This window comes from Balaenoptera ricei, chromosome 4 (assembly GCF_028023285.1).
Source record: "Balaenoptera ricei isolate mBalRic1 chromosome 4, mBalRic1.hap2, whole genome shotgun sequence".
In the NCBI taxonomy this organism is placed as follows: Eukaryota; Metazoa; Chordata; class Mammalia; order Artiodactyla; family Balaenopteridae; genus Balaenoptera; species Balaenoptera ricei.
Window position 1 is genome coordinate 7,322,687 of NC_082642.1, and position 58,812 is coordinate 7,381,498.

The window sequence follows — 58,812 nt, forward strand, 5'->3', positions numbered from 1 at the left end:
CCTGTTTCTGAAAGTTTCAACTCACCCAATCAGACAAAAGGCAGAGGAGAGGGGAGGCATTCATCAAGTTACACGGAGGACTCCATCTGTTATCTTAGACCTCTGTTACCAAGGGACACAAGAGGAGATACTTGAAGGCAGTTTGAAAGAGTTTTATTTTACAGATTCTTAGTCCAAAGATTTCAAATTAGCAGCAGCAGCAGAAAAGGAGAAAAAAACCAAGTGAGCGTGATGAAGCCACCTTCATCCTGGCATTCTGACATTTCACCTGGTGAGAAACGCCATCGATGGTGAAGTTGCCTTTTCAGCGGGGTTCTGTCTGTTCAGCTTCCATAATAAATGCAGTCAAAGGGGCAGTCACTTCTCATCGGTCACAAAGGTCTGGTTTGTGAACCTCACCCTCACAAGAGCCATTTCTCATCATGCCAAGCCAACAGAAGAAAGTCATTTTTTGCATGGCTGGGATGTTAAGCTTTGTGTGTGCCCTCGGAGCTGTGACAGCCCTGGGGACACCTTTGTGGATCAAAGCCACCTTCCTCTGCAAAACTGGGGCTCTGCTCGTCAACGCCTCGGGGCAGGAGCTGGACAAGTTCATGGGCGAGATGCAGTACGGGCTTTTCCATGGAGAGGGCGTGAGGCAATGCGGGCTGGGAGCAAGGCCCTTTCGGTTCTCATGTAAGTAACTATTGCATTTGAATTATTTAATACTTTAGGCAAACTCTTCCAAGTGTTGCAAGAAATTATTTTTAAGAGCCTGGCCCTGTCTATTGCAGGATTTTTTAAACAGGTATGAACTATTTGAAATACCTAGATCTCTTCTGAGCAGTTTCTTCTTCCTAGTTTTTATTATTTTGTTTTTATTATTTCATTCTTGCTATTTTTCTTATGACAACTTATAGTTCATGAGTTGCCAGGGAATTAAACTTTTTGAAAAGACAAGCAATTAAAATTCTTAAATATTAATATTTATGTAAGAAATTATGGGCTCCTTTTTTAAAAGGGAGGAACTTGTGCAACAGGAAAGCTGTAAGAGATGATCTTGGTTTTGTTCTTTAAAAAAGAACCAGTGTCATGGGCTCCTTAACCAGCTCTAGCTGCTTTTCCCCCTTGCACAGAACTTTGTTTCCTGTCTACACCCTTATTTTCCCTCCTAGGAGCTTTGCTGTCGAAAAATATTCTTCTTTTTTTTTTTTCCTTACCCAGTTTGGATCATTTGACTATAGAAATTTAAAATGATACACTGTGCTAACTGGGAAAGAATTAGAAGCCTATTTAGGATAGAAAATTTGCCACTGATTAACCTTCGAATCACACAGAATATGAGACAGATTTTCCTGTCGCGATATTTGTGAAATGGAAGTGTTACCTGTAGTATTTACAACCTGTTTATCTTAAGAAGAGAATTTTTAAAAAATTACCATGTGAATAGGCAACTCATTAAATGAAAATTAATAAAAAGTCATTTGTTATATCTCTCCTAGTGCACATTCAGAAATTATTATTATTTCAAAAGGGCTGGTATGGAACAATCTTATGAAGACACAGCCAGTAAATTACTGCATAAATCACTCTTCAGGAAAGGAGGTTACCAACTGAGGCATTTAATATGAATTATTATTTTGCCTGGGTATTTTTTTTCTAGCATAGGTAGAAGGCTAAATTAATTGAATTTATTATTAACGTATGCAGTGTCTAATTAAATTTCAGTGCTGGCCTATTTATATTTCTGCAACATTCCTGACAATTTCTTAGCAGTCATTGGATACCAGCCTTCAACTCACATAGGCTGTTAAGTGATATGAATTTGCATAGGGCTCCAGAAAATCCCCAAGAATTAGTCTTCAGCTTCTCAAGAAATTATCATCTACTAGATTTGATGAAGTTGTTACCCACCCTTTTCACTGCATGGCTTTAGTTCATTAAGGTAATGGGGCTCTTAGAGTTTCTTAGCTTCCCTTAGGGGGGAAAAAAGAACAAAGCAGAATGTCACGTGATTTGCAACTGTATTAAAAAACAAAAAAGGAAAAAAGATGAGTGAAACGATTTAACCATGAGTCATTGGCAGCTAAAGCGTGAATAAAGCTTCTCACAAATGAATTTAGACAAAAGCAGGGAGCCTACAGGGGATTTTTCTGGAGCCTTTGCATTTTGTACAGTGAAATGAAGATAAACTTTACTCATAGCACAGGACATGTTCGAAAACAATATGTTTTCTAAATACTTACTTCACAGTAAGCGCTATGCATAGCCTGTCTCATTTAATCCTCACAGGGCCACAGTCCTCTCTGGTCCAATGAAGGATTTTTTATGGCTGTGTCCTACACCGGCCCTGTCTATAATGAAGTTGTTCTAATCAGGTGCCCCTTTGCTTTCTGTGAAGACTCCCAGAGCTGGTGGGGTTTAAACAATACCCTAGCCTATCTCACAGGATTGCATTAGTCCCCATGATACTCTGAACATTTTCCCCAGCCTAGTGAAGAAAATCTTGCATTGGACAGTGCAAATTTAGTTGGAGATTTACTCTGAATAAATTGGGCATTGACAGTGTCCTTATTCTAAATGAATTTTTGCTTGGTTCTGCTGTACAAGTTTATGTGTGTTATTTTTATGTGCAATGTATGTGTCACTCTGAAAACCCAGATGTATGGTATAACGTGAGGATGAAGAATGGACCAGAAAAATAGTTAGGCGATGTTGTCATACTTGTTCCTATTAAATGTTCCCTATTGACCATTCTATCTCTTTTAATTATAACAAAAATCTTCCCTGCCAGCAGGCACAATTATGCTGGGAAAACTTCTGCCTCGTTTACTCTGGCTGATTCTCATCCATTTATGGGTCAGCGATTCATCTTCTAGAGGTCATAGCCTTCATACCTAGCACACAATTTCATTCATTATAATGAAGGACTGTTTTTCTTTCTAGGCAACACAACTGGTCGGCTTAGTTTTTCCTGATACGTCACCTGTAAAATTTTAATGATGGTGTTTAAACTCTAAATGTAGTCATCAAGACAAAAAGGACCGGTTTCTGAGCGCAGGGTGTGTGGGTGGGTTTCTGTTTTGGTTTGAAACAGTGCGGCGCATCATCAAAATATGATACGCAAGAATCGTATGGCATCAATCATTCCTAGATATGCTGATCTCTTCATTGCCAAGACAGTTCAATGAGCTGGGGAAAACATATGGAATATTTTTTTTGACATGTGAAAAATAAAATTTAACCAATCACGTATCACAGCTTGCAGCTTGAGTCATACTTTTTAAAGCATCTTGGACCTTATGATGGAAAATTTGTAAAATTGTCTTAGCAGAAATTTAGCTGACTTCACATTTTAGAGAAGCAGAGTTTCTTGACCAAATGAGGCATATGACCCAGATTGCAGAGGGAATGTTGAAACTACTTCGGTGAGCAAGCAGGTGGCTTCCCAAACATATTTTGGGGTAGAATAGTTGGGATTCAGGTTCTCTGCGACCAACACTGAGAGTTGGCACTTGATCTCCATGGTCTCCTGCAAGTGTGACTCCTGTCTCCTGCAGATCCAGGTGATCTACCTGCATCTCTCCCGTCACCCTACCTACGCGTGGCGGAGCTGCAGAGGCCTTTGACATACCACCTTCTAATAACAATGCCTATCTCTCCCCGCCTCCTTAGCGCACCGCCTGTGTGGAAGCAGGCACGGTGCGGGTAGGAGGGACACCTACTGAGTTTAAGGAAGACTACCTGGTGGGAGGGAGGAGGCAAGGAAGCCACCTGTACTGTGTCACCCAGCATGCAGGGCCCCTCTGGGCTTTTAGCTCGGGGTTGGGGGGTGGGGGGCTACTGTCTAGTCTCACCCATTAAAACAATCCAGCTAATAGAGATGTTTTTCTCCTCCCATTGGGGGGAAAAAGTGATTAGTGGGATAGCAGATCGTAATGTTTAGGAAGCACTAGCATGAAGGGGAAAGCCAAATTCTCACAGTCAAATAACTGTTTCCTCCTTTATCCTTTCCAGACCTTAATGTTCACTCTGTTATTTCAAATCACCTTGTACTAAAAGTGTTTGAGGATGTGTATTTCACTGCAAGGAGAACGGGAGCCCCAAGAAGGCAAGGGACTGTGTATCCCTCAAACCATCCCATTTCTCCCTCAAACCAGGACCTAGCATGATGCCTGTCACAAAGGGGTGCTTAGTAAACGTTTAAGCAATTTGCGATGTAATTTGCCACTCACTGGAGGTTAGACTTTCAGCAAATTATGTCACTTCGTTGGTTTTCAGTTCTTGCATCCATAAAATGGGAGGTGAAACTAGGCTATTTCTAATGTCTCTTCCAGTTCAAACACTCTATGATCTATATAACAAGGGGCTGGCTGTCCTAGACAAGGCCCTTCCAGCTTTAAATTTGCATGTGACTCTTCTAGCTTCAGTTGCTTGAAACCCCCACTGACAGATTTTAGCCACCATCATTAGAAGCGGTGAGTTTTGTGTGCCTTTGCTCTTTCATTTTCAAAGCTCCTGATTTTTAAAGTGAAGTATTCTGAAATACCTACCATTTATTAGGACCCAGATGAATTTCATTATCAAAGTGAATGCTTCTTTTTTTCCCCCTGTCATAACCTTTTACTTTTTGTGTAGAAAATTACAGGTTAAAGAAGGAGAAAATGAAAAATGGGGAATTCTGGAATTCTAGGGAAACGGGTTAGTGGGTTCCAAACAGCAGGAACAGCCATAAACACTCACGTAATTAAGAGAGGATTATTGAGAAAGCAAAAAAAGGGAGAAAATCAAAAGGCAGGGAGAGGCTGCCCTACTTCCTTCCGTTTTTTTCTTTCATTTTTCCTAGAAATTCCTCTTCCATTCTCACTGAAAAACTCCTCTTTCCTGAATCTGATTTCATAAACTGGTAATGGCAAGAAATGAGGAATGACTAGTATATTTAACACTCCACGGGTATTCTTTACCCAAAGGCAGAACTTAAGCAGAAATTATCCTCAAATTAGTGAGAAATATGGAAAAGGTGTTTTTGAGAAAAGGAACTTCTGGCTCTCCTTGGCTAGTACAGGACAAGAACGTTTATTTCTCTCTCCTCCCTAACAACTACCTCTAATATCCTTACCGGAAAAAAAATCCACAAAATCAGGCTTGACAATTGTAATTTTGCATATACGTGTATACACACACACACACATACACACACCTTCCTTCCCTTTAAATTACCCTCCACTCTAACAGCCAGTGAAGTCATTGACCTGGGCTTTCCTGAGAGATGAAGTAGAGGCTGACAGGGCTGCTTCTGAGGCTCTATGTGGCAGGACCTCAGTGGAACTTCCAGAACTTAACCCTGGAGTGTGAACTTTACCTGTTGGAGGACGACTCCTAAATCGTTCTCACAATTTGCTGCTCTGCCTTCTCTTTTAGTCTCTGAGGGTGACTCATCTTCCCCAAGGACTTTCAGACAATCCAAAAGAAAAAATTACTAATTTCAGCTGCCCATTTATTGGGCATCTCACGGGTGCCAGGCATTCTGCAGATATGAACTCCAACCCTTACGTGGGAGGTGTTATGATACTACTTCTCTTGAACAAATATAGAAACTGGAAACTCAGAGAGGTCACAAAACCTTCCCAAAGTCACAGACCTAGTAGGTAGCAGACCTAGGATTGAAATTCTTGATCTGCTCATTCCTCTGCCACATTCTGTCTCCTTACAATATGCAAAGAAGGATGCAAAGAGTTGAGGAAAATGTAAGAGTAGGACTCAGTTTCACCACCTATTTAAAATATTATGTTGGGTTGGTGAGGACGTGGAGAAAAAGGAACCTTTGTGCACTGTTGGTGGGAATGTAAATTGGTATACCCACTACCCACTATACCATGGAGGTTCATCAAAAAATTAAAAATAGAACTGCCACACGATCCAGCAATTCCACACCGAGATATTTATCCAAGAAAGCAAGAACACTAATTCAAAGAGATATACGGCTTCCCTGGTGGCGCAGTGGTTGAGAATCTGCCTGCCAATGCAGGGGACACGGGTTTGAGCCCTGGTCTGGGAAGATCCCACATGCCGTGGAGCAACTAGACCCGTGAGCCACAACTACTGAGCCTGCGCGTCTGGAGCCTGTGCTCTGCAACAAGAGAGGCCGCGATAGTGAGAGGCCCGTGCACCGCGATGAAGAGTGGCCCCCACTTGCCGTAACTAGAGAAAGCCCTTGCACAGAAACGAAGACCCAACACAGCCATAAATAAATAAATAAATAAATAAAATTAAAAAAAAAATTCTCCCTCCCAGGTTCATATAAAAAAAAAAAATACACATCCCTATGTTCATAGCAGCATCATTTATAACAGCCAAGATATAGAAACAAAGTATCCATCAACAGATGAATGGATAAAAAAGATATGTTTTATATATACAATGGAATATTACTCAGCCATAAAAAGAATGAAATCTTGCCACTCGTGACAATGTGGATCAAACTGGAGGGTGTTATACTTAGTAAAATGTCACACAGAGAAAGACAAATACCGTGTGTTTTCAATTATATGTGGTGAATTACAAAATACAAATATAACAAAACAGAAACAGACCTACAGATACAGAGAACAAACTAGTGGTTAGCAGACGGGAGCTGGGTGGGGCAGGCAAAGTAGGGGAAGGGGATGAAGGGGTACAAATTCCCAGTTATAAAATAAATAGTTATAAGGATATAATATACAACACAGGAAATATAGTCAATATTTTATAACTTTGCAGTATAATCTATAAAAAGATCAAATTACTATGTTGTACACCTGAAATTAATATAATATTGTAAGTCAACTATACTTCAGTTTAAAAAAAAAAAACCTCAAAGGTGAAAAACAATTATGTTGGTGCTTCACAAAAGCTAGTTCTCATATAACCGGGTGATGGTACTTGGCCTTAAGATTTGAATTCATTCATTTCCTCTTTATTTCACATTTCAGTGGCCCTGATATCTCAGCCCCTATCTCTGACCTTTGGAAAGTAAAACTGTCAAGCCAAGCCTGTTTAAGAATCTGGGTTGAGCAGGTCACATGGGTTACGTAATTATATTACCTTGATGTTGATAGTTTACGTTGAAGGCAGAGATATCTGACCGCACATGTGGTTAGCTGATTTAAAATCTCTGCCTACAAAAATCTACATGATATGATCTTCAGAGTTAGCTACTTGGACTACAATAAATGTTTCACCACAGCAATGATGAAAATGGCAGGCTCCTTCCTGAGGTGACATGAACAGTTTCAAAACAGAGGCAGGGATGAAAAAAAAAAAGCAGGTACATTTGATTCACTACAAAAACTGATATTTTTTTAATGAGGAATCAGTGGGATAGATGGGATAGAATGAGTATAAATCCAGATCTCTTTTTTTCAAAAGATGAAAAATAAAAACTCATTTTAATCTCGACTATATCAGGGTTTTCATAAAGCTAAAGGCATATTTCTTTTAAAAACAAAACTCATCTAAATTAAACAATGACAAATGTGCCTTTCGTCTAGTCATGCAGCTGGTCTATGTGCCTTTCGTCTAGTCAACCCAGGCTGGTTGTGGTGTGATGCTCTTTTATTACAGGTATGAGAGCACTGACGAATAGCTAACTGTACCTGGCAGACTAATTTATGCAGGATTCGTATTTCCCTCCCTCTCGGCATGTTATAACTGTGGCAAAGCCATTCTTGGGAGTTATTACCCCAATATAATCATACCCCATGGACTCAGAGCAGTCAAATGGGTTCTGTTACCAGAGACACAGATGCACCAAAGCATCTGCCGTCCCTCAGCCACTGTGGGTGATTAAGACTCACTGATGGGGCTGCTTGCAATAGGCTGGAGTCAGGTAGATACAGTTCAGCTGAGAGAAATTCAGGCGCGGTACCAAGAAAACTGTATTATAAATGGTTCTATCATATCATCATGTCTCCTCCTTTTAAGTGCTGGGGCCATGGATTTCATTCTCCCTGACCACGTAGCCATCAGAAGCCTGGCTCAATACCTGGGTGTGCGACTAGGGGTGATATTAAAGGAGATGAATGCACTGAGTTTATGTCAGGGAATGTCTTTTACTGGATTTTCATAATGACTGGCTGCAGATGGGCTGAGGGGAAAGTCAGATCAAGAGCATTTCTGTAAGAAGAAAAGAAATCTTCCCCCTTATTCCCTTTCAAGAAAATGAATAGCTGAGCACCAAGGGGCCAAATACAACTTCTTTTTGAAACCTACCTTTTATGTGAAGGACAAGTTGAGAAGAAAAACAGGACCTCTGAAGCTACCATCACGGCTTTAATCTAGGAAGAAGTGGCGGCACCATGGCTAACATCATCATCAGAGGGGCTGCCTTCATTCTGAGGGCTTCACAGATGGTGTTACCTGCAGTTTACATCTAGCCAGATGAAGACGAATAGGGTCGATGCGACCTAAACCATTAGATCAGTGGTCTGTAACCCTGGCTGTGATTTAGAATCACCCGGGGAGTCTTGAAAACTACTGACGCCAAGGCTCCATCCCAGACCAACTGAATCAGGATCCCTGGAGGTGGGGCCTGAGCACTGGATAGTTTAGAAGCTCCCCAAGTGATTCCAATGTGTAACCACGGCTGAGAACTATTGCGGTGGATGATGGCCAGAACAGGTAGAATCAGGTGAGGCCAAGAGCCAGAAGCCCTCAGTGTTAGGGCTGGGCAGGTCACCAGAAGGAGGGCGGTGAGGAGAAGCAGTATTTAGTATTGTTTCCACACAGCTGGGAGGTTTTCTGGTCAAATTTGAGTTGGGACGCTTGCCTTCCATTCCTTTAGCTGCGTATCTCTGTGAAGGGTCTCACACTTCATCCACACCCACCTGGCCTCGGAGGGAATGAGAGATCTGATTGATGGGTTTGCACGAAGACACTGAGCATACTTGGCTCCCAGCCCCAGCGGCTTCAAAGGCTTCCCCTCTTTCCAAATCTGCCCACCAGTTACCGGAGTCTGCTCTTCCCCTGGCCGGGGTAAGGAGCCAGCTCTGCCCTGGATAGGGAGGCCCTCGGCTGTCCAGCCCTGCCTGTGGCCGGCAGGGAGTGGGGGGAGACTCCTAAGTCAGCGGAACTGGGGGGACGGCACATTCTCCAGCACTTTGTCAGAAATAAAGCTAATGTCTTGGCCTCCATCTGCGTGTCTCCTGTGCAAGGGCTCTGCTCCTTCTAAGAGACTATCAGGAATTCCTCTTTAGAGGTGTGTCATCAGCCCAAGCATCATTTTAGACAACCATTACAGAGAATGTGCAAGCAATTGCACAAGGGAAACAGAAGCGAGAATGGGAACAGTAGATCAGACACTGAGGGGAGTGTGTGACAGGTAGCAAATAAGTGATTAGCTCTAAATCCAAAGTTCTTGGATTACGTACAGCAGTAGTCACCCACCAGGTCAGGAAAAAAAAAAAAACTCTGAGCTACGAGATAGTTTGCCTGACTTCCATGTAATCTAAGGGCTCCTCTGGGAGGATCTTAGGTCCTAATATACAGATATGACCCTACCTGTGGGCCAAATAACTCCTCCCCCTCCCAGTGATCAATCCTGAGACTTGAAAATGCCAGCACTCTCACTGCACTGAGTTCTTAAATCCACCACTCTTGGTGGAACTACAACTCTTCTGCCATTCTTGTCATGTTAAAAAATATTTAAGTGATTGCGTAAAATTTACAAAGAGCTCCCACATAAATGATCTCACTGTATCTCTCAAAAATTCTGTGACTTATTTCTATTACCACCCACGTTTACAGGTATGGGAGCTGAGGTAGCAGAGACCCCCATGAGCAGCAAATGGAAAAACCAGATTAATCTCAGACTTTCCTAATTCCCAAAGCTATGCTTTTCCAAACCTGCCATATTGTCCTTTGGTTGATGCCTGGCTATTTTTCTCTCTTCCCACCAGCTCCCCACCCTTCTTGCTTTGGTCATGCGTGATATTCTAACCATCACATAGTCTTGGTTAGTGCCTAAACATAGGTTTAGACCGGGTTTACTGATTCCTGTTTTAAGAATTGCAGGATGAAAGATACGACTGCTAGACTGGAATCAGTAAGAGATAAAAAGAGAACAAAGTTTCAGGATAAAATATAACAGAAGAACGCAGGAGATAGAAATAAAATAAATTTTAAGGCAAGTGAAATGAAAGCCATACATTTATAGCAATCAAATAAAACATGGATTAATGGCAAGTAATAAAAGAACATACTTAGCAGTTAGTAAAAACAGTTTTTTTATCTTATTACTTTCCAATGATCTATTGAAAACAGTGTAACCTCACAGGCAAGACACAAATCCTTTGTAAGTTAGAGTATATGTGCCCTCATCCCCCTCACGCCCCCAAAAAAGATCATTGGTGCTTATGTGCCCAAGTGTTCTTCTAGACTCTGAGGACACAAAGGGAATAAGAGAAACAACTAAGAATCTAGCAGAAGTGTTTTTAAATAACTGACCACTTATAAGAGCTGTACAGGTTCCTCAGTCAAGAAGGGCTAGGTTGTGTTTTAATAACAAATATGTCCAAATGTTATAGGTTTAAATCAACAAAGAATGGGAGTTCCCTGGTGGCCTAGTGGTTAGGATTCCAGTCTTTCACTGCCATGGCCCGGGTTCAATCCCTGGTCGGGGAACTGAGATCCCGCAGGCTGCGCAGTGCGGCCAAAAAAAATCAACAAAGATTGATTTCTTGCTCACAGTACATATTTGTCAGAGATTAGCTATAGGTCTGTTTCAGGATGCAGCTACCATCCAGAATGTCACCAGTTGTTGCAACAAAGAGCTGTTGAGACTCTCACACTGGCAACTAAATTCTCCGACCCGGAACTGACACATGCCACTTCCACTTATATTTTCTTGGCCAAGGTTGTTACATGGGGCCCTCAAAGGGGCCAAAACATGCAATCCTATCGTGAGAACAGAATGGGGAAGAACCAGAACTATGGATGGTGGAATAGCACCCTTTACCATCACCATGAACTTTTTTGTTCAGAAAGCTCAAAGAAGGAGAATTACTCTCTGTCAGGGCAAGGCACAGAGAAATCAGAGGAAAGGGAGGATTAGAGTTAGATTTCACTAAATGGCATTGAAGAAGCCAATGTGAGCAAAGGAACAGCATGAGCCAAGGTATGAAGAGCCTATTGTGGCCAGAGTGCAGAGGATGTATGAGAGACAGGAGGAGGAGGAGGAAGGTAAGGCTGGAGAGGAAGCAGGGACCAGAATGTGAGGGGCTTTGCTGAACGGAAGCAGTTAACTTTATCCTGTGGCCATTGGGAGACCGTTTAAGGATGTTTAGCAGGTATGTGTCAGGACAGAAGATGGATTAGAAGACCAAAAGAGAGGTGGGTCAGAAGGCTCCTCCAAGATTTGGAGGTCCAAACCAAAGCACTGTCAGAGAGCTGGAAAGGGGAGCAAATATTTCCAAGATAATCAGAAGCAAAAATCAACAGGACTTGGTGACAGAGGATGAACCCCAGATTTCCTCTGGAGGGATGGTTGTGATCATTCACCAAGCTAAATACAGAAGGGGAAAATTTAGAGAGAAGATGAAATTACTTTTGGTCATGTTTAATGAGGTTCACTTATGGGCCAGCAACAAGAGACGTCCAGCAGTTACGCAGATCCGGAGGTCATGAGCGAGGCTGGGGCGGAGGCACAGTGCTGGGAATTGGCAGATTGGAGGTGGTAGTTGGAGCTACAGCTGAAGAGGAGGCTTCCCAGAGAGGGGAATCGAATGAGAAGGCAAAAGGAGATGTGTTCTAGAAAACACCAATATTTCCGGGTAGAGGAGGAGGGACTTGTGAAGGAGACTGAGAGGGGATGGCCAGTGAGCTGGGAGGGAACTGTGGCAGGAGCAACCTTCAACCAGGAAGCAATGGTCAACAGTCCTGACCACCACAGAGGCATCGCATGAGAGACAACGAAGATAGCCCTGTGACTCTTATAGACGATCATGGGGGACCTTTGCTAAAGCAGTCTTGATGGAGTGGTCCTCCTTTAAGAAGGGAGGTCCTTGCAGGAGCCGAGGAGGGAATGAAATGTAAGGACCAAAGAAAGACTGAGGTCAGGGAGTAGTTAGAAGAGTCCTAAGGCCAGGCTAGGGGGGTGTGTGTGTGTGTATGTGTGTGTGTGTGTGTATACAATGGGAGAACCTTGAGTATGATTCTATGCTGAGGGGATAGAGCAGTAGGGAGGAAAAAGCTGAAGACAGAAAGGACACGTAGATAATTAATGGATTTAGGAAGGACCCTGTAAAGCAAAAAAGGGTCTGAGAGCACAGGGAGGAGGCCAAGCCTTGGACAGGAGAAAAAATTTTTTCATTAAGAATGGAGGGAAGGTTGGCCTGGACCAAGAAGAAGGGTGGCCCTGGGGTACTGCAAAGTTGAGGGAATTCCTCTGATAGCCTCTGCTTTCTCTGTGAAATGGAACAGTTCGGTTCTCTGGATATTTTCGAGCCTTTTGTAGGCCAGGCAGACAAGACTAAGGGAAATGGAGTGGGGATGTGACAGGTGTTTAAAAGCCGGGGGAGGTTTGGAATATCTGACGAGGGACAGAAGAGGGAAAGACTGGAAAAGGCTTTGCAGAAATGGGGGTGCCACAGATCAGAGGCTCAAGGAGAGTGGGAGTCCAGAGGCAAGACATACAGCCCAAGGAATAGAGCCCCCCCCACCCCGGCCAAATGACAGCAGGAGGGTAAATTTCCTAAAGAGAGCATCCCCTGTGACTGCGTTTTCACTCCCAGTCATTAACTTGTGACTTACTCAGCTCTGTTTCATAATAGTAGACTGTAGTCATGAGGGTACCACAGCCTTCCTCTGTGCTGAGCGAGCTATGTGATGTGGGTTCCCTTTCTCTCCTCTCCCTCCTGTGACTTGGCTGCCTTCTATTCTATTGGTAGAGTCAGTCCAATGACTAGTTTCTTCTAGCTCTGTTTCTGACTCGATATCTTGTCAGAAATCTCCACTTTCCAGACATCACAGAGGGGAAATTGAGCTTTGAACCAGGAGTTTAACATGTATGTTACAGACTCTAACTCACCATCTTTAGGTTCCCTCGACCTTTACATATCTAGATAGCATTCTCTTAGAAAGCATGCTGGCCCAAGTAATTCCTTTCCTGGGAATTCATCCAGAAAGGTTATTCCTGCTCATCACCCACCCTCATGATAAGAAAGAAAAAGGTATGTGCTTGAAAATGTTCATGGAAGCATTAGCTATAACACTGAAACAATGGAAGGCTACCTAATGGACAGTACTGCATCAGTTTGATGGAAAATCCATGTAGTTATCTAAATGGTAGTTACGAAAACAATCTGTATGACGTGGGAAATGCTTATATTCTGAGTAAAAAGAACAGAATGTGACCTTGAAACTTCATTATGATTATAGTAATGTATAAAATAAATAGTAAGATGGACAAAGATTTGAAAGGAACAAAAATAAAGGAAAAGCTTGCTTTTTATGTTGGTGAGACTGTGGGTGAAATTTGTACCTTAATTTCCATTTCACTGTTATAATGTTGTTCAGTTATAAGATCCCTCCATAAAGAGCTGGACCTTTGCTCAAACTAACAGAAATATGGAGAGAGCAAGTCCATCTTCCCCCATCCTCCTGCCCTGCTAACAAAAAAGAGCTGTGTCATGTTCAAGTCTGAGATGGATTCTTTCACAAATCCCAAACTTTAAACCTTGTTATTAAACAGCCATCAGTTTCCATCGAACATGTTGACAATCTCCCAAGTATGTTGGATTAAAAGTTTTCTTTTAATAAAGAGATTTGAAATTCCATTCCAGTTGCCAGCCAGGTCTTTCAACTTCTTAAAAGGAAAAAAAAAAAAAAAAAAAACAACCCACACTGGCTCCTATCATCCCTTTGGCAACTATTCTATTTTATTACCGCATTGTCCCAGATTCTCTCCAAAAACTCAATTCAGCTTCTATTACCACCAACCCCAGAAACAGCTTATATCAAGGTCACCAGTGACTGCCTGACTCAAAGGACAAATTCTGGTTCTCAACCAGAGACTCCCATCACACTTCAAAGTGCCAACCCTCTTCTTCTCCTTTGGCCCTGACGTCGCTATCTGTATGGTCCTCTTCTCTCCTTCCTTCCCTCCTCACCGATGTGGCACTAACTCCTTTCCATCAGAATCACTGGCTTCCACCAGGAATCCCCAAACCTGCTAACCAGACTCCATCCCTGCATCCTACTCCAAGCAAAACGTATCCATCCAACACATCTGTGTCCAGCAGCTGCATTATGCCTTCTCCACAGCAGCAGAACCCCCTAAGGAGGTGAAAATTGATTCTTGGGGGCAAGAAAATATCCCTTACTCCTTAGAAAGTATGTATTATATGTGTATAAAGTACACATACAAATACCATACAGAAACCAATATACAATATATCTGTGGTATTAAAATTTCATGCATGGGGGGTGATTAGGAGGAATGTCTAAAAAGACTCCTTGGTTGAGGAGCAACAGTGAAAACAAAAGGTTGAGAAATACTGCTTTGCCAGCATTCTTAGGCGCTAGCAATACAGCAGTGGATGAAACAGACCAATGCACCTGTCCTCATGTTATGGGGGAAACAAAGAAACAAATAAGTAAAAATATACCACTTATCAAACTGTGATAATTGCTATGGAGAAAAATAAAAACAACACAAGATGTTGGGAGTTCGGGGGTGGCAGGGGTGACTGGGCAGGGGGTTGCAACTTTAAGTAAAGGAGGCCTCCCTGACAAAGTGGCGTCTAAGTAAATACATAGAGGTAAAGGAGCAAGCCATGAGTTATCTAGGGAAATATACAGGCTGAGGGAACAGTATGTGCAAAGGCCCTGAGGTAGCAGTGTTCCCGGCTCGTTTGAAGTACAGTAAGGAGACTAGTGGCTAGAGCACACCAAGCAAGGAAACAGGTAGCAGATGAAGTCAGAGGTCTGACAAGAAGTCCAATCATGTACTGCCTAGTAGGCCACTGTATTGACTTGGCTTATACTCTGGGTGAGATTAGAATTTTCTAGAAGGGTTTGAGCAGGGGACTGAAATAACCCAATTCACTTTTAAAAGATTCCACTGGCTACTGGGTTGAGAGCAGATTGCAGAATGGAGGGGTGGAAACAGGGAGACCAGTTAGGAAGCCCTTGCAGTCCTCCAAGTGAGAGATGGTGGTGGCTTAGACCAGTTGGAGCAGTGAAGACAGGGAGATGTGGTCAGGCTCTGAAGGTGGTGCCAGGAGGTTTTCCTGATGGATTAAACATGAAATGTGGGAGTTAGAGAAGAATCAAGGATGAGGCCAAGGAAGAATCGGACTGCCAGCAACCGAAGGCTTGCAAAGGGAGAAGGCTAAAGGAAGCAAGGGTGAGAAGAGGAGATTATGAGGTCAGTTTGGGACACCTTGAGATGCCTATTCAATATCCCAGTCAAGATGTTCAATAGGTAATTGGAGGACATGCAAGGGTGGAATTCAGGGAGAAGTCTGGGCTGGAAACATCTGCTTGAGAGTACTTCCAGTTAAAGCCATGATACTGCATAGAGCACCAGGGGAGTACGGGAAGAGGGAGAAGAGGTCAAGGAACTGAGTTGTCCCCTGGATGGCTCAGGAGATGAGGTGAACCAACAAAGTAGTTCAAGATGGTAGCCAGGGAGGTAGCAAACCCAGGAGAGTGCAGTTTCTGCAAGCCAGGGGGAAGAAAGCGTTTCCAGGAGGAGGGAGTAAGCCGCTGTGTCAAACGTAGACCAGGTAAGATGAGGAGAAAGATGGACCATTTGGGTTTGGCAGCTTGAAGCTCTCTGGTGCCCTGGGAAAGGTAGCATTAGTGCAGTGGGTTCAAGAGAGAAAGTGGAGAGAGGAATGAGATGCTGAGAGTGTAGGCAACTCCCTGAGAGCTTTTGCTGTAAGGGAAACTGAGAAAGGGGGTAATAGCTGGAGAAGGACTTAAGTGAGATTTTTTTTTTTTAATATTTATTTATTGATTTATTTTTGGCTGCATTGGGTCTTAGTTGTGGTGCAAGGGCCTTAGTTGCCCCGCAGCACATGGGATCTTAGTTCCCCCACCAGGGATCGAACTCTCATCCCCTGAATTGGAAGGCGGATTCTTTACCACTGGACCACCAGGGAAGTCCCAGATTTTTTGTTTTAAGATGAGAAAATGATAGCATGTTTGTGTGATGATGGAACTGATCCAACAGACGGGGAAAATTGATGCAGTGGCAGAGAGAGGAGAGGATTCCTCAGCAGTGTCTTTGAGGAAGTGGGAAGGGGTGGAGTGTGGTGGAATTGGCCTTAGGGGCACACCACAGCAGACCTCTACTGAACACCTACCATGAGCTGGGTTCTCCATACGCTGATGTCATTGAATCCTCACAGATGTGAGAGAAAGGTGGGACTAGTCTTATTTTTCGGATAAGGAAATCAAGGTTTAGGGAGTTCAGAGAGTTAGAAAAGAAGCTGAAACATGAACTTCCTTTGCCAAATTTCAAACGCCCGGTCATTTCCCAGGCTGCCCCATGGAAAACTCTCATTTTACAGAGAGAAAGAGGGACCAGTTAACTTGCTCAGGGTCCCATAGTGGACCAGAACCTGGGCGCCTGACTCTTGGCCCAGTGATCCTTTTCTTCTCGCTAACTAAGCTCTTCCTTCCTCCATGCCAAATGGTCACCTTTGCTGAGGCTATCACTCACGTCTGGAGGACCCTGCTCATTCTAGACCTTGTTCCTCCTGCTGTTTTCTGTTTTCAGTGAGGCTTATAGAGGTATAACTACATATAATACACCTCGTCCTTTTTAGGTGTGCAGGTCTATGAATTTTGACTGATGCATAGAGGATGTAAATACCACTGCAATCAAGATATAGAACACTTCCATTACCCTCCAAATTTCCCTTGTGCCCCTTTGTGGTCAATATCCTCCCCTACCCTCCAACCCTGGGCAACCACTGATCTGTTTTCTGTCCTTATCATTTCGCTTTTTCCAGAATGTCACATATATGGAATCATACAATACACAGCCTTTTGAATTCACTTACTTTCAGTTAGCATAATGCATTTCAGTACACCCATCCTACTGTGTGCACCAACAGTCTGTTCCTTTGTATTGCTAAGTAGTATTTTGTTTTATGGACAGGTCACAGCTTGTTTGTCCATTCACCAGTTGATGAATATTTAAGATGTGTTTCAGTTTTTAGCAAATATGAATAAAGCCACTGTAAACATTTACATACAGATTTGTGTGTGGACATATGTTTTTAATGCTATTAGGCAATTATCTAGGAGTGGGATTGCTGGGTCATATTTTAAGGAGTGGGACTGCTGGATCATATGTTAAGTCTATGGTCAGCTTTTTAAGTACTGAAACAATTGGATATTCATATGCAAAAAAAAAATTTAACCTTGGCCATATACAAAAAATAACTCAAAATGGATCATAGACTTAAATGTAAACCTAAAGCCAAACAATGTCTAGAAGAAAAACATACAGGAAATTATTTGGGACCTTGCATTTGGGAAAGACTTCTTAGATTTGACCTCTAAACATGATACCTAAAAGAAAAAACTCATAAACTGGAATTCATAAAAATAAGGACTGCTCTTCAAAAGACACTGATAAGAGAATGAAAAGACAAGTCACAAACTCAGAGAAAATATTTGCGAATTACTTATCTGATAAAGGGCTTGTATCCAGCATGCATAAACAATTCTCAAAACTCAATAATAATAGTAATAAATAACTCAATAAAAAATGCACAAAAGATATGAACAGACACTTCAACAAAAAAGATATATGGAAGGCAAGTAAACTCACAAAAGGATGCTCAACATCATTAGTCATTTGGCAAATGCAAATTAAAGCTACAAGATAAACTACACTTCTATTAAATGACTGCAATTTTTAAAAACCTGCCAAGTGCCAGTAAGAATGCAGAAAAACTGGGACCCTCATACATTGCAGGTGGGAAGGTGAAATGGTACAGCCACTGTGGAAAACACTTGGCACTTTCTTATAAAGTCACACATATAGGAGTTGGGGGTGGAGGACGGGTTGACTACAAAGGGGGAACAGGAAATTCTGGGAAATGTGGAATAGTTCCATAACTTGATTGTGGTGGTGGTCCCATGATCGTAAGCATTTGTCAAAACTCACAGAACTGTATGCTAAAAAGAGAATTTTTTACTGTGTTAATTTTACTTTGGTCTTAACAATAGGGGGAGAAAGTAAAAGCCAAGGCAGCAATGCCACTGTGTGACTTTACAAAAGTTACTCAACTTCTCTGTGCTTTTTTTTTTAACCTATACACTGAGGATAAAATAGTACTTTCCTTATACTGTTGTTAAGAATTAAGTGTGTTGATTTATGCAATACACCTAAAGCACATGGTACATAGCAAATGCCATAAAATTAGTGGCTGTTATTTTTTTTTTTTTTTAAACATCTTTATTGAAGTATAATTGCCTTACAATAGTGTGTTAGCTTCTGCTTTATAACAAAGTGAATCAGTTATACATATACAATATGTTCCCATTTCTCTTCCATCTTGCATCTCCCTCCCTCCCACCCTCCCCATCCCACCCCTCTAGGTGGTCACAAAGCACTGAGCTGATCTCCCTGTGCTATGCGGCTGCTTCCCACTAGCTATCTATTTTACATTTGGTAGTGTATATATGTCCATGACACTCTCTTACCGTGTCACATCTCACCCCACCCCCTCCCCATATCCTCAAGTCCATTCTCTAGTAGGTCTGTGTCTTTATTCCCGTCTTAGTGGCTGTTATTTTTATTCATATTATTATTACTCACATATTTCTCTTTGAGGAAGTCTGGTAATGAAATAATAAAGAGAAAAGAAGGGTAATTAGGGGTTTGGGGTGGTTGAAGGATAAGGAGACCTAGACACACGGACTCAGAGACAGAATGGAGGAAATCAGTGATAAGGGAATGAAAGAAAGAGAGAATAATGCTGAACCCACAGACCAAGCCTGTGCTGCTCACGTGGCATCGGCTGCCCGTGTTCATAAATAACTCCCTTTCCTTGTCAACAGCTAATCAAGTAATTTCTCAAGGCCAGAAGCAACGCTGGATTAACGACAGCCCCTCCACAGATCAAAATGTTCAAATCCTTTCTCTGTGGTGCAATCCTACACCTCAAAGAATGGAAAGACCGAACAAATCTACCTCCTAGATACACAATATCCAATATCATTAAAGTGACACCTCCCAATATTTATTTGAATGGTCTGCTCTCATCCTCCGCAAAGGAAAAGTCATGTTAGTGTTGGCTGGAAAATGGAGGGTTGTTATCGGAGTTCTGATTGGTCATTACAGACTCGGGGAATTTTCATCAAACAAAGAAACCTGATAAAATGTAAGCATAACATGCAGGGATTAGTGCCCTCCTGGGTGACTTTCTCACAAGAGTAGGAATTTTAAGAGACTTCATAAGAATTAATAGGCTCCACATGAAATTTATTTTAGCTTCTGGCTTTTCTTTCCAGGAGGCAAATCAGTGCAATTTCTTCTGCCTTTGTTTCAATTTGGTAACAAACCTCAATTTTCAGACGGGCTTCACCTAGCTGCCCCATCAGACACAAAGAGGTGGCTACACTTTCTACAAGTGGGGAGATGGAAGGAAGCAAGGTTTTCGATAACTGCTAGTCAAAACCAAGTCAACAGCTAACCAAGTGTAAGAATAACAGGTTGGATGGATGGAGCTATCTCAGCAGCTGGAATCTCTGGAGGGCTGGTGATCATAGACAAGTTGCTTCGCTCTGCGCCCCCAAAGCACAGGGCAGCGTGGGCCAGTACAATCACTGACAACCGAGGCTCAGCACCTGTGCACTTCCACACCCCGTGTGCCTCTGCACCCTCTTCCAAACAAAGCAGAGGCATTTTCTCATTTTATCTTTATCTATCCATCCACCCATCCATCCATCCATCCATCCATCTATCCATCCATCCAATTTCTAATTGATAAGGACTTTTCAAAACGCAATCACAATACCTTTAACATAACCAACAAAATCAATAATAGTTATGTAATATCATCTAAAACTCAGTCCATGTTCAATTTTCCTTGGTTATCTCAAAATGTCTTTCATAAAGTTTTGTTCAGATCCCAAATAATACCTATACATTGCATTTGGTTAGTACATCTCCTAAGTGTCTTTTAATCTAGGACAGTCGTGGGAATTTTTGGCTTCATTTATCCTTTTAATTGTTTTTGTAAAGTATTCATGTATTTATTGAATAGATAATGCTTGCAGAGTGGTAAAAAAATTTTTTCCAAACTGTACTAAAAGGTGCATAATGAAATATCCCTCAGTCTCCTCCCCCAGAAGCAGTGTTACCAGTTTCATGTGTAATCCTCTAGAAATAGTCTCTACCTAGACAAGCATGCCTGTCCCCAGGCTGTAGCCTGGTGGATAAGAGTGAGGACATGAGTTCAAATGTGTCCTCTGCCACTTACTAAGTAAAAATCTTGGGCACATCGCCTCTGAGCCCCAGTTTTTTCCTCTGGTAAATAGAACTAATAAAAGTACCTATCTCAAGGCATTGCTGAGAGAACTAAATCAGATAAGTTAAGTACCTAAATAATTACTTGTTATTATATACATTCTCCTTTGGCTTTTTCCCAAATGATAGAATGAGGCACTTTTCTCTGTTTGATGTGTTTTTTTCATCTAACATCGCATTTTGATGATAATTCCATACCTGTTCTTAAAGATTTGCTTCATTGTTTGAAATCATTGACTTAATTCTATTGTATGGATGCCCTACTGATAGACATATAAGTTATTTCCAACCTTTTGTTTTTACCAAAAAAATGCTGCCATGAATATCCTTGTAATATTTTATTGGATTCATATGCAAAATATCCATAGGCTAAACTCCTGGAAGTAAAATTGCTGAGCTAAGGGATATGTGCATTTTAATTCTTTATAGGTAGTACCCAACTGCCCCAAAGGAAGCTGTACCAATTTACACTCCCAAGAAAAGTGCACAAGGGTCTCCATTTCCCTACACCTTAGCTCACACAGGATATCACTAAACGTTTTAATCTTTGTAAATATGATTTGTGGAAAATGGTATCTCATAGATTTAGTGTGCATTTCTCTTATGAGAAGGTAAAAGAAATATAGCCCAAGTAAACCTCAGTAGTCAAATGACCTGCCCATGACTTCTGAGCAAGGACCCTGAGTGAGCGCCGGCAGGGCACAAATGACCTTGTCTGTACCCGTGAAGATAATGTTCCCTATCTGATAGCGCTAAGCATGTTTTATGAATGTCCGTATGTAGTTAGTTATATCTAGCAGTGGTGAAGGGTTTGTTCTGAACCCTTCAACTGGGTTGCAACTCCTTCACCTGGTTGCTTTCTGACACGTGGTCAGGAGCACAGCGTTGTGGCCTTAGGACATGTATTTGCACAGCCGACCACTTCCTCCTTGAAACATTTTCTTTCCTTGGCTTCCTGCTGTCCAATCCATGGATTTGCTCCTAACTCACAAGCTCTCTTTCTCTCCTGGGCCCTTCTCTCCTCTAGCTACAGCTTCTCCACAGGTGATAGCCATTCCCCTGGCTTTAAATACGAGCGCCAGAACCAGAGTGGGGCCACTGAGGCACCTAGGTCATAAAAGTTAAGGAGACATTTACTCTTGGGCTTGTGCAAGGGCAGTCTTGGCCCCAGAGCATGACTGTCTCCTTAAATTTCCCTATTTGCCCTAGGTACCTTGCTTTCCTCACCCTAGTTTCACCTCCTTAAATACCTCCGCCCTCTCCATGGACTTCCAGACAAGTCCTCTTTGTCGTCTCTACTTGGATATCCCAAACACAACTCAAACTTAAAATATCTAAAACAGAACTCTTGCATCACTTCCCCCTCCCCTGGCCAAACCTGCTTCTTCTACTTATCTGTCTCAATAGCATCAACATTTATTCAGTTACTCTAGGAGTTATCCTTGATTTCTTTCTTTCAACAAGTTCTATCTTCCATCTCCACATCTGACAAGCTCTCACCACCTCTACTGCTACACCTTAGGCCAGGCCTCCATCTCTTATCACTGTAAATACCCGCCACCTCCCCACACCCACCCCCAGTATCCCGGCTTCCACCCCTGCTCTCCCCCTCCCCCCTCCCCCCGCGTACTCATTACTCGGCAGCCAGAGCGATCTTTTCACCTCATGAAGTAGATTAGGTCACTCTCCTACTTAAAACTCTTTCGTGGCTTCCAAATGAATTTAGCCTAAAGGCAGACCGCCCCCCCTGCCACCAGGGTCAACAGACCAGGATCTAGCAGATGCCAAGAATCTGACCCCAGCCTAGCAACCCACTTCTTCCTCCACCTCATTCACCAGAAACCGTGGCCCACACTGGCTCACTGCTGCCTCAGCTGTGTTCTTCTTCCCTGCAACGCTCTTCCCCAGATCTTTATACAGGCACTTCCTTCTCAACATTCAGGTGTCAGCTCAGGTGTCACCTTCCTGACCACCCCCATCCACTCATCCAGTCACTCAAAATCCCATCACCCTGTTTTCTTTCTCCACAGCATTATCACTATCTGAAAGTGTCTTGTTATCAGTGCGTAACAGCCGCTCAAAACTCTGGGGCTTGAAACAAAAATTTACCAGTTCAGCTGGAGAGTTCTTGATTGGGACTTTCCCTGTTGCAGTTAAACAGCAGCTGGGGTTGGAGTCATCTGGAGGCTTTTCTGGGCTGGATATCTAAGGTTCTTCCCTCCCTTGTCTGGTGCCCCGGTGCTCCTCCAGGTGGCCTCCTTTTCCAGCAGAGAACTGGACTTCCTGCATGGCAGCTCAAGCCTCCAAGAGGAGAGAAGTGGAAATGGTTGGTCCTCTTATAAGCCAGGCCTGAAAGTGGCGCAATGTATTTCTGCTGCCATATTCAAATGGTCAAAGCAGTCATAAGCCAGCCCAGGTTCAAGGGGATTGAGGAATAAGTTCTACCTCTTAAAGCAGAAGTGACATGTATGTAAAAGGAGGAAAGGAATTGATGGTGGCCTTCTTTGGCAATAAACTATCACATTCATTTGTTTACCTGGTATTTGTCTATCAACTCCCACTAGGTTATAAACTCCATAAGACAACAGGGACCTTGTCTATCTTATTTTATGGCTCTATTTCCAGCGCCTAGAACAATGTCTGGCACACAGTAGGTGCTCAATAAATAATGTTTGGGAAACTAAAATGGACTAAACTAAACTTCTCCAGTTTGGTTTTTCCAGGTTCACTAATGCTGAGCATGCTAATGACTCACCAGATAAGAGAAATCCTACATTTATAAAGTATTTCATTTCCTCTGCAAACAAGAAAAACTTGCCCTGAACACAAAATCTAGAAATAGATTTGGCATGTTTTCTAAATGGAAAATATTTCTTGTATCACCAGAAATTATTTTCCCACAGCTTGTGCTACATCAAAATATTGAAGTTGACTGAAAATACCCCATTCTTTGATCTTGGTGTGGACAAGAAAAATTTTTGTTTTTGTAGCAAAGGAAATATAGAAACCTCCTGATGTTTGAACTCCCCCAGTTCTGAAAATGTCATTACAAGTTAAGACAGACTTTTTTTTAAAGACTAATGAGAAATGTCATTAAAAGTTTGGTCATCAAAATGTATAGATTTTGGTTATAAAGCCAGCACTTGTTTATTTAAGTAATTACATATGACTGAGGGCAACAACAACAAAAAAATTCCCTCAAATCTCCCCCTTTGCTAGTTTTTACTGGTGAGTTCTATAAAATAAACCCATGTTTAAACCTTTTTGTAAATCCCTTGTAAATTAGTAAGTGAGAATGTATTCATCAGAAGGATTTTAGTGATTTTTGAAGTTAAAAAAAAGAGGGATTTAATTTTTTTTAATTACACTTGCTGATGACCGCTGATGAAATTTCTTCTAATCTTTGTTTTATCTTCAGTTTTCCCAGATTTGCTCAAAGCCATCCCAGTGAGTATCCACGTCAATGTCATTCTTTTCTCCACGATCCTTATCGTTTTAACCCTGGTGGGGACAGCCTTCTTCATGTACAATGCTTTCGGCAAGCCCTTTGAAACTCTGCATGGTCCACTGGGGTTGTATCTCTTGAGCTTCATTTCGGGTGAGTACAGAATTCTATCTCTGAAGACAAATGGGCTTTTCAATGCGCAAAAGACAGAGCTACCCAAATGTAAAGTGACAGTACATATACGTGGATGTTCACTGTGGCACTATCTATGAGAGCAAAAAGTGGAGATGACTATAATTATTCAGCAATAGGGAATTCAGTAAATTCATTATGGTGATCTATTTGACTAGATGGCATTGAATTATATTTTTGAAGAAGATGTAATCAAAAGGACAGATGCTTGTATCAAAAAGTTAAGTGAAAAAAGCCACATATAAGATTTTATAGGGCTTCCCTGGTGGCGCAGTGGTTGAGAATCTGCCTGCTAATGCAGGGGACACGGGTTCGAGCCCTGGTCTGGGAAGATCCCACATGCTGCGAGGCAACTAGGCCCGTGAGCCACAACTACTGAGCCTGCGCATCTGGAGCCTGTGCTCCACAACAAGAAAGGCCGCGACAGTGAGAGGCCCGCGCACCGCGATGAAGAGTGGCCCCCGCTTGCCGCAACTAGAGAAAGCCCTCGCACAGAAACGAAGACCCAACACAGCCAAAAATAAATATAAAAATAAATAAATAAAAGATTACTATAAAAAGAAAAAGATTTTATAAATATGAACCTAATTTGATTTTATATATAAATATAGAGAATATATACATATATTGTATATAGACTCTCCATATATATAGCCTCCATATATATACATAAATATATATATATATGTATATATATATATATATATATACACACACATATATATATAGAGAGAAAGAGAGTGTATTCTGTTGGTAGTAGTTATCTCTGAGCAGTAAAATTATGGGTGATTTTCATTTTTTCTCATACTTTTTACTATTTCCAAACATTCAGGAATGTGCATTTATTTATTCATAATCAGAAGAATAAATAAAAGCCATCAAAAAAGAGTAAAGAGCCGGTGTTCCACCCACACATGAGTTGCCATATTCAGGCCTATAGGGTCTTTGTGTAGCCTAAGTAGGTGTATCTGGGCAAGGAGAAAACTCTAAACCCCAAAATTAGTTCATTAATAAACACGTCCTACTCAATAACTAGGGCTGATGGGAAATAATATGAAACCTAGTCAGTGCCACAGGGTGCTTAGGATATATTTACAAAAAAGAGAAAGAGATGAGAAAATCAAAAGTGTCTACATAACTCATATGCACCATCCTTCAGTGGGAGGTCTCTGATTTCACCCCACTCCAAACTTGCAAAAAAGACTCAATGCTTTGTCATATCCCCAGGAAGCAAGTAATTGTATTAGTGATTTCATGGAGAGATGAGAGAGAATACAACTCACACCAGCAAACAGTGTATTGAAGATCAATATCAGACTCCTTCCTTCTCTGCAGCTGCTCTTTGGCTGCCAGCCCCCAGCCCCCAGGCCACCAGGCCCCTTCCCTCTCTTGACACCACTCCCTTCTCCCTGCACAATTCAACTCCAGCCACAAACTCGCATAGCTCCCTCTCTAGCAAACAAAACCTTGTAGTTAACGGGTGCTCCCTTAGAAAGCAGTATATGAGCCTCTATTCATGATCACTTGAGCACCCTTTGTTACCAACCTGGGTTCTTGGGCTCCTTAATCAATAGAAATTGGTAAAATGCGGAATTCAGGCAAGGCTTTACTGGGACTTGTGCTGCAGCACAAGGGAGTAAGACCAAGTAACAGGTGCCCTAGCTTGCTCGCTGAGGTGGGGGGAGCTGGTTCTTTAAATGCGGTGAGGGTGGGAGCAGATCGGTGGGTCAGGCTGGAGGGGTGACAGGTGGTCTGCTCACCCCCTTGGTGGTGCTGTGTGCAGGGATCCTGCGCAGTACCCCGCTTTTGCTCCCCGCAGCAAGTGGCAGTTGTGCTTTGGCCTTTTTGTATCATAATTTGCCCCACGTGCACATGCATGCAGTGGTTTTTAGTCCCTTGTAGTTTCTTTGTATTCTTTCGCTCGAGGAGACATTTGTCCAGGTGCAAGCACTCTGGTAAAAGGGTCCCAGGTCTCAGCCTGTCTCAACCTCTTGGGGTCTTATGCCATCTACATCTTGCTCTTCAAATTATTTACCCAACCAAAATAGTTCTCTCTCTAGCGGGGGTTCTGCTAATATGTTCTCCATATTTTTCACAAGCAAATAATACAGTTTCAATTGTGCAGAAATGATTACCCTACGACGGCAGTGTCTAAGTCCTTCTCATCTTTGGATCTCTAGCGAAAGCATCCAGCATGGGCCTCTGCACACAGTAAACGATTCAATACCTATTCACTGACTTGCGAAAGCAAGCCCAGAAGGAGATGTTAAGCCGGTCACTTAAACAGCACGGGTTAGAGGAATCGGAATGCGAATGGGATGGAATTAGCAGAGTAGACCTGCAGAGGCGGTGGGACAAGATCCAGAGAGATGGGACAGAGTAATGTAAAGAAAGGCCAAGAGCTTTGCGATCAGGGCAGAGGAGCAAGAACCCAAGTACAGGGTGCACACAGACAGGCAGAGGCAGTGGTTCAATCTCAAGGGAAGGTCAGCTTAGAAGTGGGTATTGGGATTACTTCACCCCACCCACAACAGCAAACCAAACTGAAGGATCTGGGTGGTGTGCTGTTTTAGTGAAGGCCCTTGAATCAACCAGGGACCAGCTAGACAACAGGATACACACAATTTTAACAGAGGGAATACAATGTTCAACAGTGGTTCTTCAAGTGGAGTCCCCAGACCAGCGGCATCTGCATCACCTGGGATCTTGATAGAAAAGCAAATTCTCCAGCTTCACCCCAGACCTCCTGCATCAGAAACCCTCGAGTAGGGCCCAGCCATCTGTGTTTTATCAAGCCCTCCAGGTGATTCTGATGCAAGTTCAGGTTTGAGAACCAGGGCTATAGGGAGCTGATTAAATAGATGTTGGAGGACTGAAAAAAAAGGAGACGCTGAGGTAACTCAGAGATGGCAATGTCACAAAGCAGTGGCCAGCCCTAGGGCTAGAGAACGCAGGGAAGTGTTTAGTGTTACCAGAACCTAGAGACTTGAGGAGAGGCCTCGGGGCACTGGGTCTCAGACCTCTGAGGAAGTGGCACCGTCATGTGACACCAGCAGGCAGCTCTGGGAATGTGGAAAGGGCTTGGGAACTCCTCAGCGGAGGCCCAGAGAAGTGCTACCCCGTGGCAAGGCCAGCCAGACCTTCCTCCCCTGCCCTGGTATCCTCCCTATTGGTAGAACTGGGGCAGGTGACAAGGCAGAACCAGAGTTGGGGGGGAGCCTGCACCCAGCATCACAAAGCACAGAAAAGAAGAGCTGGTTTGATGCCAAGACACAACAGCTTATTAAGTGGCACAGCCATCTCACACTCCGGCTTCTGAATGAAACTGAGAACAGCCCATTTGGAAGACAAATTATTTGACAGTTCTAACGGACGACCAAACTAACGGTATTTGAAAAGCAGGATGACTCAGAGAATGCAGACTTTAATCCGAGTCCCAGATCTTATCTCGGCTTTCGGCCAAGTCTAACGCAAAGAAAACCTGAGCACAGAAATATATGCGGGAACACAGGCCCTGGGCTTACACTGTATTGTATTTATCCTTGAACTTGTTGCAAAAGCAGGTGCTCAATAAAGGTTTGTGGATGAGGGAAGGAAGAGAGAGGGAGAAAGGAAAGGAGGAGCCAGCTCCAGATCTGCGTGTTACGGAGGATAAAGGCCTAGTGTTTCCAGATTATCTGTTTTTTTTAAAACAGATAAAATTCTTATTTTAAAAAACCAGAATTTTCAACAATTTAAAAAAAATTCTTATTTTTAAAAACCAGAATTTTCAACAATTTTTTAAAAACTGTGCCTGACAACGAAACATGTTTGAAGGTCAGATGGACCGACAGTTTGTGACCTCTAGAGGTAACAAGTCACTCTTGAATCACAGACTAACTACTTCATTCCCTTTGATCTACATATAGTACCCGTAAGCCCCTGGAGGCTTGGAAAAGTTTATCTAAAGTTGTAATATTCACAGAGACCTCAGCTTTAAACCCCACTCGTGGGAAGATGGGGATTTCACGGCCCTTATCACAAACACTCGAAATGTGAGCCAATGAATCACACACTCAGAGGCCAGAGCCTGTACTGGGGGGGGTGGGGTCCCTTAATGCCCGTGGGAGTCACACTTCACTAGGGACCTCCTTCCCCTGGGGCAGCTCTCTTCTGCTGAGTTTTCCCCCCTGTTTCTCTACCCTGGCGGCCTCCCTCATAGCCAGCAGAGAAAAACTCCTTCCTCCCTTTTCTTCTTCTCCTCCTACTCAACCCTGGGTCCCCCAAGATGCCACCTTTCCTTGTGCTGATGTCACGCCAGGGCTCTTTCTTCAGCTGTCTACCTCCCTGCCGGATGGGACCCCCAGGCTTGGCATCCTCCTTGCGGGGAAGAGAAGGGAAAAGAGCTCTTCCTGCTTGTCTGTCTGGGGCATTGCCTGCTGCCTAGAGTAACAATGCTGTGGGCATCTCCTTGTGTCCCCTGATGCCCTGCAAGCCAGACCTCAGGGGGAGAAAAGGAAAGGGCGCCAGCCTCTGGATGAGGTCAGCAACCGTTTCAGTCACCACAGCCTGCTTGTCCTTGTGGCCCAATATCCTGTTGCCCTCCTGGACCAGAAAGGTGCCTTCCACTTCTCATGGCTTTCAGTCTGGCTCACATTCCTCAGCTTTCTTCGTGTAACTTGTCTTCCCACTGTTATTGTTCCATGAAACCCACCCAAGTCAGTTAATTTGTTCTTTCTCATCTTGTCAATCATAACCCAGGCCTGAGAAGTCTTTCCCTGAGTTAGGATTTTAGTAATATCTTAATGATCTCCCATGGTTCATCTTGGACAGTGATTCTCTTCCCAGACCGTGCATTAGAATCACCAGAAGTAAGTTCCAAAAATACTGATGCTGGGTCCCACATCACAGATTGGAGTCTCTGGGGGTGGAGCCTGGGCACTGGTCTTTTTTTTTTTTTTTTAAGTTTTCGTAGGTAATTCTAATGTGTGACCAGTGTCAAGAACCACTGATACAGGTGCACTCATTTCATTTATTCAACAAACGCTGACTGAGTGCCACTACGTAGCAGCCATTATGAGAGGTACTGGTGTTACCACAACCCATCAGGCACACAGTCCTGCCTTCGTGGAGCCTAAAATCTAGTGGGAGAGTCAACAGAAGTTTACATAGGGAATTAAAGATCACAGTAAGGCTGATGAACAGGCTGTCATGATAGAGAATGAAGGGAAGGGAGGATCGGGTCTTGATACAGCGGTTGGCAAAGGCTACTCCAGGTAGCTGAGTTCTAAAGATACAAAAGAGCTAAGGATCCTCAGAGAACTTCCCAAGGAGAGGAAAAAACACACATGAGGATGCTAGGGAAAGAGGCCAGCTTGTTGTAGGCACTGAAAGGAGGCCCATGTGGCTAGAGAACAGGCAGTGAGGGGAAAATGGGCAAAAAAAAAAAAATTAGAGAGATCAGTTGACGTCAGTTAACGTCAGACCTCAAAAACCACGGTAAGTCATTCAGAATGGATTCTAATTGCAATGAGACACTTTTGAAAGTCCTTAAGAAGCTGTCTGATAGCTGATTTACCTTTTAATTTTTTATAAATTTATTTATTTTATTTTTGGCTGCATTGGGTCTTCGTTGCTGTGCATGGGCTTTCTCTAGTTGCAGCGAGCGGGGTCTACTCTTCGTTGCGGTGCACGGGCTTCTCATTGCTGTGGCTTCTCTTGTTGTGGAGCACGGGCTCTAGGTGTGTGGGCTTCAGTAGTTGTGACATGTGGGCTCAGTAGTTGTAGCTCTCGGGCTCCAGAGCGCGGGCTCAGTAGTTGTGGCGCATGGGCTTCGTTGCTCCCTGGCATGTGGGATCTTCCCAGACCAGGGCTCAAACCCATGTCCCCTGCATTGGCAGGCGGATTCTTAACCACTGCACCACCAGGGAAGTCCAACTGATTTCCCTTTTAAGAACTGTCTGGTGAAAGACTAGGCTATTGCATTGGAGATGGAGAGAGATGAATGTATTCTAAAAACATTTTGAAAATAGATCCGAAATGTTTTGTAGGTAGCTTAAGCAGTTAGTAGACAGTGGTGGCATTAATCAAGCTGAATAAGACAGGGGAGGAACAGGCTTAGAGTTTAGGACAAAAAAGAAGTGGGGAGAGGAGCTTAGCATTAGAAATCAAGTGTTCCATTTAGGGCATGTCAAGTTTGAGATCCTATGAGATGTTCAAGAGGATATGTCAAGTAGACAGTCAGATATATGAGTCTGGAGCTCAGAGAAGAGGTCTAGACAAAAAACGTAAATTTAAGAGTTGTCAGGATATAGATATCATTCAAAGCAATGAAAATGGATGAGATCATCTAAGAAGAGAGTGTAGATAGAGAAAAACTGGCCTAGGACCAATCCCTGAATAACGCCATCAGTTAATTTTGGGGCTGAGAAGCAGGCAGCAAAGGGCACTGACTGGGTGTGTCTGGAGAGGAAGAAGGAAAATCGGGAGACGTGGTGTCCCAGAGGCTACAAGAGGGGGACGTTTCAAGAGTACAGGCCAACAATAGAAAACAAACTTATGGTGACGAAAGGGGGAAGGGGGTGGGAGAGGGATAAGTTAGGAGTCTGGGATTAGCAGATACTGACAACTAGATATAAAACAGATAAACAGCAAGGCCTACTGTAGAGCACAGGGAACCATGGTCAGTATCCTATAATAAACCAGAATGGAAAAGAATATGAAAAAGAATATATATACATACACATATATATATATATATATATAAATAACTGAATCATTTTGCTGTACACCAGACACTAACATGACATTGTAAATCAACTCTACTCCAATTAAAAGTTTTTTTAAAAAAAAGAGTACAGATCAACAATGAAGTATGTGGAAGGGAGGCCACCTGCGAGAGTCAAGGAAGGGTGGCAGGGGAAGACAGAATGGGGAAAACGGTGAAAAACACTTTCCTCAAGGTTTATAACACAGTAGGAGAGAGAGAGGCACTCAAAATAAGGAGGTAGAGAGAGACCAGGAGCCCAAATAGAAGGAGCTGAGTATAGCAGCAACTAGACCCATAGTTTCACACTGGAGCACTGATATATGCCTTTTTAAAAAATAAATTTATTTATTTTATTTTTATTTTTGGCTGGCTGTGTTGGGTCTTCGTTGCTGTGCACGGGCTTTCTCTAGTTGTGGTGAGCGGGGGCTACTCTTCGTTGCGATGCACGGGCTTCTCATTGTAGTGGCTTCTCTTGTTGCAGAGCACCGGCTCTAGGCGTGCAGGCTTCAGTAGTTGTGGCACACGGGCTCAGTAGTTGTGGCTTGAGGGCTCTAGAGCGCAGGCTCAGTAGTTGTGGCTCACAGGCTTAGTTGCTCCCTGGCATGTGGGATCTTCCCGGACCAGGGCTTGAACCCGTGTCCCCTGCATTGACAGGCGGATTCTTAACCACTGTGCCACCAGGGAAGCCGTGATATATGCCTTTTATACATTCCACTGGAGAAGGTCCCCAATTGATGATAGAGAGTGTAACCCACATATGCATGTAAGAGAGCAGGTTACGTGGAAGACTTGCCATGGATCCTTAGTGGAACAGCCTAGACAGTTCAGTGAATATTCCCTGAGGATGCTATGAAATGTATTGGTTCAGGCCTTTTAGAGGTGATGAAAACCACCGAAATGTGGTCTTATTGCAAAGTGTATTTATTATGCTTTCTCTTACATGTAGCATCATGTTTGAGTTACACCAAGCAAGGCAAACAAAGAAAATAACTGCCTTTCTTTAAAAAGGGGATACTCCTAATATGGACATAATTAATTACGAAAATTACAGCCGTGGCATGGAACATAAATAAGCTCAGTCATATGTAAAACATGAAGACAGGAAAACAAATAGCAGTACAGAAATAGAAGGATGCTTACGTTATATATCAGTTTCAGTATTAATAATATCCTGGCCTCTGTAATAAGTCTAGGGCATATTATTCTGCAACTGTTAGTGAAAAACCATCTGCAGCTTAGTTCCGCTTCAGTACTTATGGAGGAGCTCTTGCTCAGAGTCTGAGAAAGACCCAGGGACACCTGGGCATTAAAGCCACAGAGCCTGAGGAGGGAGAGGATCGGTGGCAGCAAAAGTCAGCACCAAAAAGACTAGTTTCTCAGCATAAGCTTTGGAAGGAGGCCACAGAAGGAAGAGAAGTAATATTAGCCAGCCCGTGACGGTCAACGGACAAGGAATTTTGTTTTGAGATACAGGGCAGCATCTGAAGGGGCAGAACCATAGTGACGGGATTGCATTCAGCTCATTCACGGCAAGGACGCAACAGAAGGACTGTTTAGCTCACTTTGCACAGGGCCCGGCCGTGCATGATCTGGTGCAAGGAGATGTTCAATCTTGTCCCATCACAACTGCAAAGAGACTCCTGTCCTGTTCAGAACATGCACAAGTGTCTCCCCTCTCTTTCATTTAGAGTCACAACCCAAGTCCTTGCTACGACCACCAAAGCAGCACTTGCTGTGCCCACCCTAGAAACCCGCACACATACCTCACCACTTACTCCCCTCTGCCTGGTTCTCTTCTTCTCTCTGCTCAAATCCCCTGGTTCCCTTTGTACTCGCTGTTCCCTCAGCTTGAAATGCTCTTCCCCTCAAATACCTACCTTCTCACCCCCTGACTTCTTCAAGAGGCACTAAAGTGTCATCTTCTCTCTGAGGCCTCCCCAGGCCATCCCTCTTCCCTGCTTTATTTTATTCTCCTTAGTACACATCACACTCTGATAAACTACAGAATGGAATTACTTATTTTGTTATAGCCTCTCTCTCCACTCTCTCTACCACTGAGAGCTCCATGAAGACAGGGATTTTTGTCTGCTTTATTCAGTGCTGTATCCCCAGTGCCCAGAATAGCTCAGTCAGCATCCAGTAAGTAGTTGTTGGTAAATGAATAAAACAGAAGCAGCTCTACGTATTTTCTAGTAACAAATGACAATCTCCTTTTCTGAAAATCAATTCAAATGAGAAAAAGATCTTTGCATGAATCACTCTTCTCACTAACATGACATTTGTAAAACTTAAGTTAGATATGGGCTCTTCAACTCTCCATTACAGAAGACATTATATCACAGAAGAGGGGGAAAAGCTGAACCCAACTGGTGTTATAACTTCCTCCACACCTGCTCTTTGGAAATACATGACCAAATTGCTCTCCATTATGACCTCAAAATCTACTCTTAGGTATTAGCTTGCTTTACTAGTCTAGATGGTAGCCATTGGTCTCTAAAACAGTTTGGAACTGGAGCAGCTTCCATTTGGGGAAGAAACCATTGCTGGAGACCTCACCAATAATAACTGACTTCCTAGTGAGATTACATAATTTCACAGAAAATTAGCACTTACACCTGAAAAGTTGTGGCTTTTTCAACCCCATGTATCATCTCTCAAGACTCCTTAAAGAAGGACATTTTCAACTTATCATTCTGTAGGGGAAATGGGATGCCTCTGACAGTTGTCATTGTAGGGGAAAAAGTTTTCACTCTTCCCTTCCAGGTTCTTTGGCTGCCTCATAATTAAACTGACATAAGACAGGTTAACAGGAGAAGAACAAATTTAGTTTCATACATACAGGAGCTCATAAAATATGAGACTCAAAGAACTGACCCAAGCAGGCCGCGTTTATACCTTTCAGACAAAGAAACAATAAATTTGTGAAAAATTGACCAAAGTAGTTTGGGCTTGGGGTAGTAAATTAATGAAGAAGTAGCAAGGTTTTTTTTATACAGCCATCTCGGCCCTGAATTCCCTATCTCTGGTGATAAGGATGCCTTCTACCCTCCAGGTGCAGGGAGGGTACGCTTCACGTGGGAAATTTATTTCCTGATTTCAGGGAGACGGAGGAAGGTCAGAGTGTCCTTCTTGCACTAGTTGTTTCTTAAGTAACTTTAATTCAAAATAATCAATCTGTTGACGTGGTATATTTGGGAGTGGCAAATCCTGCTTCCCCTCAACATCTCTAAGAGAGTTTAAAGATGACATGTTAGCTTTCTGGAAATCTTGGCCATTACTTTAAATGGAATAGAAATTCTAATTTACTATTCCCCAAATGCAACCTTAGTGATAATAGGAGAAAGTTTCAGAGGTTTTTTTCACCTTTGAGGACACATTTCTACGGAAACCCATGGTACCCTAGACTCCCATGGACCCTGGCAGGATATTCCCACCCATAAAGTATAGTCACTCTCAGGGGTCACTGAGGGATAAAGAAGCAGCTTTCTTGTTGGCTGTGACCCTCATTCCCTATATTGTAAGGGACTGGAGGCGAGAGGAGACCGATTCTGTAGTCTCAGCTGCCAGAGGAGAGCCCTGAGTGTGTAGTGTCTAGTACATGACACATGTTTGTTAATTGACTGGTAATTCATGGTGTGACAGCCCTATAACTCAGCTATCCTATTCAGTCAGAAATTAACTCAGTAATCAAAGTCATTAAAAGGAGAAGGAAAAAAAAAAACAAACCCCACTACGGTACCAGCCAGATGGTGGGGAAATCAAACACATGAAAGGAAAATGGCTCGTCTTTGAGTAAGACAGCCGGAGCAAAACCTCGTATGCCTGGTTATATTCCAAATTCTGGCTTGAGCAAGGCTTGTCGGGTTTTCCTAAATTTGGTGTACTTTAACCTTTCTTGTGAGCTGGAGCAGTGTTGGTCAGGTAGACGGACAAGGGGGAAATCTGTCCAAATGGCCCCAGCTGAGTTTGGGCTCTTGGGGGACAAGGGTAACGGGGAGGAAGCGGGCAGGCCTGATCCTAACCCTTGGGCAAGAGCACGAATGAAAGCCCACATACCACGTGTCTCAACATTTAAAAGTTATAAGCTAATAAACTATTCAGTGAAACATGTTTATCCTTCGCCCTTGACACACGTCTCTCTATAAGGACCTGGAGGCCAGATTCAAATTTAGACTTCTTGAGCCCTGGGAATTCTGCACCTGATGTGGTGATGAGAGGAGGGCCGAGCCCTGTCTATTCGTCTCTCTTCCCGTGGCTGGTTCCATCCACACTGTAAAGGGCCTCGAGCATATGTGTGTGAACACTCCACCACGTATCCGAGCTCTGACCATGCCCCCCAAACAGCTGTTCCTTGGCCACCCTCAGGCCTGTACAGCAGAAGCCACAAAATCCACCCCTGAGTAAATGGACCCAGGGAAGATGCTCGTGCCAGCCCAGGAAGTATGCTCGTGCCAGCCCAGGAAATATGCTCAGGGCTGTTTGCGGAGGAAATTCCTGGGTCCCAGGGGTACCATCTGGCATGTGGTCAGGGACTCCAGATGGCCCCATCCCACTGACATCAAGCATTCCTCACCCCATGGGGAGGGGTGTCAACAGGAGAGAAAGCAGGACCCTCTAAATGTGGGACCCATAGCAGGAGCCCCCTTGCTGGAATCTAAGGTCCAGACAGGAAAACGTGTTGAGCCCTGTTCCCACCACCACTCACATCCCTTACACACCTCTCTTCATGTCCCCAGCGGCCAGGCCACAAACAGAGACTCTTCCTGGGTATCTTTTGGTCCATAAGCCATAAATAGGTATTGGTGGTCCCACATTTCCTTTAGAGCCAGAGACAGAGAGAGGCAAAAATATCCTAAATTCACACTGAGTTGTTTCCCTCTGTGTGTCCTAGCATCGCTGAGGGGTTGGCAGAGACTCAGGCTGGGTTTCCATGCTCTGACTCTGAAATGACCAAGTCGACCTCATGGACAACCCCAGATTCCAGAGCAGAATCTCAGACCATCCTCTTAACGACTACATCGTGTTTGGGGAGCTTGCATGCTTGAAGTATTAGCTCCAGCAAAGGGCTATTGGTCTTAGATACCCAAGCAACTTTTACTTTAAGAATTTGAAATGCAGTCTCAGTGTGATGCTTTCTCCTTAACAAAGCAGTACCTTTAAAATATTTAACAACTTGAAAAAGGAAACCGAGCTTGAATTTTCCTTTCAAGCACCAGGGAAATACAGTGTTTCGCTTCTGTCTGAAATTCACCATCTCCTCACACAAAGAAGGTTCTTATGGTAAAAGCAATGGCATTTTCTCCACAATTTTCAAATAAAAGATAAAGAGAAAACAGCATCGCAGCCTCTTTGTTGGATCTAACAATAAAGGAATAATACAGTATTGCCAGGGGAGAGCTCTGGTTTTAAGCTCAGAATACAAAAATAGGCTGACAATTTTTACAAAGGAATATTCTCCAAGGCTGGTGGGAAGTGAAGTTTCAAGAAAATTATATCACTTAATTACTTGGGGATGTATGATGGTGAGGCTCAAGCTGGCGGGAGCCGCTCCCAGGTGAAATTCTCACAGAAGAAATGGAATTTCACCTTTCCTCCTCACCCCCAACCCAACCCCACCCCCATCTTACCGACCCAAACCCAGCCTTTGGAAAAGGAATGGGAACATCATTTGCATGGTAGCACCTCATGTCTGGAGCGTTCTCCCCACACAGCCCAACCTCCCTTTGCTAATTTTTCCTACAGCTACTTCCAAAGGACCTTCTAGGGTGCTGCCCACCTTCTCAGTAATAGCCACCTGCACCCCCCTTACTATGACACCCACTGCAATTGGTTTATAACTGTTTTATCTGAGTTCCCTGCCCGATTATACTCTCTGTTAGAGCAGAAACCATCTGCATTTTCTTTAATGTTGAGATCTCCACCACTATTCCCATGCTTGGCCCGTAAAAAGTCTAATGGAATAAATGAATGAGTGAATTAATGAATGGGAACTTAAGCCACTATGTTGGTGCTCCCAGGGCATTTGAGTTAACTGTAATTGAAGGCAAAAGCACTTACCCCTCCTCAAGGAGTCATAAACCTAATGGGAGAGCATGTGGAGGAACGAAGTAAGGGATGATGGTAAAGACTTGCAAGATGAAAAAATACATAAAAACCAGAGGAACAGCTACCAATTAGTGAGCACTTCTATGTGCCTATTCTAATACCAAGTGTTAATCTTGAATCATCTTTACTGTCCACATTTTATAGACAAGGAAGTGGAGACTTGGAGGTTAAAATTGACTACTTGCACATAGCTACTGGCAGAATCAGGGTTTGAACCCAAATTGGTTTGACCAAAGCCTGAAAACCATCTCAGCAAGTTTCCTGTTAACTAGCGCCCCACTGTGGTCGCCCAGGATGCAGATGTAGCTGTGGGAGCCCTGGGAGCCCTGGCTCTCCTCGGTGCCCCTGACTCTGCCCCTCTTGCCACCTGCTGCTGCCCCCTGTGCCATCCATCCATCTGGGGGGCTCTCATTCTCCATCCTCACGGGAGAGGGCCTATTAGAGTTTCCAGGCAGCACTCAATATGATGTGCTCCTGTCCTGCAGAGATCTCATCCAGGCCACAGCCACACCACTTAAGGTTAGATTAGGCTACCAATGAGTGATAAATAAGGGGAAAGTAATAATAATAATAATAATAGGGCTTCCCTGGTGGCGCAGTGGTTAAGAATCTGCCTGCCAATGCAAGGGACACGGGTTCGAGCCCTGGCCCAGGAAGATCCCACATGCCGCAGAGCAACTAAGCCCGCATGCCACAACTACTGAGCCTGAGGTCTAGAGCCCGCAAGCCACAACTACTGAGCCCACGTGCCACAACTACTGAAGCCCGTGCGCCTGGAGCCTGTGCTCCGCAACAAGAGAAGCCACCACAATGAGAAGCCTGTGCACCACAACGAAGAGTAGCTCCTGCTTGCCGCAATTAGAGAAAGCCCGCGCGCAGCAACGGAGACCCAACACAGCCATAAATAAATAAATAAATAAATAAATAAATAAATAAATAAAATAATAATGGGTTTAAAAAAATACATGTTTATTATTCTCTCACACAAAAATCTAGAGGTTAAAGTCCATTGAAGACACTGGTGGCTCCCGGTGTCTGATATCCAAAATTCCTCCTTTCCTGTTTTTCCATAATATATGGCTTCCATTTCTAAGGCCACCTTGTCTAAAACGTCTGCTGGTGCTCCAGCCATTGCATCCATATTTCAGCTACAGGAAGGAGGACAGGGGAAAGAAAGTGCAGGCCCCTAATACCGCAAACTTCAAGGAAACTTTCTGGCCCCTACATCCCAGCCCCCCTCAACCAATGTAGCCCTCATTCAAGTCAGCCACGTGCCCAGGTAAAAATCCTGAGTTCTATTACAAACAAGGAAAACAGATACTCTCCACCTCGACACCTTATCCATGGCTGCCTTTGCTCAGGGACACGTCTGGGCAGCTGTGGCCAGGTGGGAGCCCGAGGAGGGGGAGGAACCATGTAAGCCTTCTGAAGGAAACCCTCAGCCCTTTCACAAGGGGGCTGGATGACTGCCATTTCTTCTGCATGACCTGTGAAGTACAGAGAAATTGTTCTTTTGAAGCCACACCATAGCAGTGGCTGCTTTATAGCCTGATTCCACCACTGTGCTTTTAAGGTACCCAGAAATTCAGCCTTCTCCTCACGCAAAGTGGAACGTCTCCCAGTCTTTGTAAGATCGGCTTGATTCTACCCACACCACCCCAAAAGTCTTCTCATGCAGAGCCATAACCCAGGCACTACCAGCCATCGGTTGGAGAACCAGGCTCGTGATTACAAATTTGAAATATGTTTTTGCAGAAGAATGCAAATGAGGATGATGGGAAAAGGCTTTCTTTAGTTTGCACATAAACCCTCTTCCCTGTCCCTTATAATCAGGAAATATTTGTCCCATCATGCTGTTTGTTCTTTCTCTTGCAGGCTCCTGCGGCTGTCTTGTCATGATATTGTTTGCCTCTGAAGTGAAAATCCACCACCTCTCAGAAAAAATTGCAAATTATAAAGAAGGGACTTATGCCTACAAGACGCAAAGTGAAAAATACACCACTTCATTCTGGGTGGTTTTCATTTGCTTTTTTGTTCACTTTTTGAATGGGCTTCTAATACGATTTGCTGGATTTCAGTTCCCTTTTGCAAAATCTAAAGACACAGAGACAACTAATGTAGCTGCAGATCTAATGTACTGAAGGGCAAACATGGTTAATTTTGTCCAACCTTTTAGATGCACGAATTAAAGTACCAAACCCTCTGTGATAATGTTTACAAACTATGTACTAAGGATACAGGCCAGGAAGTAAGGGGAACAGAAAGAAGGCTTTGGAAGGTTGTTTAACCTGGTGGGAAATTGCTTCCCCTGGGTAGTTAAGACAGTTGACTAGAATGGACAAATTGTTACTTCATATTCACACCAGAGTGCAAAATGCCTGCTCCATCAGGGAGGAATTGGAAGGCATGGGGAATATATTTTAATACAAATAAATACTATTTCTGATGTATCTACACGTTTGTTGCCACAGGTACCAGATAACAGAGCTGGAATCATTTTCCTAAAATGATAATGCATTAAATGAGCATTGATAAAGTATATCAATGCACTTTTTTTAAGTCATTTAAAGCACAGTCTTACTATCCATGCCTGTTGGTCAAAATGTATAAACCTCTAATAGGAAAAAAGAAGAAACACAGTACTTTCAACAGACGTAATTGCTGGGACCACTGAGGAATTGTGAAAAATGATTCTTCCTAGTAAACTTGATGCAAAATGACTCACCGGGGCTGTTGCTTCTAACTTTTTAGTGTTTTCAAGCACTAATTCCCAATTATGAAATTATATTACATTCTGGGATTACAGCGATATCACTGTCATCTTGGGTTTTGGTCTGTCACAAAAGCATGACTCAAGTCAATTTTTTTTCCTGAATTACCCATGAAATTGATCTGCCGCTGACCAAAGGCCACAAGTGAGCCTGGAACTGACCGTTCCTCTATCGTCCACCTGCCGCCCTCGAGAAAGCGCTCAGGAAGAGGCAGAGGATGACAGAGAACACACCGCCAGGCCCCTCACCACAGCTGCTCGGTACCCAGCCGCCATACAAGAGGTTTTGAAAGTGCTCGTTTTAAAAAATACTTTTTTCTCTTTTGGAACAATTTACCAGAAAAGAACAACTGTCTGTATACCTGAGAAAGAACTTGCTCTGATGGTGACCTGCAGCCCACAGGCTGACATCAGGACACTCCCTTTGTTTCCAGATGTTAGTCTCTCTACCTTCATGCAGGAAATATATCTGGAGAATTTCTAGAAGGCTACAAGTCAGTCTAGTGATGAAGAGGATGCTTATTTCAGTAACGGGCTAGTGGAGCCTAGTTCTGGAGGTCTTCATGAAACAGTTAAACACAGGAGCATCTCGGGGTCCCGTCTGCTCCTCTAGGAGTGGGCAGGAAAGCACAGGACCTTCACCACCAAGGGTAACTGGCCTGAGATCCTGGAAGTCCCCAGAGTCCCATTGCATCCCTATCTCTCTTCTCAGAGTTTTGAAAAACTTCCAACACGAAGCTTTCTTCTTTAGAAAACACCTCCCTGGTAGTTCTCTGTTCTGTAAACAGAGAAAACTCAGAGCAGCCGCTGAACCTTCAGTGACAGCCTAATAGGCAAACTAATGATCTTGCTGATGGGAAGGAGAGGAGGACCGCTGATCCCTGCAAACTGGGTGCAACACACAAATACAAGAAGATGCAACCTGGGCCCTCAGAGGACAGCACGTAAGCTGTCCCCTTATCTTCTCTCTGATGAAACGTTTGGGACCCATGGCCTGAGAGTAAGCCTTCCAAGAGGGATACGGCCAGGGCGTTCTCTGTGGCGCCCTCTGCGGGGATCAGAGCCCCCGGGGTGACAGTCATCGCACTGTGTCCGACCTCCCGCCCCAGGTGGCAGCCGCTGTCTCACACTCTCGCTGGGACTCGGGGCCGCCTGCTGGCTCCAGGGCGGCAAACGCAACACCACGGTTGGGGGCTCCTTTGCCGGCGTCCGCACACACCCTCAGCCCCCAGATCATCCGTGCTTATTACGCTGTGGGTAAGAACGGCAAGAAGCTGTGAAGCTTGGTCCTTTGGGGCAGAGCTGGCCGTGGCCACGGAGCAGGCGGAGGCTTCAGAACCGAACGCAGCACAGACGGTGGGGGGGTGGGGTGGGGTGGGGTGGGGGGGGTGGGGGTGGAGGGTGCCTTCCCTCTGCGCTCACTTTACAGTTTACAAGTCTTTCGCTCTGGAGGTCCCATCTACTCCTTCAGAGCAGCTGCCCTCACGTCACTTTACAAGCATTCAAGGTTGATCACTTTGGCTGGTGACTCATACATCACACAGCCCTGGGGCAATTCCTCTCCCCTCTGGAGGCCCGTTTGCAGGGAGAGAGGTGAGATGGGGAGGTCTGCCCGTCTCAGCTCTGGTGGAGGGAGGAGGGGTCCACGCTGGCAGCAGCGTCAGGGTGCCCCAGCTGGGAGGGATACACTAGCCTGCCATTACAGTGGATGTTGTCCCAATCATTTACCTATGGAAACCTGAACAACTGGCCAGGGAGAGGCTGGGGAGAAGAGAGCTTAACCTCTCTCAGTTTTCCTCAACCTCTCCCCTTCCAACACGACCCAGTAGAGGTAAAAAGAGGTGATTGTTTAGAGAAATGCTGCTTCAAGACCAGTCCCGAGCCATCAGCCCTGTTTTTCGAACTGCCTTGCTGCCCCTGACCCCTTCTATTTAGATGTTAGGAGCCTGTGCTGTTTGGGTGATCGGGGTGTGACCTGGTGGTCCGCCCATTCTCAACCCCCTTCATCATGGTTCATGGCAGTCGTTCATGGCTCAGGGCAGAGGGCTGCTTCAGAAGATAAGCCCCCTCCTCCAAGTGACGAGGGACAGAGCGATGCTGGTCAGTTTAGAGAAGAGGTACCTGCTCCTTGAAGCTAAAGGACAGAGAGAAGGACTCGGCAGGCCTGGGGCCCCGGCTTCCAGGATAAAATTCCCACTCAGGAAAACACCCTCTTGCTGATAAAAATGCTAATGCAAACTGAATAGACTTACACTTTGATTTACAGACTTTGCGATTCCCCCCGTACCCCCTTAGATAACCAGACACACCTGCCGTGTCATGCCCAGAGCTGGGGCTCACTGGCCTGTTTGGAAAGTCCGAATGAGCCCAAGGCCAACTGGATGACCCTGTCAGAAACCTCCAGAAAGTGTCCCCTGCGGGTCCTACAGGACAGTATCACACAGTGGCGGTAGAGACCCTGGGGAATAGCTATGGTGCTCTGAAAGCCACCCAACAATTAAAAGGCACACAATATTATTGTAAATCAACTATACTTTAGTAATTTTTTAAAAGGCACATGTCTTAAAGGGTAATATCTCTTTACTAGAATCTTGGTTGGAGGGGCTTCGATTCACTCGGAAAGAACACGACGAGTGGCAAGCTGGGTGTGTGCCTCACTCGGCGCAAGTTCTCTTCTCCCTGTGGGCCAGCAATCTGGTTCTGGAGGAGAGGGAGGGTCTCAGGGGCTCCTGGTAGCCTCTGCTCCCTCTCTCCTCCAGTCTGGTTTGTAAGGGGGAGCACAGAGAAGGTGCCTGCGCCCTCAAGCAATTCAAGCCCGTGCCCCACCGGGGACACACAGTCTCAGGGCACACCAGCCGCTCGCCCTGTCGTTGCAGCCTCCTCGGGTTCCAGTTTGTCATGGACTTTACCTAGTGCAAAAAAGGGTGTCACATCTGATTCACAGGTATGCATTCTAAGATGCCCCAGCTCACTAACTGCACTTAAACTGCCATCCTTTCATTTAGCCAAGGAAAATGAAGAGTATGCCTTCACGTGGGGGAGGACCATGTTTGAGGCACATTCCTGCCAGACAGCCCAGGAGAAGCTGGTGTAGACACCCATCTGCTCCCACATAGGTGCTCCCTTCGCCCTGCTCTTTGGCTGTCACCCTCTCCCCACTGGCCCTCTGTGGCAGACACTGCTACGCACTCCCCACCCCGTTCCTCTTAGGAACACAGCTAAGGCACGTTTCCCAGCTCCTTTGCAGCTGGGGCCATGGGAGTGAGTCTGGATTGATGGGATACAGGCTCAAGTGACCCAGGCCATTTTCGGGCCTGGTCCTGAAGACCCTCCCGTGCGATGCCCCAGCTCTGCCTTCCCCTGGCACTGAAGCCTTGGAGGTCATGGGATCCAAGTGGCGGAGCTACAAAGCGGAGGCAGTCTTTGTGACCTGCCCTGGACAAGAGTGGTAAATAAACTTTCTGTAGAGCCGCTGAGTTTGGGTGGTTATTTGTTACTACTTAGCCTCGCCAACAAAGCCCAGCTCTCCAGGAAAGTTCTGCTTCGTGACAGTGAGACGCTCTCTGAGTCCCTTGAGATGCAGCCTGAGGCCAGGTACAACCTCTACCACCACCACCGAGTGGCTCCCTGTGCCGTCGTCCTCCTCAGAGCCATGGCCCTCTGGCCACATTACTCATCACCCCCCACCCCCGAAATGAAGACCAGAGAGTGAATTTTCTGCATAAATATCTAAAGAGTAAATAAATGCTTTTGCTTTTGCTGGTATCCTTCAGGATTCTTTCCAAAGGACGATTAATAAACCCCTTTTCATTCATTCAGAAAGGTTTTATCTTGCATCTACAGTGGATCTAGCTGCGTGTAAGGCATTGAAGATGGGGGGAGGAAATGTAGAGTCAGAAAAACATTCTTCCTTGATCTGTGGTTGAGAGCAGAGAAGAATATCTGTCGATATCCTTATTTTCTTTTTAAAGCTTCAATTTATTATTAAAGACAGAGCTTTAAAATTTGTGCAGTAAAAACTCCAACTAATCAGATGCGATTCCTTAGCTACATAAATCCCCCCCAAATCAACAATTATCCTAGAGTTTCATTTTTCACAAAATGTTGTAAGAACTGTGAAATTAATTAAATAATGCCAAGGAAGGTTTTCTAATGTATCTGAAAGAGCCAGGAGGGAGGGGGGGAGGCTTCCATCATTGCCCAGGTTTGGGGTGTCACCTGGGTCGTGCCTAGGCAGGCAGCCGTTTTCCCTTCCACAGTGCCACTTGCCCTTACTTCCCCCTCCTGAGCGTTCAGGGCATTTGGAGGAGGGATTTTTCCACAGTTCTGGGTCAGACAAGTCCTGAGTGAAGTCTCGGGGCCCTGACCAGCGTCCTTCCTGCAAGGACACTGATGGGAAGCCCTCTCCCTGCTGTCAGCTGAGGCTTCACCTGGACGGCAATGAGGGTGACACCCAGGCACTGCCTTCATTTCCCCAATATTCTCTGGTGCTGGAAGAAGATGGTACTCAGTCCAGCAGAGATTCTAGGTTTAATCTAGGTGTACCTCTCCCCCTCCTGCCCATCCCCAGCCCTAGGAATTTTCCAGCTAGTTTGGAGACAAAAGCAAACTTTTTCTTCAAGAATGTATCTGACTCTGTTTCACACCTAAATTAGTGACTACTGAACTACATCACTTTTTTTTTTTTCTTTTTTTTTTTTATGGCTGTGTTGGGTCTTCGTTTCAGTGCTAGGGCTTTCTCTAGTTGCGGCAAGCGGGGGCCACTCTTCATCGCGGTGCGCGGGCCTCTCACTATCGCGGCCTCTCTTGTTGCGGAGCACAGGCTCCAGACGCGCAGGCTCAGTAGTTGTGGCTCACGGGCCCAGTCGCTCTGCGGCACGTGGGATCTTCCCAGACCAGGGCTCAAACCTGTGTCCCCTGCATTGGCAGGCAGATTCTCAACCACTGTGCCACCAGGGAAGCCCCTTAACATCACTTTTTAAGTCCACCATCGTCACCCCCTTCTCCCCAAAGCTTATGTGTAGCTACCTGGACTGGCCACAGGTATCTGGAATACAGGTGACGAAGTGAAACTGACATAGGAGAGCAGAAAAGCAAATAGAACCAGTGAAATATTGCACCTTCCACCCAACACACACACATTAACATGAAACTGGCAACAAGGACCTACTGTATAGCACTGGAAACTATACGCAAAATTTTGTAATTACCTATAAGGGAAAAGAATCTTTAAAATAATACATATATATAAAAAACTGCATCACTGTGCTGTACACCTGAAACTAACATGACATGACATTGTAAATCAACTATACTTCAATTAAAAAAAAAAACGAACTGGGAGCTCTTTTCTTCACTTTTTTTTTTTCCCACTTTCTAGCAAACTTCACAACTGCCCTCCCACCTGCACAAATATGCTGACTATTTCCTTTTTAAAATTCATAAATACATAAAAACATAAAGTGTATTTATGCCATATCAATTAATCCTCTATTCTTTACCTCCAAAGAAAGAAAACTTCCTATTTTACTTAATATCTTGGCCAGTGAATATTTAATATAGAAAAAAAACCCACTTAAAACATCTTAACCAAGGAAGGAAAGAGTGAGAGCAAGAATGCGTGGGAGAGAAATCCATCTGAAAGACACAAAGCATCTCCATCACACTAGTACACGAGGACGGTTTATGCACTCAGGCCCCAGGGAGAGGCAGATCTCTTGGAAAGCCAGTAGGACCAATGTTGCCCTTCCCCTCCCTTCTCTTCTCTCCTACACCCTCCTCTGTGTGTGTGTGTGTGTGTGTGTGTGTGTGTGTGTGTGTGTCTAAGGCCACATGCCTCTGGCCCCTGTTTCTCCCTGTACTTCTAATTCACTTTCCTCTCTCTCTCTGCATACCAGCTTTCTTTGCTTTTTCAAAACATGAGGGGGAAAAGTCCAGCTCTATATTATCTGCAGGATCTACATTATCCCCAAGATCCAGAACCAATGAGTGAGAGGGAGTGGGGGAGGGAGGGAAGGAGGGGGAGAGAGAGAGAGAGAGAGAGAGAATGAACATCAGAATGATACAGCCCAGCCTCTGCACAAGATGCCCTTGGTCACGTGCCCATCCTTACTCCACACGACTGAAGTAAGAGAGAGATGAGTCACAGCTGCAGGGAGGGGCTGGGCCCAGAGGATGAGTGAGTGTGTGTGTGTGTGTGTGTGTGTGTGTGTGTGTGTGTGTGTGTGAGGGGAGGTCTCCTAGAAGAGGATATGAGTTTGGCAGGTACCCCAAAACTACCCATCACGGTTGCTTATGTGATTCTGCATCCCATACATTAATCTTTATTCCTTGTTATCTTTTAGTGTCATTTCTTGCCTTGTAATGACTGATCAAACTTCCTTCACAGTTTCTTACCCATTTTATTGTTTTCTAAAATCAGAGAGAGAAAGACATGGAGATACATTGAGAGAAAGACGTGGAGACACAGCTTCACTTTCTCTCTGTGTATCGCATTCACAGATATCCCAGCTGACCGAACAGTAAGTACTTCCTTAAAAGGGGGGAGGGGGAGGGGCTCTCTAGATGATTTCTACGGAAAAGGCAAAGCAGTTTCGTTTCTAGATGTATTCATTCTATTCTAACGTGACAGCCTTTTCCCATCCTTTCTCTGGCCTTCTTCACCCACTCCATAGCACATCTATGGCCAAACCCACACGTACGTAATGAGCCGGGTGAGCAAAAGGGCCTGAGCGGAGATTGTTCCGATCATGTTTACAAACCCGCATTTCTCTGCAAGAAGCTCACTTCAAGCCTTCTTATCTTCCTCCTGCCTTGCTTCCGGCTATTCTGTGAATCACATTAAAGTTCTTTATCTCATGAAACACATGCAGGATCAATAGCCGTGCTTTCCCGTGTGTTTAATGTCTGCTGAAGAAAGCGGCAGGGCCTGACTCACTATGGGCACGCTTGCCCCCCCTTGTTGCAGGAGATGCCATGTGAACCCACAAAGCCCCAGCCATTGGGTTCAAGGTGAGAGCTCTCCCAGCCTCACCTGAGTGGCCTTTGGCTTGTGATATAGTCCCATAGCACAACCACAGAGCTCCCTGTTTTTTGGAGGATTCTTAAAGGCATTTCCTTCACGTCTTGGTATTAGGATTTGTTGTTCTTCTTCCAAAGAACCATGGTTGGTTGGTTGTTTCAATGGTGGTATCACAACCCCCCAAACCCCCAAGTTGTTCAGTCACCGAAAAGCCTAAAGCCACATCTGTGGCTCACTTGTGGCATCTAGGATTTCAAAGATACACGTTATGTCCTAGTAACTAGCCTTATTCCTGGCTGGATTCGGGTTCCAATGATTTTTAAATTTTTTGAAATGTATTTACCTATTACTTCTACTTCTATTTTATGATATCTTCATGAATTGTATACTACTTTAGGAGTTGCTGTAAGTTTTTTTGAACAAGCTGGGATATAAATTTTACAAATCCAAGTCTTTCCATCATCCTAGGACTACAAGGGCTTAAGGAAAGATGTAGATATAATATAACCCAATCCTCAAAATGCTTTCACCGTAAATCAGTTCTGTTTCATCCACTGCCGAATCCCTAGAACAATGCCTGATGTGTGCTAAGCACTCAATACATTTTTTTTTTTAATTTTTAATTTATGGCTATGTTGGGTCTTTGTTTCTGTGCGAGGGCTTTCTCTAGTTGTGGCAAGTGGGGGCCACTCTTCATCGCGGTGCGCGGGCCTCTCACTATCGCGGCCTCTCTTGTTGCGGAGCACAGGCTCCAGACGCGCAGGCTCAGTAATTGTGGCTCAGGGCCCAGCTGCTCCGCAGCACGTGGGATCTTCCCAGACCAGGGCTCGAACCCGTGTCCCCTGCATTAGCAGGCAGATTCTCAACCACTGCGCCACCAGGGAAGCCCTCAATACATTTTTGTTAAATGTTGATGGCCAATTTTCAACCCTTCTTTCTGTCCCAGAGACCTGACTGCTTCTAATCTTTACTGAAGTCCCTAAACTCAGTCCCCTCCCTACCATCTTGCATGTACCCTTCCCCTTGGTTTCTGTCTAGCCATAAATCTACCAGGGCTTTCACTCCTTCATTTTGGAGGGGGTGGTGATGTTGAGATATAAGGTCTATTGTACTGCCACGTCTTCCCAATCTTTTGCCAGTAATTGCCTACAACACTCAAGAGAAGATGCCGATGCTGGTTCTAGTGAATGAATCAAATGACTCGCAAGATATTGATTAAGCTTCAACCACATGCCCTACAGGAAAGACGTACAAGGCATTGGCCCCTGCTCTTAGAACTTAAATCAGTTTCCTAAAATCACTGAAACTACGCTGCCACTAAAATACAGACTATTTTCTCAGTAAGTAAATACAAATTGAACCAGCTTGTTGAAGCAGGAAAGAGACTTGGTTTAAGCCCAAACTCTTGCTCTCACCAGTTCCGTAATGTTGGGGCATCATCTAACTTTTCCTGACCTTTGTTGACCCATCTGAAACCAATATAAATATCCCTAGACTTCCCCAGTAGATGAACATAAATAACAATCATACTAGATTTAATTTCCAAATTTCGATGGCTCTTAATAGTCAGACCCCTGCCAAAAAGAGAACCAAGGCATTGCTTCCCACCCTGCCCTCTCACCCAAGTCCCTCCTACTTCATTCTGGAAGTTTCTAAGTCCTCCTGTTTCCTCTGCTATCCCAGCTCCCACACCAAGGCAGCTCACAGCCTACCTGCCTCTGAGGCTTCTATGACAAGACTGCTTTCCCAAGGCAAAGGAATTGTTCCCCAGGGACACTCTGCAACCCTAGGGTTCTAGAACGCATGGAGTCTGTGATAGAGCGAGGGCATGGGTGGAGAAGAGCACACTCTGTCATCTGTACCCCCAACTAGCCTTGTTTGTGCCTGGGATGTCAAATATCTTTCAGGAAAGCCCAAAACCAGACCTGTAGGCTGAGTGCAACCCAAATGCCACACATGGGATGGCATTCTCTCCTGTCACAAGTCCCTCTTCTCTCCTCTCCAGGCACCCAGCTACAAAATTTCCTTCCCTGACCCAACAGGTCATGCTTATCAGCTCTTGTCGATGTCTTATAAATGCATCCAGAAAGGACCCTAGCCTACGATCTGTAGAGTCAGGGTTGGATCCAAAGCTGCATTATATGTGAAAGACGACCCACTCAAAAAACCTCTACAGTCCCTCTCGACTAAAGCAGCTAATGATTTGAAGGAATCCAGCACTTCCTGGAGGGCACAGCAGGGCCAGGCAGGACAGCATGTCACTGGGAGCACTGACTTTGACTGTGCAGGGGTGAGGAGGTGGTACCAGGACCTGCCCTAACCTGGCAGCCCCACATCAGAGGCATTTGCCAGTCTGTTCTGCACAGGGTCCTGCCATGCAGACCAAAGAGCTAAGAAAGAAGGTGGACAGTAGGTATTTTAAGCCCTCAGTATTCCTTATTCATCTAATTTTAAGGCCTCTTCCTCCTTTTCTTTCTTCTTCAGTTATATTAGTACTACTTCCCATTTTTTCTTTAAGCAGTGAAAGGTTTATATCATATTTTTTAAATGGCTCACTTTGGAAATTGGAAGCTTCTGTGTAGGGCAGGTTGGGAGCTTTCTAAATCTGCTCCCTGCTCAGAAAGTTCAAAGCTATATCTTCAGCACCTTTTGAGTTACAAATCCCTCAGATTCCAAGTCAAAGTAATCAGTGCCTTCAGCTGAGGTATCAGCCTGGCCCCCATTAAAGGTAGAGGACTATGTTGGCTCGGCAAGGTCACAGAGCCAGAGCAAGAGCAATGCAGTGTTGATTTAGGTCTACAGGCTGGCCGTGGAGAGATGCTTAGGGCCCCGGAGAGGCCATATCTGTGGAGGCGGCACGGAGGAAGCAAGAACCCATCCTGGGGAGGGGTCCTCGTGTGCAGTCGTTTCACAGCAAATTGTCGAAAGGAAATGGCATAGTTGGATTTACGTTACAGAAGGACATGCTGGGGCCTGTTGAGGAGCGGTAGGAGCAGAGACTGGTCAACCAACGAGGACATTTTATAGAAACTCACCCAGGAGATGATGAGAGTCTGACTCAGGCAGTAAAGGGATGCAGAAATGTGTATGAGGCTAAATCGTCAGGGTCTGATGATTGACCAAATGGGAGGAGTAGAGGTGAGTTCAGTTCTATACCAAAGTCTCTCTCCCCTACTGCAGTAGCTTGAATAAAATCTCACTTGCCATTTTTAATAAGTGTCCGGTGAACATTTTTTTCTGTTAAACCAAAGACAAGCTACCCAAATATGAAGTGGGTGAGGAGTGAGAAGACAGAATGTAGGACTAGAGCCTCAGAGGTCGGGCCCACAGTTCAATGAGGGCAGTCAGAGGACTCTCCATGCAGGAGAGCTAAATGCTTGGGAGGTGTCTTGGGGGCCAGAAGAAATAGCCAGATAAACATAGGAGAAGCCAGGTCTTCTGCCTTCAAATCCAGTATAGCTAAGCTTGCTTGTGATTGCACAGAGTGTGGTGTGGATGCATACAAATGTGGAAACGTACACACGTGGGCGCACACACAAGCAAACTAGGCAGCCGCCTGTGCAGTACAGTGTTAAATGGGGGTGGAGAGGGTCGAAAGCTCTTCCCTTTTCCCAGAAAGGCCACCTTCTCAGTTCTGTTCTGACACATAAAATTCTTTTATTAGAAAAAAATATGTTTTATTATGTAATTAGAATTAAGGCTGATTTGATCAGACTGGGAGAGGTATATATCTACAAATTCACATTTTTTACAGTGTCAATAATCGTTGTTGGATCCTTTTCTAATGGCCGGTTTTGATTGGGAAAGAACATGGAAACAGAAGAAACGACAATTTACCTTTCACTTTGAGAGGGTGAAAGGGCACAGATTTATAAGATGAGGGCACCAAATGTTAAACACTGCCAAGTTTGCCAATAATAGAGTTTAGTTGAGGTTCTTGTACGGAAAAGAAACTACCCTAATAAACTGAAACAAAGAAATGGAATTTATTGAAGGAATAAGGCATCTCACAGAATACAAAGACTTGCTGACCTCTAGGACCCTGGAAAGACTCCAGGATCCCAAGGTTTGTGATTGGCCCCCAGACCTCAACCACTAGTAGGATTGTCTCACCATCATCCGTCCCTCCAGTCCAAATGCATATTCCCCAAATAAAAAATCAAGCCTGTTTGGGACAAGATTCTATGCCTGAATCAACCAGCTGCAACTGGGATGGGGTCATGTGCAGACGGAGGGCTCCTGGGGGCTCCCTCTGTGAGAAGGGCAGTGTGATCAGATTCAGGGAAGGTGCGGTGTACCTGGGCTCCCTCCATACATTACTTCCCAGCCATGTGGCTCTTCACCCTTTATAAAGCCCAAGCACTTCCCCACGACTATTCTCATCCTCACAATTATCACATATGTAGGCTAAGCAGGGACTCTTTCAGATGCAATGATGCCTTCCTTCAGGTGAGGAAGATGAGGCTTACAAAGCTTAGTGGACTTACCCAAGGTCACAGATAGACTAAGTAGAGGAGGCAGGACTTAAACCTATGTCTCCTGTGCTGCAAAACCAAGTATGTGAGTGTGGGTGTGGGAGACACAAATGACTACCTGGGTAGAAATGCATGAATAATAGGTAAGGGGGTGTCTGGATCAGAACAACCAGAACTGAAGGAATGTGGTCACTTGCACTCTGAAACTAAGCTATTGACAAGGGGGCAAGAAAAAGGGGAGGAGGGACCAGAATACAGGTGGAGGAAAGAGAAAAGCAAGAAATAGACTCAGATCAAGAGGAAGACTTCTGGAATCCGCACATAAAACATATCTATAATGTATCAATGGCAGAGGCTATTCATTGTCCCCCCCCCACCAATGGCTAATCTTCCCTTACAATATAGTAAAAACATTCTTAGTAGAATGAATGGCTGCCCAGCTAAGGGTTACATTTCCAATCTCCCTTCCAAGTAGTGGCCACATGGTTCTGGCTTTTGGGGTGTGAGCAAAAGTGACATGTACAGATTCCTTGTCATGCTCTTAAAGGGCATGTCTTTTACCTCTTCCTCCTTTCTACACTCTGGAATACAGAGTTAATGGCAGGAGGTAAAGCAGCCATATTGGACCATGAGGTACAAGCCAAGTATGAGGATGGCAGAGACACACAATGGATAAAGCCTGGGTTCCTGATGATTAAGCCACCATACTAATCACTGCCAACCCAGAATTATTTTCAATTCCAAGAAATAATTTTATTATGGTTATATTGAAGAAATAATATAATGCCATGCATCATGCAGTATTATAGTAGGCACTGGTAAATGCTAAATATTTACATGATTGATATGCAGGCTAAAAAAAAAAGTTGGTGTATTTGGCTAGGGAATTAGTGGTAAGTTCTATGTCTTCTTCTTTATCTACTTTAAGATTTAAAATGATTATATATCAATAGTGAAATTATTAATAAACTATATTCCATCAATTGAAATTTTTTGAATGCTTACAACTCTTAATACAATTATTCCTCTTCAAGGAATTTTTTTTTTCTCATAGGGAAACTTTTTACCAGAAATTTCTATCAAAAACACAATGATGGCAATTATATACTTTTGGCTCTTGTGTGAGATTTTTCATAGACTAAATTCCTTTAAAATACAAATTTTGGGGCTTCCCTGGTGGCGCAGTGGTTGAGAGTCTGCCTGCCAATGCAGGGGACACGGGTTCGGGCCCTGGTCTGGGAAGATCCCACATGCCGCGGAGCAACTAGGCTCGTGAGCCACAATAACTGAGCCTGCGCGTCTGGAGCTTGTGCTCCGTAACAAGAGAGGCCGCGATAGTGGGAGGCCTGCGCACAGTGATGAAGAGTGGCCCCCGCTTGCCGCAACTAGAGAAAGCCCTCGCACAGAAACGAAGACCCAACACAGCCAAAAATAAATAAATAAATTAATTTAAAAAAAAATACAAATTTTAAATCACTGGTTATGAACATTAAATATTTTAAACGTTTTACTATGGAAAATTTCAAATATATACATGATTAGAGAAAGCAATACAATGAACCCTTATATACGTATCACACATCTTCAGCTACTAACTCCTGACCAATTTTGTTTCATCTGTATGGCCTCATCCACTTCCAATCCTCCCCAAGTGGATTATTTTGAGGCAAAGCACAGACATCACATCATTTCATCCATAAATATTTTAGCATATATCTCAGGATAAGGATTCTTTTTTAAAAACGTGATCATCATACCATTCTTTGTTATTATTATTAAACATACAGTGTTTAATTTCCCCAATTATCTCATAAACTTTTTTGCAGGATCCAAATAAATTCCATACATTGCAATCAGTTGATACGTCTCTGTTAGTGTATAGGTTACTTGGACTTTTATGGAAAAGACCAACGATCTTCTGGCTTGTTTAAGCCACTGTCACTTGGAGTCTCTCTGTCATGACAAGGACATCCGAACACCCCATCTCTCCACTAGACCTGCAGGGGCCTCGGCCTAGAACCACTGCAGGCTCCGGTCTTCAGGGCAGGCACGTGGCTCACTACCCTGGTTCCCAGGCCTGGACCGACCCAGACAAGGGCAGGGCCAGAATCCAGCACCCAATCCTGTCTTGGGCTGAGATATTTCTAGTCCTTATCAGGCCACCCATCAGCCATGGCAATAATCAGGACTTGTTGGAAGCACCAGATTTTCTCCAGAAGCAGCCCAGGTCTGTTTCACGTAAAGTCTGAATTTCTTTCCCACGTTGAGAAGGCGCTATACTGAGAATTGGTTAGTTTGTAAATTGACTAAGAGACCACCTAGGTCAGGGGTCAGTGAACTTTTTCCATAAAGGGCCAAATCGTAATTATTTTAGGCTTGGCAGGCCATACGATCTCTGTTGCAACTACTCAACTCTGCTGTTGAGTCTGAAAGCAGCCATAGACAGCATGTAAACAAGTGAGTGTGGCTGTGTTCCAATAAAACTTTATTTATGGACACAAACCGGGATTTCATATAATTTTCATAAATATTATAATATACATTATTACAAATTATAATTATGTATTGTTAAATTATACTATGAAATAGTAAAATATTTTATGTCATGAAATAGTATTCTTTTGTTTTTAACCATTTAAAAACGTAAAATCCATTCTTAGCTTGCTGGCTGCACATAAACAGATGGCAGACCAGGCTTGTTGGTCTGTGGGCTGTCATTTGTTAAGCCCTGATGTAGCCAAACCTTCTCATCTCTTTTACTGAGAATTAAACTGAGGACCAGAGAGGTGAATTAATTCACCCAAAGTCACACAGCAAGTTGATGACAGAGGCCAATCTGAACCGCAAATGTACCAAAGAGTAGAATACTCTAATGTGCAAGAACAGTGTACTCAGGAACCATTTGAAAGGCCAAAGACAGAGAACCAGAGCTTATATTCAATGCCATATGGATACATAATGACAATAGACAGCTTGACTGCAGTGCCCGTTTCCTAGTAACCACAGTCTCTCTGATGAAAGATTGTTCCCTCTTGTTATTTATAACTTATTTCCCAATTGGGAGGGTGAGTGATTGGTTTATATTTAGTTACAAGAGCCAGGGAAATCCTGATCTACCATCTTAGGATAGACACAAACCTTATAGCCACAGCTGCCAGGAGATGGGAGAAAGCAAAGAAAGCTGCAATGTACAGTGTTGTCCCTGTTACCAACAACAAGGGTCACATATAGCAATTACTGACTGCCTGACACAAATAACAGATGGTGTGAGGGGAGACGGGAGGAAAGGGATGCATTCCTATTTATGCTCTACGGAAGCAGTCATTATGAAAAACCTCTCTGCACCTTGTTCATTACTGGGAGCATCTGTTAATTTTGTCTGCCTTTTGACTTTGTTAGCATAACTTTGCTTCTGGCTCCTAGAATTATTATTCATTCCTGAGAATGAATTCTGCTGTCTCTAGAAGGGGCTTTCTTGGTTCCATTGAAAATTAGATGATCTAAAGTCCAGGAAGAGAGCCCAAAGCATTAAAAACCATGAACAGCCTATAAAAAGAAAAGAGTTCATGGGCCTGAGTCAAGAGATTCCAGGTGGAGTTGGGTAGAATTGACAAATTAAGCCAAAATCAGAGAAGGTATGCACTGAAGGGGTTATCTGGAGATTAGCTAGTGTTGTCCAACCCCTTATTTACTTCTACAGGCTCAGAGAGGGCAAGTGACTTTCATAAGATCACACAGCAGCTTAAGTGCATTCATATCTCTTTACTTGCTGCCCTGTGACCTTTCTGTTGCCTGAGCAGCTGCTAAAACAAGGCAGAAAATATCTCAAAGCAGGCAGATGTGAAGCGCCAACATGATGAATAGATACAGAGCCTTCACTTCCTTCCATGCACAAATGTAAAGAGACAATTATGTGTCATTACACAATATAGGAAAGTAGTCAAAAAGCAACATTTGTTAAAAGAGTAAGGAAGACAAGCCCTAAAACAATAACCCATCCCCATTTGTGTGGTGCTTTTTAGTTAACAGAGACCTTGCAACGCCCTGAGTTGTTTTGTAACAACTCGAAGAGGTTGACAGTGCAGGAAATGTCCCTATTTTGAAGAGAAACTGCTAAAAGTCATAAACACCTGCTATGTTCCACTGTTCTGAATGCTTCTTAGGTATTAATTAATAAATCCTCATAGTGATCCAATGATGTGGTTAAAATTATTATCCCCATTTTTCAAGGGTAGAAACTAAAGCGCAGAAAAGTGAAATGATTGGTCCAAGATCACTGCCAGTATCTAGATATGGTGGACACACCCTAGGTTGACCCCCCAACTAGTCATTGTTCTGTGTCATAACCTCCCCTTGAGTGTTGGCAGGACTTGTGACTTGCTTATTATCAACAGAATCTGGGATAAAGAAGGATATTACACAATGATAAAGGGGTCAATTCGCCAAGAACACAGAGTAATTCTTAAAATGTATGTGCCTACCAACAGAGCATCAAACTTCATGAGGCAAAAACTGATAGAACTGCAAGGAGAAAATAGATGAATCCACTATCATAGTGAGAGACTTCAACACCCTCTCCCAGAAATGGGTGGATCCAGCAGGTGGAAAAATCAGTAAGGACATAGTTCAATTCAACAATGCCATCAATTGACTGGATATAATTAACATATAGAATATTTCATCCAACTAGTAGCATAATATATATTCTTCTCAAGCTCACATGGAACATTCACCAAGATAGACCACATTCTGGGCCATAAAACACACCTAACGTACTATAAGATGTTAGGTTGGTGCCCACATCCTGGGCCATGAAACACATCTACCCAGTTCACTAGTTGAACTCTTAGAGTTGTTACAAAACCTAACAAATTTAAAAGAATAGAAATTATGCAATGTCTATTCTTAGACTACAATGGAATTAAACTAGGAATCAATAATAGAAAGATAAAGGGGAAATCCCCAAATATGTGGAGATTAAACAACACACTTCTAAATAGCACATGCGTCGAAGAAGAAATCTCAAGATAAAAGTTAAAATATTTTAAACTAAAAGAAAATAAATCACAACTTATCAAAATTTGTGGAATGCAGCAAAAGCAGTTTTTAGAGGGAAATTTATAGCATTGAATGCATATATTAGTAAAGAAGATCTAAAATCAATCATCTAAATTTCCACCTTAGGAAACTAGAAAAAGAAGAGTAAATTCAATCCAAAGTAAGGCAAAGAAAATAAATAATAAAAATTAGAGCATATATCAATAAAATTAAGAACAGGAAATCAATAGAGAAAATCTATGAAACCAAAAGCTGGTTCTATGAAAAGATCAATAAAATCAATATAGCTCTAGCCAGGCGAAGAAAAAAAGAGAGAGCATGACTAATATCAGAAATTAAAGAGGGGGAGAGACCTTCAAGATGGCAGACGAGTAAGACGTGGAGATCACCTTCCTCCCCACAAATACATCAAAAATACATCTGCATGTGGAACAACTCCTACAGAACACCTACTGAACGCTGGCAGAAGACCTCAGACTTCCCAAAAGGCAAGAAACTCCCCACGTACCTGGGTAGGGCAAAAGAAAAAAGAAAAAACAGAGACAAAAAACAGGGAAGGGACCTGCACCTCTGGGAGGGAGCTGTGAAGGAGGAAAAGTTTCCACACACTAGGAAGCCAGGGGGAGACAGGGGGGTGACGGGGGTGGGGGGAGTTTTGAAGCCACAGAGGAGAGCGCAGCAACAGGGATGCAGAGGGCAAAGCGGAGAGATTCCTGCACAGAGGATCGGTGCCAGCCAGCACTCACCAGCCCGAGAGGCTTGTCTGCGCACCCGCCAGGGCAGATGGGGGCTGAGAGCTGAGGCTTGGGCTTCGGAGGTCAGATCCCAGGGAGAGGACTGGGGTTGGCTGCATGAACACAGCCTGAAGGGGGCTAGTGCACCACAGCTAAGTGGGAGGGAGTCCGAGAAAAAGTCTGGAACTGCCTAAGAGGCAAGAGACCATTGTTTCGGGGTACACAAGGAGAGGGGATTCAGAGCACCACCTAAATGAGCTCCAGAGACGGGCACAAGCCGTGGCTATCGGCGCGGACCCCAGAGACGGGCATGAGATGCTAAGGCTGCTGCTGCAGCCACCAAGAAGCCTGTGTGCAAGCACAGGTCACTATCCATAACTCCCCTCCCGGGAGCCTGTGTAGCCCGCCACTGCCAGGGTCCCGTGATCCAGGGAAAACTTCCCCAGGAGAACACATGGCGTGCCTCAGGCTGGTGCAATGTCACGCCAGCCTCTGCCACAACAGGCTTGCCCCGCATTCCATACCCCTCCCTCCCAGGGCCTGAGTGAACCAGAGCCCCCGAATCAGCTGCTCCTTTAACCCCTTCCTGTCTGGGCGGGGAACAGATGTCCTCAGGCGACCTACACGCAGAGGCGGGGCCAAATCCAAAGGTGAACCACAGGAGCTGTGCAAACAAAGAAGAGAAAGGGAAATCTCTCCCAGCAGCCTCAGGAGCAGCGCATTAAATCTCCACAATCAACTTGATGTACCTGCATCTGTGGAATACCTGAATAGACAACGAATCATCCCAAAACTGAGGTGGTGGACTTTGGGAGCAACGATATATATATTTTCTTACTTTTTCTCTTGTTGTGAGTATGTATGTGTATGCTTCTTTGTGTGATTTTGTCTGTTTAGCTTTGCTTTTAACATTTGTCCTAGGGTTCTGTCTGTCCGTTTTTTTTCATGGTTTTTGTTTTGTTTTGTTTTTGTATAGATTTTAGTGCTTGTTATCATTGGTGGATTTGTTTTTTGGCTTGGTTACTCTCTTCTTTCTTTCCTTCTTTCTTTTTTTATTACTTTTTAATTTTTTTTAATTTTTAATATTTTTTTAACAACTTTATTTTATTTTATTTATTAATTTATTTTCTTTCTTTCTTTCTCTTTTTCTTCCTTTTCTTCTGAGTCATGTGGCTGACAGGGTCTTGGTGCTCTAGCCGGGTGTCAGGCCTGTGCCTCTGAGTTGGGAGAGCCGAGATCAGGACATTGGACCACCAGAGACCTCCCAGCTTCCACATAATATCAAAAGGCAAAAGCTCTCCCAGAGATCTCCATCTCAATGCTAATACCCAGCTCCACTCAACGACCAGAAAGCTACAGTGATGAATACCCTATGCCAAACAACCAGCAAGACAGGAACACAACCCCACCCATTAGTAGAGAGCCTGCCACAAATAATAATAAGGTCACAGACGCCCCAGAACACACCACTGGATGCAGTCCAGCCCACCAGAAAGACAATATCCAGCTTCATCCACCAGAACACAGGAACCAGTCCCCTCCACCAGGAAGCCTACACAACACAATGAACCAACCTTAGCCACTGGGGGCAGACACCACAAACAACGGGAACTACGAACCTGCAGCCTGCAAAAAGGAGACCCCAAACACAGTAAGTTAAGCAAAATGAGAAGACAGAGAAACACACAGCAGGTGAGGAAGCAAGGTAAAAACTCACCAGACCAAAAAAATGAAGAGGAAATAGGCAGTCTACCT

At 44.1% G+C, this 58,812-nt stretch overlaps 1 protein-coding gene across 2 annotated transcripts; it reads left to right on the forward strand.

Moving 5' to 3' along the window:
- The first annotated feature begins 422 nt into the window (after positions 1-422).
- On the forward strand, positions 423-39,140 carry CLRN1 (clarin 1). Of its 2 annotated transcripts, XM_059921864.1 has the most exons (5): positions 423-675; positions 23,928-24,107; positions 25,482-25,505; positions 26,571-26,588; positions 38,875-39,140. In XM_059921864.1, exons 1-5 carry the CDS (start codon positions 423-425, stop codon positions 39,138-39,140), a joined length of 741 nt encoding a protein of 246 aa, XP_059777847.1. The 2 variants fall into 2 exon arrangements, with proteins under 2 accessions (XP_059777847.1, XP_059777848.1); XM_059921865.1 differs by lacking the exons at positions 25,482-25,505; positions 26,571-26,588.
- Positions 39,141-58,812: the final 19,672 nt, after the last annotated feature.

Excerpts from the sequence above, each read along its gene's own strand:
- CLRN1 (XM_059921864.1), top strand. The coding sequence starts at position 423 with ATGCCAAGCCAACAGAAGAAAGTCATTTTTTGCATGGCTGGGATGTTA. Across the intron at positions 676-23,927 it reads AAGGCCCTTTCGGTTCTCAT|TTTTCCCAGATTTGCTCAAA; the intron begins GTAAGTAACTAT and ends TTTTATCTTCAG. Across the intron at positions 24,108-25,481 it reads TCTCTTGAGCTTCATTTCGG|CTGCTCTTTGGCTGCCAGCC; the intron begins GTGAGTACAGAA and ends CCTTCTCTGCAG.